General features: G+C 35.6%; 7 protein-coding genes, 1 long non-coding RNA gene, 1 other non-coding gene and 1 pseudogene across 10 annotated transcripts; 5 read left to right on the forward strand and 5 right to left on the reverse strand.

Moving 5' to 3' along the window:
• The first annotated feature begins 5,312 nt into the window (after positions 1-5,312).
• ASE2 (GLN phosphoribosyl pyrophosphate amidotransferase 2) lies at positions 5,313-7,538 on the forward strand. The gene has a single exon (XM_089621896.1). The coding sequence runs from the start codon at positions 5,463-5,465 to the stop codon at positions 7,221-7,223; it is 1,761 nt and encodes a 586-aa protein (XP_089478022.1). The 5' UTR covers positions 5,313-5,462; the 3' UTR covers positions 7,224-7,538.
• A 744-nt stretch (positions 7,539-8,282) lies between these two features.
• LOC149387263 (FMN-linked oxidoreductases superfamily protein) lies at positions 8,283-17,866 on the reverse strand. The gene is made up of 10 exons (XM_089621895.1): positions 17,481-17,866; positions 16,911-17,027; positions 16,577-16,813; positions 15,872-16,124; positions 15,516-15,775; positions 10,081-10,353; positions 9,711-9,992; positions 9,483-9,603; positions 8,665-8,834; positions 8,283-8,579 (listed from the first exon to the last, which is right to left on the reverse strand). Exons 1-10 carry the CDS (start codon positions 17,760-17,762, stop codon positions 8,481-8,483), a joined length of 2,094 nt encoding a protein of 697 aa, XP_089478021.1. The 5' UTR covers positions 17,763-17,866; the 3' UTR covers positions 8,283-8,480.
• A 118-nt stretch (positions 17,867-17,984) lies between these two features.
• Positions 17,985-18,068, reverse strand: TRNAL-CAA (transfer RNA leucine (anticodon CAA)). The gene has a single exon. It is a non-coding gene; the product is annotated as a tRNA-Leu (tRNA).
• Positions 18,069-20,058: 1,990 nt separating this feature from the next.
• LOC149387265 (bZIP transcription factor 29-like) lies at positions 20,059-23,352 on the reverse strand. Its single transcript, XM_089622088.1, has 5 exons — positions 23,139-23,352; positions 21,740-22,848; positions 21,100-21,232; positions 20,939-21,023; positions 20,059-20,555 (listed from the first exon to the last, which is right to left on the reverse strand). Exons 2-5 carry the CDS (start codon positions 22,834-22,836, stop codon positions 20,317-20,319), a joined length of 1,554 nt encoding a protein of 517 aa, XP_089478214.1. The 5' UTR covers positions 22,837-22,848; positions 23,139-23,352; the 3' UTR covers positions 20,059-20,316.
• A 2,353-nt stretch (positions 23,353-25,705) lies between these two features.
• Positions 25,706-28,704, reverse strand: LOC149387266 (bZIP transcription factor 29-like; annotated as a pseudogene).
• Positions 28,705-37,134: 8,430 nt separating this feature from the next.
• LOC149387267 (polyprenal reductase 2-like) lies at positions 37,135-40,368 on the forward strand. 2 transcript variants are annotated; one of them, XM_089624832.1, is made up of 6 exons: positions 37,135-37,805; positions 38,357-38,706; positions 39,189-39,423; positions 39,498-39,596; positions 39,665-39,736; positions 40,044-40,368. In XM_089624832.1, exons 1-6 carry the CDS (start codon positions 37,650-37,652, stop codon positions 40,146-40,148), a joined length of 1,017 nt encoding a protein of 338 aa, XP_089480958.1. In that variant the 5' UTR covers positions 37,135-37,649; the 3' UTR covers positions 40,149-40,368. The 2 variants fall into 2 exon arrangements, with proteins under 2 accessions (XP_089480958.1, XP_089480957.1); XM_089624831.1 differs by lacking the exon at positions 37,135-37,805 and having other exon boundaries at positions 38,061-38,706.
• Positions 40,369-41,673: 1,305 nt separating this feature from the next.
• Positions 41,674-44,295, forward strand: LOC149387268 (uncharacterized). The gene is made up of 9 exons (XR_016301089.1): positions 41,674-41,936; positions 42,211-42,283; positions 42,367-42,470; positions 42,578-42,662; positions 42,826-42,921; positions 43,264-43,599; positions 43,706-43,874; positions 43,948-44,125; positions 44,220-44,295. It is a non-coding gene; the product is annotated as an uncharacterized LOC149387268 (long non-coding RNA).
• Positions 44,296-44,383: 88 nt separating this feature from the next.
• Positions 44,384-49,959, forward strand: LOC149387269 (uncharacterized). Its single transcript, XM_089622116.1, has 15 exons — positions 44,384-44,636; positions 44,738-45,045; positions 45,150-45,243; positions 45,392-45,441; positions 45,988-46,221; positions 46,350-46,414; positions 46,725-46,785; positions 46,871-46,988; positions 47,071-47,152; positions 47,235-47,307; positions 47,392-47,453; positions 47,534-47,617; positions 48,700-49,146; positions 49,371-49,556; positions 49,655-49,959. The coding sequence occupies exons 2-15, from the start codon at positions 44,982-44,984 to the stop codon at positions 49,763-49,765; spliced, it is 1,731 nt and encodes a 576-aa protein (XP_089478242.1). The 5' UTR covers positions 44,384-44,636; positions 44,738-44,981; the 3' UTR covers positions 49,766-49,959.
• A 2,053-nt stretch (positions 49,960-52,012) lies between these two features.
• Positions 52,013-54,416, reverse strand: LOC149387270 (NADP-dependent D-sorbitol-6-phosphate dehydrogenase-like). The gene is made up of 6 exons (XM_089622049.1): positions 54,188-54,416; positions 53,635-53,729; positions 53,449-53,566; positions 53,199-53,331; positions 52,624-52,843; positions 52,013-52,385 (listed from the first exon to the last, which is right to left on the reverse strand). Exons 1-6 carry the CDS (start codon positions 54,321-54,323, stop codon positions 52,155-52,157), a joined length of 933 nt encoding a protein of 310 aa, XP_089478175.1. The 5' UTR covers positions 54,324-54,416; the 3' UTR covers positions 52,013-52,154.
• A 1,242-nt stretch (positions 54,417-55,658) lies between these two features.
• On the forward strand, positions 55,659-57,692 carry LOC149387271 (V-type proton ATPase 16 kDa proteolipid subunit). The gene is made up of 3 exons (XM_089622050.1): positions 55,659-55,869; positions 56,374-56,659; positions 57,232-57,692. The coding sequence occupies exons 1-3, from the start codon at positions 55,791-55,793 to the stop codon at positions 57,362-57,364; spliced, it is 498 nt and encodes a 165-aa protein (XP_089478176.1). The 5' UTR covers positions 55,659-55,790; the 3' UTR covers positions 57,365-57,692.
• Positions 57,693-70,465: the final 12,773 nt, after the last annotated feature.

Consider the following 70,465-nt stretch of genomic DNA (forward strand, 5'->3'; position numbering starts at 1 on the left):
TTGCATCTTTCACTAGTGTTGGGGACCGCGGGTTACAAACAACGAATATAACCCTCCCACTTAGTTTTTGGAGTTGGTTCATCGACTCTTATAAGTTCGGAAACAAATTTCCTAGTTAGAGAGCGACAGAGCGGACAACTAGAAGAGAATCCTAGATCGACATGTTCAGAGTAGTATTAGTGCATAAAGGCACAAGGGACATACTCGATCTTTTCCTATTTTCTATTTCGGGAAAGTGCGTGAGGGAAGTGTGAACTTCAACTCACTCGAACACTTGAAAGTTTGAGATTACACATCTTTTTATTTTTCGGTTTTGTCTACAAAGAGACCTCCCACTCAAAATTTCAAGAGCATATAGATTTTGAACATATGTGATATATATATAGTTTTGAAAACATTTTGAAAACTTATTTGATTTGGATGACAAAATATTTTCAAGTTTGAAAGTGAAAACGGTTTTTCAAAATTCAAACTAGTTTTGTAAAAATTCAATTTCAATTAAACTTTCAAAAATCAAAACATTTTAATCTTACACATCATGTTTATAATCATATGAAAAACATTTTTGCTCAAGAAAGTTTTCTCATTAGAGTTCTATAACTCATGGTAGTGGGGTTTGAAAATCCGGATTTCTAAAAAACTGGAGTTTCAGACAGCCGCGCACCTCGGAGTAAAATCGCCATAACTGGCGGCTCCGATGTCCTTTTGAGCCGAAACCGGTGGCATTGGACAGAGGACAGACAGAGCTTTAATTTGATTCAAGAATCATTAAATTTCGATTTCTGAGCAGAGAGTTATGCCGCTTTTAATGCGGGTCTACATTCCAGCTCGAAGAAAAAGAAATAAATTAAAGCTTCGTCCTTTTAGGTGCGAAAAAGAATCGAGTGTAACGGAACGTTTTAAGATGTTGTTTAAAGCTTTTATTTGTGTTTTATTAGCAGGGTAATAACATAGAATAAAAGAAATAACAACATGCATAAAACGATTCAAGTAAATAAACGAAACTAGCAAGAAAATAAAACTAGTCACAAAATTTACTCGAAAATTCTCAAACCTTTAAAACACGTTTTTCAATATAAAAAATTAAAAACTTTTAGAACTGATTCTAATGTGTTTTAACATCATCCCAAACTCATAGAAAATCAACATGGTTTTTAATTTAAAGGCATGAGCAATAAATTAAAAAAAAATCTAAGATTACAATTCTAACTTGTCACAAAATTAGTAAACTTTCGAAAACGATTTTCAAGCTCATAATTTAAAAACATGCACATGCATTCCTTTGACCATAGCTCTGATACCATTTGTTGGAATCGATCTAGGGTTTGAGAAAAAGTTTAACGCTTCGTTAAGCGGCGGAATTTTAAAAATTTTCTTTTTAAGTAAAACTAGTTTTTACTAACCTAGACAAGAGCATGTGCATGTAAATAAAAACTAATATGAGCTATTAAAGTTACTAACCTTTCTTGAAGCTTGAACCTTGTAGAAGCTTTTGGAAAGTTGCAACGCTCGTCTCCCCTCGCAGCACGTCTCTCTTTCTTTCCTCGGCACCTCGAGCAACCACGAAAGTTTCTATCACTAAATCACTCGAAAAGAAGGAATCAGTGAGTGGGCACTTTTAAACACTACGACTTAAGAACGAGTCTCAAAGTCGCAGAGCTAAAGACTAGGTCGAGTGAGGACCTAGGTGCCAAGACAAGAAAAATCGAAAATAGAAACTAGAAAGAGAGAGAAGAGGGGCGGCCAACAATGTCTAGAGAGAGAGTCTCTCAATCTCTAACTTATGTTGAAAAAAATAGAATGAGAGGAATGAGGGTCCTATTTATAGGAGAAGGGTTGGCCTTGGAAAGAAGTAGTTTCCTCTTATTTTCCAAGCCTTTATGAGGAAATCTTATTTCCTCTTTTTCCCTTGCTTTGCACGTCCAACATGTGCTTCAATAAGCCTTGGATTTGTTTCCTCATTTAGTTTGTCTCTCTCTTTCCCTTGTGTTGGCCGAACTTATGCTTTCCTCATAGAGGAAATTTGTTTCCTCTTTTTCTTTTGGCAAGTATCTTGATACATTTATGCACAAAATAATTTCTCTTTCCCTTGGGTATTTGGGCGCCCATTTCACATCTAGAAGGAGCTTCTAGAAGCTTCTTCATTTGTTCATGACAACATGTAAAAGGCCCATTAAGAATTTTCAATAAAATTCTTATGAAACGAAATTAATTCACAAGGCCCAATTAATCAAATTATGGCCGAGTGACATTAAGTCATCAAATGAACTTGTCAAAATTTATTGACATCCATTTCATCCTTATGTCTCAAAAGACAAAAATACCCTTTCGACAATTTTCGTTCTTGTTTTGACTTAGCTTCCAGTTTAACTATTCCTATCGATGTGATTCGTGACAGTGACCTCATGGACCCAAATGAACAAAGCTTGAGCTAAACACTTGGACTCAAAAGTTCACAAACCTTTTCCAAGTTTAGCTTAATGCCAGCTGACTCCACTAAAGAGCTGACACTGAAAATCTCTCGGTTCAAATGAATTTGTTTTCTACTCAAGAATTCGACCTAATTATAATGAGCGGATCCACTGAATATTATCTATGCTACCCTTCATGAATGTCATCAGCTAGTCGGGATTTACTAAATTACCATTTTACCCTTCTAGCTGTTATTTCCTCAACTCCTTTGTCGCTTGTGAATAAGTTAGAAACAATGTATTGACGAGGAGCTAACAAGTCACATTGTTTCATCCAAAAGAGTCAGGACTCAATTTGGACACTGGCCAGTTCATTTATTCACACTCCAAGGAACAAAGCATGAGGTGACATACATTGCATTTCAGCAATCTTGTACATGAATTCCATATCTATGAGAACTTCACAAAGTTACTCATGACATACTCACAACTTAGTATTTCACCAATAGGCCCTGTTCGGAATGACATAGTGAGTCCGAACTCTGACTTTCTCAAATGAGAATACTAAGGTGTGAAATGGCATGTCTCATTTCAGGATTAAGGTAAGCATGATGCAATTCATACATAGTGACTTCGAGACATAAGAGGTTAAATGGTTTGTTCTTATCTTGTCTCTAGAAGTGCACTGGTCAATTCAGTACCTTCGGAAGATACCTAGAAGAACTATAGAGTTCCTAACTCTCAATGCCTCATAACCAGACATCATAGATTCTTCTAACAATCATACTGAGGTCAATAGTCCTTTGACCCTAAGATTGCGAATATATCGTTTTAAGCAAACTACGAAGAGTTTGTTCATGCAAATCTACATTTGTCTATTCGTAAGTTGTTTAGTTTGTTTATGGACTGAAAGACTATGGTTTTATCATAAAGCTTCAGACAAGGAAGATTGAATGAACGTTTCAACTTTTTATTAATGAATAAGCAATTACAAGCAAGAGTCTTCGTAAGACTATATGACATCAAATGTACATAAATAGACACTACTACTCTTCTTGTGGGCACCATAGACAACATTTTCTACTCGGTATTATCTCATGGCAATTTGGTGTAACCTCTTAAAAAATTGAAGCCTAAAAATATATGAGAATATTGGAAGCAAGAAAACAATGAAAGAAAGGGTGAATATGTTGAACCAATTACCTCCAATTTTGGTTGTGATCTACACGCGCAGTGCCATAAAACTAAATTAATACGCAAAGAACAAATGACATACACATATTTATAGTGGTTCACTTTTAAGGCGAAAGCTACATCCACTTTGCCGCTGCATATTTTCACTAGGTCGATCGCAAATCATCGTCGTAAGGTCTTCAGTCGTTACCTCGGCGCCGGTCTTCAATTCGTTAGCCCGATAACCGATTAGGCTCCATACATCTAACACGCAGGGTGAAATTGCTCAAACTTGGAATAATTATTCAAAACATCTTATATATTTTGTTGAGCATTTTGATTTTGATTTTATTTTCATTCCGATATGTTATATGTTGTTGAGGACAATGCCTAATCAAGTTTGTGATCGAGCTTGGCACCACCACACTCTACATCTTGGCCGGACTAATCCTGGGCATTCGCCGACCGAACTGGAATCCCAATCTTTATTGGACCGTAATTTGTCAATTTGAATAATGTTGGAATATTGGTTAAACCAAAATGTAATATTCTCTTCATGTTATAGTTAATCCCGACAATATTCATCTATTAAAAAAATTAAAACTTAAAACATAATATATTTTTCGGGGAAAAATCGATGAATAATAGCGAATGGTATTGAAATTTTTGGTTGTATGAATAGTATCCGAACATAATTTTGATACTATGAATAACATTAAAACAAATACCGAACATGGAATGAATTGATCCAATCGAGTCCAGATAATGAATTATGGATTCGGAATCCGAGTTGAATCGCCATCATTGACAATTGACTTGAGAGTTTGACTCGGACACGGAATCTTGCCGAGAAGAATTTCGTTGAGTCCATGAGCTCTCGTTGTTGACAAAACTCAAGTCGATCAAAACTATAAATTTTTCGATCAAGCTTGAACTGCAGTGGATTGATGTGAGGCGTGTATTATTGGTACAGTTGACATTGAGAAGCAGAAATGATGGTAGGGGAAGAGGATAGACCAGCGGGAATTGACGGAGACGCCATTGTTGATCTTGAGAGAAAAAAATTTGGGAAAAAATTGAGCTATGATACTAAATCCTTGAGGGAATTGCAAGTGAACATAACAAACTTTTAGATTTTGTTGTGTCTAGTTTGCCTAAAATTAGGTTGGTGTTTGTTTGGTCATATTCAGAAGGAGCTACTTTTTTTTTTTTTTTGCTAATTTTTGCAAAATGCTTAATATATTTATAATGTTTATTATTATTATTTTATTATGGAACTTTTCGCTTCAAACTTATAGTCGTTGATTTTCTTTTAATCCTATCGATTCTAGTTGTAGATAGATAGTATTGATACAGTATCATTGTCAAACATGCACAAAATTTATCTAACTAACTCTGAATAAAAAAAAAAATATCAAGTCTAGTCGTAGATATATACTAGATACACGAAAGTTAATTTGGCCAATCTTTCGGTAATCAGAAGTTCACGTATGATGTGCGTTCATCGTAATCTAGTCTTGAATCTTTGTTACGAGATATTATTCTTCATTGTGGAAAGATTTTGAATGTTTGTACTCTTGGATATTACGCCTTTTTCCCAATGGAAAGCTTCCAGCTATTATTATAAAAGAAAAATTAAAAAAAAAAAAAATATACACGCGACTACGCAAGTTACACAACTATTTAATTAAATTTTTTTTAAAAAAAAGAGTATACTCAAGTCCCTTAGCTATAAAAAAAAGAAAAAAGAAAATATAAAAAAAGAAAACCTAGAAGAGACCCAAAAGACAGCAAAACCAAAAGACGCACACTTTTTAGTCTTCTCTTTTCACAGAGAGAAAGAGAGAGAGAGAGAGAAACACCCACAGTCTTACAGTCATGGCGACTTCCAGCACCGCCGGCACTTCCGTGGCCGCAATCACCGGTAAGCTCTCATCCCTCTCTCCGTCTTCCACCAACAAACCTTCCCTTTTCCATGTCCCCTCTTTCCCCTCCAAGCCCTCCTTCCTCAAATCCGCCGCCGCAAGAGCCCTCAACCCCTTAATCCCCGACGCCGCCGCCGCCGCCGCCGATTCCCACCACGAACAACAAGACGACAAGCCCCGGGAAGAGTGCGGCGTGGTGGGAATCTACGGCGACCCGGAGGCCGCCGCCCTGTCCTACCTGGCCCTCCACGCCCTCCAGCACCGCGGCCAAGAAGGCGCCGGCATCGTCTCCGTCCACGACGGCGTCCTCCACTCCGTCACCGGCGTGGGCCTCGTCTCCGAAGTCTTCAACCCCACGAAGCTCGCCCAGCTCCCCGGCTCCTCCGCCATCGGCCACGTCAGATACTCCACCGCCGGCTCCTCCATGCTCAAGAACGTCCAGCCCTTCGTCGCCGGCTACCGCTTCGGCTCCGTCGGAGTCGCCCACAACGGCAACTTGGTCAACTACACCAACCTCCGCCACCGCCTCGAAGACTCCGGCTCCATCTTCAACACCACCTCCGACACCGAGGTCGTCCTCCACCTCATCGCCACCTCAAAGCACCGACCTTTCCTCCTCCGAATCGTCGACGCCTGCGAGCAGCTCCTCGGAGCCTACTCCATGGTCTTCGCCGCCGCCGACAAGATCGTCGCCGTCAGAGACCCCTACGGCTTCCGACCCCTGGTCATGGGCCGCCGCCAAAACGGCGCCGTCGTCTTCGCCTCCGAGACCTGCGCTCTCGACCTCATCGACGCCGTCTACGAGCGCGAAGTCTTCCCCGGCGAAGTCGTCGTCGCCGACCGCCACGGCGTCCAGTCCCTCTGCCTCATGGCTCACCCCAACCCCAAACAGTGCGTCTTCGAACACGTCTACTTTTCCCTCCCGAGCTCCACCGTCTTCGGACGCTCCGTCTACCAGTCCCGCCACTCGTTCGGCGAGATCCTCGCCGCCACCGCCCCCGCGGAGGCCGACGTGGTCGTCCCGGTCCCGGACTCCGGCGTGGTCGCCGCCCTCGGGTACGCCGCCCGCTCCGGCGTCCCGTTCCAGCAAGGCCTCATCCGGTCCCACTACGTGGGCCGGACCTTCATCGAGCCCTCGCAGAAGATCCGCGACTTCGGAGTGAAGCTCAAGCTCGCCCCGGTCCGGGCCGTCCTGAAAGGGAAGCGGGTCGTGGTGGTCGACGACTCCATCGTCCGGGGCACGACCTCGTCGAAGATCGTGAGGCTGCTCCGCGAGGCGGGGGCCACGGAGGTGCACATGAGGATCGCTTCTCCGCCGATCGTGGCGTCGTGCTACTACGGGGTCGACACGCCCAGCCCCGGGGAGCTCATATCGAACCGGATGAGCGTGGACGAGATCAGGGACCACATCGGGTGCGATTCGCTGGCGTTCTTGCCGTTCGAGTCGCTGCGGGGCTTGATGGGGGACGAGGGCGACGGAGGGGATTCGTCGAGCTTCTGCTACGCCTGCTTCTCCGGGAACTATCCGGTGGAGCCCACCGAGCTCAAGGTGAAACGGGTCGGGGATTTCGTGGACGATGGGATCTCCGGGGGATTGGAAGACGATTCCATCGACGGAGGCTGGGTTCAGGCGAATCCCGGCCCGAGTCCCAATCCGAATCATCATCATCATGAACATGAACAAGAGGATGTTGTTGTTGCCGCTGCTACTTGAACAAGCTAAGGCTAAGATAGATTGATTGATGATGATGATGATGATGATGATCTTTATGATTTTATTTTTATGTTTTAGTTTTTTTTTTTTTTCAATTTTAATTTAAGGATATGGGAGTATGGAAGATGAGAGATACGCTACTGCTTTGATCTGTGACACAGAATTTGGGGGGTGTTTTTTTTTTTTTTTAATTGGAAGTGTTATAAGTTACAGACATTGGTAGTGATTTGATTCCTTGGAAGAAAAAGGATTGGGTGTTAGTATGTTTCTATTAGATAAAACAAACAGAAAATCGATTGATGTTTGGTTTTTTTCCTTTGTTTTACAAGGTACTTATTCAGGATTGCAGTACGGATATCACAATATATATACGACTCTAGCAAAAAGAGCTGTTGTTTAGTTGTAGTAAACTAGGGTTTTTTTTTTTTTTTTTTCGTATTACTGTGGCAACGTGAGTTTATATCTTCTTTGTTGAGCATTTACTTTTGCAGGTTATTGATAAGTGAGTGCTAGGAATCACCGTCTTTGGGGGTAGGAAATATGCTTCATCCGTGTTCATTTCAATTTGTTTGTGTCGATCGAGTGATTATAAAAGTAAACAGAGTCGCGTCGTTATTCGCCTAAAATTTTGAGTTTCAGTACAAAAAAATTGTTAGTTGTTGGAATCAGAATTCACACCAGCAAAGAGGTTACGTGCGGTCCACGCTAAATGTACTACGGCTTGGCCCCACTTGTGAATCACGACGCTTCCAAGTTCATGTAATAACGTAGCTCACTATTTGCCAAGACATGTTTTTCACGTTGATTATGCTGTTCTCTGTGTGGAACGAGTCTCTTATAATTGACGATTTACCAACTCTGGGCACAATTTATTCATGAAATGCTTCATTCCCATTTCCGGAAAAGACAAAAAGAATCACTACAAGACAGACTATAACTCCAAAGACGGTCGAACGGAAGAGACAGCTCTGTAAGCACAAATATTGGGTGGTTTTTCGTAGCAATAGCTTTGTGATTTGGGTATTAATAACCGTTCTATTCAGTTCATGACAGAGAGCCTGAAAGAAAGAAAGCAGACCGGCATTTAAATAATGGGATTACAGTTTGGATCGTTGTTCATCATTAGCCACAAAGCTAAGCCATAATAAAAAAAAAAGAACATAAAAACAACAGTATGGTTTTCTGAGGAGACGAGAGAACGGAACATATAAGCAAAAGAAAGCAAGCCTTGCAATCAACAACATAACGCAGAATTTTTTAGCCATTCTCTGCGCGATCGTAACTGTTCGATTTGTGCTTTGGCGCGAACGTGAAGGTATCGGGAACTTTTCCGAGCAACATCTCCGAGATCCTAATCTGCAACATTCTTAGCATTAGTACTGCGCACAGACACACAAAATTTACAGAGATCATTAATATTGTATTCAGTTTTTTTTTTTACCCAATCGGCAGCGGATTCAGAAGCCATCATGGTCTCGAGGTCGTTACGGCCGAAGTATGAAGGGGGTCGCCAATTGAGCTGCTGTGGAACGACGTCGAGGAGACCCACAGGGACGTATCGAAACGCGTAGCTTAGCCATTCCAACAAGAAATGCCTCGTCGTTTCCACACCTTAATAATAAAAATAGACTAATTAATTTCGAAGACGAAAATTTCGGTACGAAAGCCTTTTAAGAAACACAAGCCAGCCAAGTGTTTGCACACCTGAATATTGATAAGTTTGTTAAAATTTTAAACAAAAATTTAGCGATATAAGCCACATAAACATAAGTGTTTGTGTTTTAGCCAACGTTTTGTAAATTTTTTGTATATAGCCAAAAACTGTTGGAAATATTTCGTAAATAACCATATTTACTAGAAATTTACTCTGCATTTTTTGTTATTTTTATAGCGTAAATAGATTTATGTGGCTATTTACAAAAAATTAACGAAACGTTGGCTATTTCAAAATTCTAACATTTCATGTGGCTAGATAGCCAATGGACCCGATTTTAAAAGTACTGATTGAAACAAAATTGTTTCTACTTTTATTCTGTTTTAGGCTTAGAATATAAATTAATTACTTCCCATTATAAATAGACAAGTTATTTAAGATGAGTTTCGTTAATTTTTAATTTGTATAAAATGATTAAATTGCTACAAAATCAATTAAAATGCGAGATACTGTAATTTCTAGTACTCTACAGAATGAAATCTGAAACGGTGTGTTGGAGTTGGAGATGGCCTTAGGTGATGAAAGAAGCTTAAGCAATGTCTGACCTTTTGAGTCTGACCCCCAATGCTCGAGACCAAAGCGCACGTATTCTTTCAAAATATCGAGTCGCTCTCCGGAACTGATATCCCAGTGCCTTTGCTCCTTGATTTCGGTAAATACCCAAGGCTGCATCGTAAAATCAATGCATCATTAAGATAGCCAGTTGTTTTCTGTTTCTGAAGCCACCAACTAAATATGTAATAATCAGCCGAGACTCCAAAGAAAGAACAGACCTTGACTAGAGCCCCTCGAGCAATCATGCAGCTCGAAAGCTCAGGGCAATTAGATTTGTGCTTGTTCCAATCCACAAACGAAGATACGTCCCCATTTCCCAGCACTTGCAGAGAATCAGGAGCTTTTCTGGCACACTTGTACACATATTCCCAGTCCGCAAGCTTACTATAACGCTGTTGTCTTGATCGACCGTGGATAGTCACTGCAGTGGCTCCCCAAGATCCCATGTCCGCAATAAGAGAATCGATGCGGTTTTTCCCTTCAAAATAGGCTGTTCTAACCTATCAAAACACGAAAAAGAGAAGAAAATGAAAAAGTGCTTGAATTATTTTTAATTGATTTGTGAAAGATTCCAGTAACTTAGTACACCTTCATGGTTATAGGTTTGTCGACCGTGCCCGAGACTGCCTCTATGATTCCCTTCATTCGCATTGGCTTCATGAGAAGAGCCGATCCGGCACCTTTATTGCAAACGAGATCGATTGGGCAACCCATGTTTATATCAATAAAGTCAATGGAACATTCCTGGTCAATGAGTTCGACGACATGTGCGACAGTATCGGGAAAGGAGCCACAAATTTGTACGCCGAAAAAATCTTCCGACGTGTGTCGTCTCAATAGTGCCCATTCCGAAGCTTGACCCTATCATCCCACAAATTACAAGATCGAAAGTCAAAGAACATGAAAATTAAAACACCCTTTTAGAAAGTTTTTGTTAAGAAGTTCATTAATTTTTTATCAGTATACAATAGAGGATAACAGAAAACGAAGATAGTTTCTAGATTTTTGAGAGGTTTGCTTTCTCCCAAAAAAGAATTTTCTTTCACCACCCACAACTTGATTGCAATCAGCCTCCTTTTGTTCTACCATAAACTTCATATTTATAGACTCTTACAACTATTGATTTTGTAGAAAACTCGTTAAATACCTTGTTTATAGGGATCTGTTTTAATTAGGTTAGAATTAAAATAGGAAGTAGTTCCTAGTATTGAGGGATTTTATTTTTATTCTTTGTGTATATATAGGCTGTTAGCCGTATGAAATAAAACATAATTCTCATTCCTTCTAAACCTACATGGTATCAGAGCTGCAGGCTCTCTTAACCTAATTAGATGGAAAACACACCAGCCCCCAAAAATTCCTCATCCGAAATAACTCAAGCAACCAATATGGAGACATCTCAGTCATCCATCCATTCATCTATGCTCATCACCGGGCATAGGCTGAATGGAAGGAATTTTCTGGAATGGTCTCAATCAGTAAAGCTTGGTATTGATGGAAGAGGAAGACTGGGCTACCTAACCGGCAAAGTCAAGAACCTGAAGGAAAGCGATGAAGGCTACCAGATTTGGAGATCGGAGAATTCACTGGTGATGGCGTGGCTACTCAACTCCATGGAAGCATCAATTGCAAAACCTCACATGTTTATGAAGACGGCTAAAGAAATCTGGGAATCAGTGAGGGAAACCTACTCTGATCTGGGAAACTCCTCGCAGATTTTCGAATTGAAGACGAAGCTATGGCAGGCCAAGCAAGGGAGCAGGGATGTGACGGTCTACTATAACGAGATGGTGTCCTTATGGCAAGAACTGGACCAGTGCTACGAAGACACATGGGAGAGTACCGCTGACTATGCGCGGCAACAAAAACGCGAAGAAAACGATCGTGTTTACATGTTTCTTAATGGTGTTAACAGGAATCTCGACGAAGCAAAGGGGAGGATCCTAGGAAGGCGCCCACTGCCTTCAATGAGAGAAGTCTTCTCCGAAATTAGACAGGAAGAAAACCGGAGGAAGATCATGATAAACTCTGAGGAGCCTTCCTCGGCTGAACCCTCTGCACTCTTCACACGGGGCAGTGGACAAGAAGAGAGGAAGAAGCCGTGGTGCGATCATTGCAAGAAGCTATGGCACACAAGGGAAACCTGCTGGAAGATACACGGAAAACCACCAGGAGCAAAGAAGAAGAACGAGAAGGCTTTCCACACCACGACTGACTCTTCACAAAAGGAACAAGTCGACTCGGGACAGCCAAATTTCACAAGGGATCAGATTGAACAACTCCTGAAACTACTGCAGTCCTCACAAAATTCTTCCAGCCCTGATAACCCTTCATGTTCCTTCGTCCAAAGTGGTAACATAGTATCCATACCCTTCTCTTATCTATGTTCAAAAGACAAAAATACCTGGATCATTGACTCAGGAGCAAGTGATCACATGACAGGAAATTCCACCCTATTCTCTACCTATAAACCTTCTGCCGGAAATAAAAAAGTAAAAATTGCCAATGGTTCATTCTCGGCAATTGCAGGGAATGGAAACATAATTCCCTCACCTTCTCTACCCTTGAATAAAGTGCTACATGTCCCTAACCTTTCATGCAACCTCTTCTCTATTAGCAAAATAACCAAAGATCTAAATTGTCGTGCTATTTTTGAATCTTCTCACTGTATATTTCAGGATCTGGAATCGGGGAGGATGATTGGCAGTGCTAGAGAAAGTGATGGACTCTATATCCTAGATGAGGGAACGGACTCACATAACGATCAAGAGAAGACTTGCCTACAAATTGTCTCATGTCCAAGTAATAAAGAAATTTATTTGATGCATTTTCGTCTAGGACATCCTAGCTTTTACTATTTGAAAATGTTATTTCCTGATTTATTCATGAATAAAGATATTTCTTCTTTTCACTGTGACATTTGTGCTTTAGCAAAACATCATAAAAACTCCTACCCACCTAGAGCTTATAAACCAACTAAACCTTTCTCTCTTATCCATAGTGATATATGGGGTGCGTCTAGAGTCCCGACTTGTTCAGGAAAAAGATGGTTTTTGACTCTTATTGATGATCACACACGGGTTACATGGGTATTTTTGCTAAAAGAAAAATCTGAGGTGGAAACCGTGTTTAAAAGTTTTTATAATATGATTCAAACACAATTTAATACTCAAATACAAATGCTTAGGAGTGATAATGGGCGTGAATATTTCACACACACATTACATAAATTTTTTGAAGAAAAAGGGATCATTCATCAAAGTTCATGTGTTGACACACCACCACAAAATGGCGTAGCAGAAAGGAAAAATAGACACATCCTTGAAGTCACTCGGGCTCTAATGTTTTCAACCAAAATTCCGCATTATCTATGGGGGGACAGTGTTTTACATGCAACTTATTTAATTAATCGCATGCCCTCAAAGATATTATCCTTTAAAACACCCATTAGCATTCTCCAAAATGAATTTCCAAAATCAAGGGTGTTTCATTCTATGCCGTTAAAAATTTTTGGGTGTACTGTGTTTATTCGAAATCCTAATAGGAATGCGAGTAAACTTGATCCTAAAGGAAAGAAAATGTGTTTTGTGGGAATAGCTCCGACTCAAAGAGGTTACAAATGTTTTGATCCGGTCACACAAAAAACAACAATTACAATGGATACCACCTTTTTTGAGCATAAACCTTTTTTTACAACTCATCTTCAGGGGGAGAATAAGTTTGAAGATTCGATATTTACAAATTCGATATTTACAGATTCTTCCCTTGATAGAGTACAAGGTCATGACTTAGAAAATGAGGAAATAATTGTTGAAAATGGGATCGGACATATAAATGAGGAAATAACTGATGTTCAAATTGAAAGTGATATTGAGTCCACGATTTTAAGGAAAGAAAATCAACCAAGTATCACCGAATCTGGAAGTAAATCAGGAAACAATACTAAGGACATATACAATAATCGGGCAAGTAATCTCTTTGAAAAGGTGTATGTGAGATCGGTCCCAACTCAAGACATAGAAGCCGTTACTTCTCCAGCAAGTCAACAATCTGAACCGGGACCAGAACCTGAAACCAGTAAGTATATTTCAGACTCTGATCTTCCTATTGCTCTTAGAAAAGAAAAACGCACATGTACCAACTATCCTTTATATCCTACCTCGTCATATGTGTCATACTCAAAACTCTCTTCTGCTTTTTCCACATTTACCACAAATATATCTGAGATTCATATCCCTAGTAGTATTCAGGAGGCGTTAACTCGACCCGAGTGGAAAAAGGCTGTTTTTGAGGAGATAAGTGCTTTGGAGAAGAATCAGACGTGGTCGGTGGAAGAGCTTCCAAAGGGAAAACCCATAGTTGGTTGTAAATGGGTATTCACACCGAAGATGAAAGCCGATGGAACCCTTGAACGACTAAAAGCGCGACTAGTAGCTAAGGGGTTCACTCAAACCTATGGGATAGACTATACAGAAACTTTTTCTCCGGTCGCTAAGCTAAACACTGTGAGAATTCTGTTGTCTATTGCAGCTAATCTCGACTGGCCTCTGAGACAATTTGACGTGAAGAATGCATTCCTTAATGGAAAGCTTGAGGAAGAAGTCTACATGAGTCCACCGCCAGGATTTGAGAATGAGTTTGAGTCCAAGGTTTGCAAGCTAGAGAAGGCATTATATGGACTGAAACAATCACCTCGCGCCTGGTTTGATCGCTTCACTCAGTTTGTGAAAGGGCAGGGTTACATTCAAGCTCAATCGGATCATACTATGTTCACAAAGTTCTCAAGTGATATGAAGATCTCGGTGTTAATCGTTTATGTCGATGACATCATTCTTACAGGAGACGACTATGGAGGACTAGAACAACTAAAAGTGAAGCTGGCTAAGGAGTTTGAAATAAAAGATCTAGGTGAAATGAGATACTTTCTCGGCATGGAAGTTGCTAGATCAAGAAAGGGAATTGTTGTTTCTCAACGAAAATACATTCTAGATCTCTTAAAAGACACCGGGATGAGTGGATGTAGACCTGCCGAAACTCCAATAGATCCAAACCAAAAGCTCGGGAATATTGTTGACGGCGTTCCAGTTAATGTTCAGCAGTATCAAAGGTTGGTAGGAAGACTGATTTACTTAGCACACACGAGGCCCGATATTGCCTTCGCTGTGAGCCTAGTAAGTCAATTTATGCATAGTCCATGTGAGGAGCACTTGGATGCTACACACAGGATCCTACGATATCTGAAGAGCTGTCCAGGAAAGGGACTGTTATTCAAGAAAGGAGAAAACAGAGCTGTGGAAGCATTTACTGACGCAGATTGGGCAGGTCCAGGTGATCGGAAGTCTACATCGGGTTACTGTACATTTGTATGGGGGAACCTAGTCACGTGGAGAAGTAAAAAGCAAAGCGTCGTGTCAAGAAGCAGTGCTGAAGCAGAGTTCAGATCCATGGCTAACGGGATATGTGAATTGTTATGGATACGAAGAGTACTTGAAGATTTGAAGAAAGAGGCTGAGCTTCCTCTAAAGCTGTTTTGCGACAACAAAGCTGCCATCAGCATTGCTCAAAACCCGGTGCAGCATGATCGAACCAAGCATATAGAGATCGATCGTCATTTTATAAAAGAGAAGATGGAGGCAGGGATTATTTGTACGCCGTACATAACTACCAAAGAGCAGACAGCGGATATTCTGACTAAGGGGTTATTTCGGCCAGTTTTTGAATTTTTTGTAACCAAGTTGGGCATGTATGATATGTATGCACCAACTTGAGGGGGAGTGTAGAAAACTCGTTAAATACCTTGTTTATAGGGATCTGTTTTAATTAGGTTAGAATTAAAATAGGAAGTAGTTCCTAGTATTGAGGGATTTTATTTTTATTCTTTGTGTATATATAGGCTGTTAGCCGTATGAAATAAAACATAATTCTCATTCCTTCTAAACCTACAGATTTCAACCCTTATTTATCTACACACATACCATATTCATTAATATTATCTATTCTATAAACAGAAACCGAATACACACCTGCAAGAGATTTGTACACATTGCCATCTCGCCACAAGTCACGTCCGCCCCCAAACCTTTGCACACTCTTCTGAATGGAAGATTTCCGACTGTGGTAAGTGGGGCTAAATATAACTTGTCCCTGAAATCAATGATCTTTTTTTCGCGTGGGTGTGACTTTAGACTTTCATCCGATTCCGGATTCACCAAATCTACAGTACTTTCTCCTTCTGGTTGGTCGGGTTTTCCACCGATGACTTCCTCCATCTTAGTTGCATTTGCTACCAAACAACAAAATCAACCCAATTTGAAACTTTGCAGGTCCACAGGTCCACAAGTTATGAAAAATATATATATTTTTATTTTATTTTGCAAACCTTTATTTTCTGTTTCAATGGGACAGGTCTCTGAAACCACACATCTTGGTTTCTTTGGAGGTGGTGGCTCATTTAATTCAGGTTTGTTGTCAACATCGTTGGTTTCTAATGTTTTAGCTGACTCTTCCACTTCAGCAACCTTGTCACGGACCAATCCAGTGGAGCCATTATCATTGCAAGCATGACCATTATTCTCATCCATTTTTTCATCCTCCTTATCAGTCAATGTCTTGACTTTCACTTTTGCATTTCCCTGCAACAGATGAATGTATTTGGAGATATAAATTGTAGAGAATATAAGCCAGATAACGAGTTGATAACTTGGACCCCAAACCAAAAACAAACTATAATTGCACGTAAACCCTTGTTTTTTTCGCTTTAGGATCTGAGAGCAGAGAAACAAAATACTAGCATGGAATTCAATGAAGGAATAAGTTGGGATAGAGTAATACACACATAATACACTCACCTCACTACTAAATTTGTTAATGTTAGGAAAGTCACAAGTTGCTGTGGCTGATGATTCCAGTCACAGTTCTATCTAAATATCGGACAAAAAAAATAAGCACAATTCACTAGGAAAGATCGTCCAAGAAAAATACTAGTGAGTACTAACTGGAAATTATTTCACGCCTAAACGAGACAAATCACATGAACAAAGATAAACCTAAAATGGGAACCAAAAAGCAGATGAATAAAAAATACCATGAGTCCCAGAGCTTTAAGTTTGGCATCAGCCTTTGGGAAACACATCTTGTTTTTCCACAACAGCTTCTGAACGTCTTTCCTCAATCCATTCACCTCTGAGGTATGCCTGAAACCGTGGACGGGTCCCGCAGAAACAGCTTCTAAATGACTACGCGAAAATCTACACGCCAAGCCATAAGGACACGACATTTTAGAGGTCACAAATGGGCACTCACCCTCTAAATCATCAGGTCTCTGCATAAACATTTCTTCATCAAAACACGCTCAGAACAATGCAGCGAATCAAATAAACCACAATCAACCTAAAAGAGTCAAGAAACCGTCACATCACCTGATCCTTGTAAGCTTCTACATCGTGGCTGAATCGACACTTATCCCCGTAATTGCATGAACTAACGTCTCCAGTCTTTGCAATTTGAGGACAGAGGTTCAATGCCGATTTTTGGTTCTGCAATGAAAAAAGAAAGTAACATTCTGTCACAGAGAGCCTTTAACAGAAAAATCTGTTGATACGAATCTGGAAAAATAAAACATTTTAGCAGCAACAAGCCGTTCATTTCATATTTAGTTTTGGAGATAGACAAATTCTAAAGAAATTAATTTGATCAAAACTTCCAAAATTTTAACTCTAAATCATCACATGGATTCCATAAATTCACATGGTAGACAAACAACGAATTCGGTACATCGCTTTCTCAGGTCTAGAGATTATTAAATTTAAATCATTGGACTCGATCCAATATGGCCAAAGTTCCACAGTTTATATCAAGGCAAACATATCATCTAGCAAAATGAACATACTTATACACGCATTTACAGGTTTACACATTTTTATGGACGCAAACACAGATATAAGAGAGAGAGAGAGAGAGAGAGAGAGAGAGAGAGATAGAAACTGCACTTCTCGTCGTTCGCGTTTGAACTGCCGTTTGGACATCTTCTCCTTGAGGACGCCAGAGTTAGCATCGGTCTCCTTCGGAGCGGCGGTATCCCGGTCCCGGTTGTTTGAAGGTCTCGCCGGAGGAGGACAAAGGAAGTCTCGCTTCACCGGAGCGATACCTTTGGCGACCAGCTCTTCCGGTGTTCGGTCGACGCCGTTCGCCGCAGACTGTATCGGAGTCTCCGCTATCTCCACCACCGACTCTATCGGAGTCTCCGATAGCTCGACCACCGACTCGTCCATGGCGTCCCGAGTTCGTTCGGAACTCGACTCAGTAATATAATCCTAGACTGACTGAGTAGGGTTTACAAGCATGAGAACGGGAGTGTCAGTGAAATGTGAGAAAAGCATGAGAACGAAGTTAAACGGCGAAAACAGTGTGATTGGTTGGAGTCCTCTGTCGTTTGGGAGATAAAATAAACGACACGCTGTTTTAAAGGCGAAAAAAAATAATTGAAATTGGAATGTCAGAAGTGGGATTTGAACCCACGCCCTCTTTCGAAGACCAGAACTTGAGTCTGGCGCCTTAGACCACTCGGCCATCCTGACACTTGATGCAATGTTGCAACTATATTATATATAACTACTCACATAAATTATTTAGTTTTGAATGTTATGAAAAAGTTGAACCTATGGATCACGACTTAAAAATAAATCAATAAAACGCTATGGATGACGACAGGTCCAATCGGCGCAGGTAAAATCGGCAATCCAAATATAATATTTTTAAAAAAATTAAGAACTAGATTCTTTATTCTAAACGAGAAGGACTAACCAAAACCAAAGCGTCTAGTAAACATATAATGACAAATCAAATCATTAATCTGATTACTTAATGAAAAATTCAGAAAATACTGAAGATATTATTAACTCAAGGGATCTACCACACATAGTACAATACTTTTCAATAAACTAAAATATATATATATATATATATATATATATATATATATATATTATTATCATAACAATTGTAAGATAATTTTCTATCTCATTCTCTCATCTCTCTCATAATTTTATGGGCAGTGTAGCAAAATAGCCAAAATGAAACTATGAAATTTGTTTTTAACCTATGTTTCACAATTTTTAGGGAAATAACCAACATGTTTATGTGACAATAATTAAGGTCTTATTTGCCATTATTTATCAACAAACTCGTCATTTTTTCTCTCCTATTTTTTTTCCTACACTTTTTTTATATAAAAACTTCAAAAAATCATATCTATCTCATATGAACTCGAAATTGAGTGATTCCAAATCCTACGGATTCGTGATGCCGATATTTTCAAAAATAGATCCATTGTGTTTGATGAAAAATCATGTTTAATACCATAGATGTAGAAAAATCACGTTACTACCTTAAATATGGAAATAACTGAATTTTTTTGAAATTATCGACATAAATATAATTTTTCATCAAACACAATGGATCTATTTTTGAAGATCTCGACGCAACGAATTTGTAGGATCTGAAATCACTCAATTTCGAGTTCGTATGAGAACGATACGAATTTTTGAAGTTTTGATGCAAAAAAAATTATTTGAAAAAAATAGGAAAGAGAAAGTGACGAATTTGTTAATAAATAAGAGCAAATCAGACCTTAATTATTGCCACATAAACCATTTAGCTATATCTCTAAAAATTGTCAAACATAGACTAGATCCAAAATCATATGTTTAAAGTGGACTAGTTATTTACAAATCTCTAATTTTATTCTTAGTTTCGGTAGAAAAACTTATAAATCAAGGTTAATGAGACACTGCTTTGAAAATCAAAATTCCAAGGGATTTTTCTTAAATTACGACTTCCTTAATACTTTTGGACCAAAATTTAATATATCAAAATTAATCAAATTGTATTTGTTACAAAAATACCATCAATGAAATATCTTTTTCTTTATATATATATATTTCGTTTGTCTAGTTTATTTACATGATCGTCAATAATCTATCCGTAATATGTATCCAAATGAAGTTTTTACGAGCATTTTATTTATTATATATTTTTCGTTCATCTAAACTGTAATTTACTTGAAAAAGTAAGAGTTTTATTAAAATTTCAAAACTACAAATAAACTTGAGAATGGAATTCTATTTCAAATGTGGTAACTAGCTTGGTCTAGTGGTAATCTCACACATACCTACGGAGACGTCATGTGTTTAAACCCCCATGGGTTGCAGAAAAATGCATACCCCTTAAGATTTATTCTAAATTATGTAATCTTGACCAATAGTGATATCTGCGATTTGCACTGCTAATATATCATGTAATTTTAACCAATAATGTCACTTCTAAAAAAAAAAAAAAAGATCTATTTCAAATTTTAAAATATAAAACCTCAAAGGATAAAGTGATATATTCTGAAAACATATAGGCAAACTACATTTCGCTATTTCTTATCCTTTCTATGATTTTCCCCTTCATAAACGACAATCCATATTGGCTATGTTTTGCGAAAATCATGAAAGCCATCGACACGCACACACACACACACACAAAAAAAAAAAAAAAAAAAAAAAAAAAAAAAAAAAAAAAAAAAAAAAAAAAAAAACATCGTTTTAGAATAGGGAAAAGGAGTTCCACTCTTGCAATAGTATCAAGTATCAACACAAATTCAAAACGAATACAAAGATTTTTACAGACCACATATAACAAATACAACTTAAGCTTTGTATGTATATGAATTCAATCCACAGACCAAGTGTAAATATATAATTAATGAAATGAATGCACTATATATATAGACTGTCTTAAAGTAATAATAATTATTAAAAAACACAGGTACGCATTATTAACCTATTGCTTCGACTCGGGTTGGTTTGAGGTCGAGCCACCGTTCTGTGACCGATGAGGGGTTTGCTGTTGCTGCGGTGATTGGTGGCGGTATTGAGTCTGTTGATGCTGGTGCATCGCAAACATCTGAGGGTTGACCGAATGCCGATGAGGCATTGACTTTGACGAGAGTGACTCGCCGTTCATCTCCGCCACCGTGACCTTCAGTCGCTGAACCTCCGCGGTCAACGCCTCGCTCAGAGCTATCACGATTCCAAACTATCGTCAGTTAAAAATAAATAGACATTTACCGAAATGTTGTTTTATCAATTCCTTTCTTTGTTCAGCACAAAAATCATGTAGGAAGAGCTTAAAGGGTCAACTTCAAATTTATGAAATCAATCAACTTTACTCATAGAATAAGGAATGTCTAAGCCATAATCATGAATTCATCTGATGGGACGTTGGAATTCGAAGTAATTTAAATACAAGAAACATGATGTGCTTGCTAGTGAACATGGACGAAATCTCAGAAGAAAAGAAAAGAAAAAAACTAAGGTGAGTTCTTACCTGAATTTAAATTATTAATGATAGATGGAACAATTATTGGGCAATGAAAAGAACAGAAATAAAGAAAGTTACATACCATCTCGGAGCTGAGCCTGTTGTTCCATCGCTTGAAGACGAAACTTTAGCTCATTGTTCTGATTAGTGAGCCCAACCGAGTCTCTCTGTATCGAATTTGAAAACAATGTATTACTCCAGGATAAAAGGAAATAACGTGACGATATGGGATCTGCAAATTACCTGAAGCAAGGTAAGCTGTGCAGATAAGGTGGTCGCTTCAGTTTGTAGTGTCTGAACTTTGTGCTCTAATTCTGACATATATCGTGTCTTTCTTTCTTTGGAACGGGCAGCTGATTGGCGATTTGCCAGGATCCTATAACCACAACAAAAACGTATAAGAAACAAACTGCATAAAATATTATAAGAAACAAACTGCATAAAATATTATAAGAAAGAGTTTTGACCGCAAATGGTCAGTGACCTTTTATCTGAGCGTCATTTTGGCACCTAAACTAAATTTTTGTAAATGATCCGAGTATTGATTTTGTAAAATTTTAGACTCTTAAAAAATAAAATTCAGCACCTAAACAACTTAAATAATATTTATAATTGTCTTAACTTTTATTCAAGAATTTCTGAGGTCACAACATGATTTAGTTAGTTTATTTTATAAAATTAAAAGTTGCTTGAGTTTGTAAATATTTTTATAGTTGTTCAAGTGTTGAATTTTATAAATAAATAAAGAATACAGAAGGACTAAACTGCTATAAAAACAACAGTTTGAGGAGCATTTTGCTCAAAACAATCAAATTAAGTATCAAAATGTCATTTGCATATCGATTAATTTGCACTAAAAAAACCTTAAAAACTAGATTTATACCTCTTGACGCGCTTCGGGTCAGACAAGGCAATCTCAGAGAGCTTGTCGTTAGCCATGATTTTCTTCAGCTCAACCTCGTTAAACTCTCCATTCCCAAACTCCAGGCTGAAATTCCCATCGATCGAATTGCTGGGCGAAAGTTGGCCAGGACCAGTACCCGGCGAAAGAGGCACTTTCGGCGAATCTTCTCCAAAATTCATGCTTCCCATGAAACTATCGAGCGAAAGACTCCTATAGTGCCGTGTGGTCGGGGCAATATCACTCCCTGCCCTCCTCTTATTCCCTTCTCTCTTCTCGTTCATCGAATTCACACTGCTCTCGGCTTCATTTTCGCTGCTATCTCCGCCGTTGGTCTTCGACCCGCTCGCCCGGCTATCCAAATCCTCTCGATTCTCGTTCTTCTCGTCGGTCCCCGAAGAGTTCAGCGCCTCGATCCCATCCAGATTCATGTAAGCAGAGAAAAGATCATCCATATCACCAGCTCCTTCTTTGCAGCCGAGAGATTCCTTCTTCACCGACTGAGCACCGACACAACCGAACGACGAGAACCCGTACGGGATATCACTGTTGGATCTCCTGTGGGCCTTCCTGGGAGGCAAAAAGTTGTTCTTCTGAAATGGATTCGAATCCCGATCCTCCATCGGAGCATCGCCCATCGACAGCTGGTCCATCGAGATACTCGAGGTGGGCGACGGAAGAGAGTCTCGGTACGGAGAAGGGCTGAGCGGTGGCAACGAGTCCAGAGAGAAGAACGCGGGCTGAGACAGAGACCGGTTATGGTGGCCCTGGGTTTGTGGGACCTGGCCGAAGCTCTGGTGGGCCATCTGGTGGTTTGTGGGCCGAGTCACGGGGATCTGCGAGTATGGCGAGAGAGGAGGAATCTGGTTCGGGTGAGAAGGCGGTCTCTTCGGGGCATTGTTTTCGGGAGCAAAGTTCTGAGGGAATTGGCGAGAGCGAAACTGGGAATGGTTCAGCTGAGGAACGTTTAGCTGGTCCACGGTCAAAGGTTGCTTCGAAGAAGAAGATGATGACGTCGTTCCAAAAGAGGATTGAAGTCTAAGCATTCTCTCACTGTGTGCTTCTTCAGTGTCTCCCATAATCTTTCAACCCTATTTTTTTAAAAAAAATTTAATCAGACATCAATAAAGTTCTAATTCATTTCAAAACACCAACAGATGATCACGAAATGATATAGAGAGCAATAACCCTAAGAAAATTTAATCAGCTTAATCGCGAACCATATTCCGACAATCAAAAAATAGGAAATCAAAAACACAATTTGATTAAATTATCCATCAAATACAAAACACACAAAAAAAGAAGCAAGCATTTCGAGCGAACAAAAACCCTATAGGTTTTAGCCCTACTAAGAAGTGAAAATAAATTGATTCAAAATTACCTCGGAGAAGGAGGCACAGGATAGCAGTTGAGAGGCGTACTTTAGCGAGCGAAGAACTGACTTGTAGAGGCGAATCGAGAATTGTGATTTTCTTACACTGCCATGATTAGCGGAGCTAAAGAAGAGGAAGAAGCTCTCTCTCTCTCTATATAACTATTAGGTAGTTTCTCTCTCTAGAACGAAGACGAACGCGTTAATTTATTAATTAATGTTTAAAAGTTTATTTTATTGTTTTTGGTGAGTGTTTTGAGGGGTTTATTTGAAACGGGTTTGCATTTGGATCGCATTTCAATTTCATTCCGACCTCATTTAGAAAATGTATTAGAATTTTGTTTTCTTTTTCTTTTTTCCTTTGCAAGGGAATTTTTTGCTGACTTAGCGCTTTTAAACGCGAGATTTTCTCCTAATGTAAGATTAATGGAGCGAGATTTTTTTTTTTTTTTTTTTTTACACTTAATGGTGCTATATGCCATTTTTTTTTAATATACTTTTAGTAATTACCATTTACCACATTTAAATTCGCTCGCATAATAGGAAGAAAAAAAAAAAGAACACACATACACACACATTTATATATATATATATATATATATATATATATATATATATTCTCTCGCGATAAATTTTTATGTTAATTCTACTAGCTTTGACTTCCTGAACATTTAATAGTAAAAAAACGTGATCCCCAAGGCATCCATGTGAATCGACCTTAATTTTTTGTATGTATACATATTGTAATATTGTATGGTGTTTTGTCTTAAATTTCACTTAATCCGTTTACAATTTACACAGTTTGTTCGCTCTGTAAGCATATTTGACTACCGACTAAGTTGAATAAAATGATTGTCATTTGATTTTAAGAATTACAATATTCAAACGTCACAACAAATGCAACAAAAGCGGCTATGGAAAAGTTCATGAACACAATCAATGCAACCTTTACCAATGGAGAAGAAGACCCATTGTTTTTTTGGTCACTCACTCTTCTAATAATAATAATAATAATAATAATAATAATAATAATCAATGCTATTACATTACAAAATATCTAAACCCTTTGAGCTTGTATACAAATTCATGCCCACAGTCCTAGACTCCTAGTGGGACACTTTGATGCAAAGATTTGGTACTATTATTGTTATTTATCATTATTAATTAAAATATTGGACCGGCTAAGTATCTAGCCCAAATTAACTACCACTTTTAAAATTCTAGCCCAACTATCACAAAATTTAAGTAACTAGCTCAATTCACAACCAAACATTATAATATTCCAATACTACCCTTCGTTCAAATAATACACCGCCAAACACAATTTCGTTACCCTCATTCGAAACTCAAACCACTCCGCCAAACAGAATTTCTTTTACCCTCATTCGCGGACACTGAAACCTTCAATCCCTCAGTCGATTTCGAATCCGTCGATCTCTCCACTTCCGAGTCGACGAAGAAAAAATGGTGAGTAACTCAACCTTCAATCTCTGTCAATTTCAAATCCTTTAATCTCTCCACTTCCGGCGCCGACGAAGTAAATAGGTTAGTAATTATTATTAACAATTCGTTGCGATCTCATAAAACACCTAAACTGAAACCCTAGACCTCATCCCCGTTCAATTTTGTGTTAGATTAACCATTAAATTGTAAGTAAATATTATTAACAATTCGAATATCCCTTAAAACACCATAACTGAACCCTTTGATCATGTGTTCTTTCTTCATGAAAATTAAACACTCGTCAAAGACTAATGATGATGTAAATTTATCAAAATTTACATCATCAACGATAGTCAGAGCTTTGGAAAAGCCAGCTACAATAAAGAAAACGTTAATAAGTGAAAATTCATAAACTATGCAAATATTTACTATAATGGTTCGATAGTAAATAATATTTATAAATCGCCGTTCGATAACAAATAATATTTACCATTTGAAAAAACCAACATACCTGTCTCAGATTTGGCCAATTCCATGATTCAAATATAGACACACAGAATATATATTCCAACGAAGTCGATTCTGAACAATATAAGAAAAATATATGAAAATCTACAAATCGATGATCCTAAAAATATATTCCAACGAAGCCAAATCGATGATCCTGGTTGTATAATCATGGAATCAATTAAAAAAAGCTAATTCAAACCTGTAGAAGAAATAGGAAACGCAAATCCAAGGAAGAATCTAGAAATCGCTGCCGTGAGATGCAAATCGCCTATTCTCTTCTCGTGCCGTGCTCTGGAAGAAAAAATCGCCGTGAAATTGATCGGAGGAACGAAATGAGGAAGAGAGTCAGTTAAAACAGTTTAAATGAAGGGTAATTTTGGAAGAATTAAAAATATGGGCTATTTGCCTAAATAAATATATAGTTGAGCTATAATTTAAAAGTCACCTCTATAAGAAGGCTAATTGTTTACAAATCTCTAAAAATAAAGTATAGTAATATTACCAAACTTTTTGAAACACCTCTATATATGAGACACAGAAAATAAGAAAATAAATAATAAGACTATACATTTTTTTAATGTTCTATAATAAGACTCTACGTTTTTTTTTCTTCTCTTCGGAACCTATTGATTCAACTTGGGTTTTGAATTGCTGTTCTGAGACAGTTCTTGGCGACGATCGTTGAATTGGGTCTGTTGTTGAAACCGAAACACGTTAGAGTATTGAGACATGCCTTTCGTCGCCACAGAATCTCCACCATTCATGTCGGCCGTCGCGATCTTCAATCGATGGACCTCCCCGGTCAATGCTTTATTTAGAGCTATCAAATTTCCACATCATTAGTTATATTAAAAAAGGATGGTATAGTTAAATAGCCAATTTAAAGTTATGAATTTACAAAATAAACAAGGTTTGTCTTAATTGAGTGAAATAGCCAAAATGTGCAGCAATCTGGTTACAAAAAAAAAAAAATTGACCCCAGGATTAATTTTTTTGAAAGTGATAAATTGTTTATAATAATCGTTAAAAAATTTAATCCTGGTTGTCATAAAAATTTTGAAAACGTAAATTTAATACTTTGCTGAAAAGTTGAAACTTTGGCTATTTTGCTAATCAATAAGTTTCAAATGGATATTTTATACAATTTTTCCAAAAAAAATTACCAAGTTAAAATCAGGAAGAAGAAAGAAAAAAAAAAAGATATGCTGGATGTTAAAGTTTACAAAAATGATAAAATAAAAGAATTGTTGGCATCAGCTGCAATATCATATTCCTTATTGATTTCACGTTGAGCATGGGCATAAAGCTGAAAGGCAAACATCACAGCTTTGACATTGTAGATATAGTACAGGGAAAAGACAAAAAATAAATTAAATTGACAAATAGAAAGGCTACATAAATATCCAACTGATATTTTTACAATCTTTTCTTATTAATCGTTTAAATAAAGGCTCTTTTATATATGTTGTTGAGATCATATTATACGTTGGAATTAAATAAAAACATCTTTTAATATTTTCTTCAACTACTTTTTTTTTTCTTCCCAACAACCCCTACCACAAGTCTACAAACAATGGTTGTGCAAAATATATGAAATCATGAACCAAACATACCATCTCGTAGTTGAGCTTGCTGTTCCATGGCTTGAAGGCGAAACTTTAACTCGTTGTTCTGGTTGGAAAGCCCAGCAGAATCTCTCTGTGTTCATCAACAAACACCAAATCAATATCATACTAATAATAATAGACTAAAAGACATGGTTGAATATACTTGAATGGAATCAATCTTCGTACCTTCAGTAATGTAAGCTGTGCAGACAATGTGGTAGCTTCTGTTTGAAGAGTCTGAACTTTGTGCTCCAACTCCGAGATATACCTCATCTTCCTTTCTTTAGACCGAGCCGCGGATTGTCGATTCGCTAATATACTGAATAAAAAAAATGTTTCAAAAATGTTTTAACGAAATGCAGTACCGTTTGACGTACTTTGGATCAGTCAAAGCGATCTCTGCGAGTTTTCAGTTAGCCATGATCTTCTTCATCTCGGCGTCGCTGAACTCTCCGTTCCCGAATTCCAATCTGAAGCTCGAATCGACCGAGTTCGCGACGAAGCTGTCCATCGAGACGCTCCAGTAATGCCTCGGAGAGTTTGGGGCGATATCGGAGCTTCTTTTCTTCCTCATGTCGCTTAACGAGTTGGCGGCGCTGCTTTCGGCCTCGTTGTCGCTGTTCTCGTTCACAACGGCGGTCTTGTCGTCGGTCCCAGAGCCGGAGTTCAAGGCCTCGATTCCGTCGAGGTTCATGTAAGCAGAGAAGAGATCGTCCACGACCTCGCCTTTCGATTTCCTCTCTCCCGTCCCTTCTTCTTCGCACGTATTTGCCGGCGAGGAACACTCTTTCTTCACCGCCGGAATTGGGCCGAACGATGCGAACCCGAACGGGATGTCGCTGCTAGGAATTGACGAATCCTTTAGCTAGAACTCCATTAAAATAGTTTTTATTCCTTCCTTATCTTATTCTTCCATCTTTGATACTTTATATTCATTGTTGGTTTCATATTTACTTCATGATCATGAATTCTCTTCTTCTTTTGATTCTCATTCTTATTATTATTATTGTTCTTCTTTGTTTGCTCATGAACACGAACACCATTAGAGGCTAAGCTTTTGATGGGATTGCGATGTAGTCGGGTTTAGTTTAGCTAGGGGGTTCCATTAGGGTTAGATTATGCTTGTGATTGCTTCGTATTATTCTTGCTTGATTAAAATAGTTCTTAATGCTTTCTATTGCTTGGCCGTCATTGGAATTATCTTTTTAAGAGTGTTTAGCTACTTGAAAGAGAGTAAAGACTCGAGCTTTTATTTTAGTCAACACATTGTTCCCAAGTTGCTAGACGGCTTAGGCAATTCGTGTAATCATTTGAATTCTCGTGTTCATTGCTTGTGATTGTTTTAATAGGATTAGAGGCCGAGAGGATAACTAATCTGACAATTACATAGGTTTGCTAGATCACTCGAGAGAGGTTAGTGAATATCATAGGGAGAGTGAGATTAGCTTGAATAGAAGTGATTCTAGTCTTTTTACCCGAAACCCCTGATTCTTGGTTTCCCGGTGAAATCGTGACCCCAATTTTCTCACATTTGAAATCTCGTGATTATTTTCTGTTTTTGTCTTATTGTTAATTTAATTTTGCATTTCCCAAATCACAATCCTCGAATCATCTTGGAATCAATTTGCTACATGTTAATTAAAGTCGCTTGAATAACTAATCTCTGTGGGTTCGACATCCGTTACTTCCGTAATTATATTACTTGTTCGATACGTAAACTTACGTGCTTAGTCATAAACTATTGCAACAATAGACATAAGAGAAACATGCATTGAAAAATTAGCATCATGCATATACCAAGCCGTTAGACTTTCTTATTTACATGACTATTAAGAAACATTGAAACCATTTCATGGTACCAATCTTTAGTCACCATCCCACGTATGAGCTCGAATGAGAGCATAAAACTCCTCTTTCATGAGCTCGACCCATATCAAGAAACGAACATTTTGTCCAACAATGATCGCCGTGACATGTCATGAGTTACATACAATCGCTCGGTTGGATTTGACCATGTTTTTAAGTCTTGCTCACGACTCAAACACAATACGCAGTAAAAGCAACAATAAAATCTCGAAGGCGTTGGCGAGTAAATGTGTTGAGAGCATCGAGTATATGACGGCCTAAAGTGACAACTATTATCCGTTCCTAGGTTAGAAATACGACAATCATATGTTTATAAAAAGCCAATCAAAAGCTACAAATGTAATCACATATATGGCAAGTATACTGTGAACTCATTTGAAGAAATACTAAATGAAGTGATGATTAACATATGTATACCATACACTTTGATATCCTTGTAGACCTTGATAATAGATGACTTTTTACTCGATCAAGAAAGTTATGGTAATATTAAATTATTAATCAACGTTATGAGTCTTATGACTCAGTCACCAGCCGACAAAAAATAAATAATAATAAACAGAAATACAGTGATATATTGTAATAAGAGCGAAAGAAAAAGTCGCAACCAACCCTGCCGATTTAGATTCTTTCCCATTACTTTCCTACTCAAGAATTTTAGATGGCCATATTGTCCCATCCAAATTAACCTAACCCCGTAAACTGAAGGTTTAATTCTATATTTGATTGGGTTTTGTTCATACTATTATATGTTAATTTGTTTTATGTTAATTTGCTTCAATATGATATGTTTATATACATTTAGATGTGTATGTTTTTCATATTGAATTTAAAATTAAAGTTTGCCGGTGTGATTAATTTGCTTCGTATAAGCTTTAACAAACCGATAATTTAATCCCAGTGGAATTAGATCAATTAGGTCGCTTTACAGACCTTCGATATCTGCAATTGAGCAACTCATCCAAATAAGTTTATTTAAGTTATTAGATCAATAAGTTTATTTTTTTCCCAAATAATATGAACAATAATAAATATTAAGTAATTTTCACCGTTTGACAATAATAAAGATGTTTTTTCAAAAGTTAAAATCTTGTTTTCCCATTTTCTTATATATATTTTATAAAATCACTTTTCAACGTTTATTAAAAGTTATTTTACAAAACTCTTTAAAACAGTTTGGCTTTTAGAAAAAAATTAAAAATAAGATTAATAAGCTAAACCAAATATAATCACAGTAAAAACCTTGCATCTCATTTTCAAAGTTTTTATGTGGGACGTTCAAATTACACATATGCGACGTGTTTAAGAATAAGATTTTTCCAAATCCAAATACGAAATAAAATATTTTCTTGTAAGAATGTAGTACATCTATGCATGTTAGCGAAACAAACTTATGCTATCGTGTCACTTTCTGAAAACACGGATCGAGCTACATATATATCTATATATATATATATATATATATATATATATATATATATATATATATATAGATATCTCATATCATAACAAAATATGTGTGCGTAATATGAAAATACACGTAGCATACATGTCTATGTGCTTTGCATGTTGTATGAGTGTGAATGTGGCTTTCTAATCACAAAATCACTATCAACCTTGTTATCTATTTAATCTCATATATGAGTTCACGTGGAAGCATTCTATTATAGCACAGCATTTTGCATGCGCATATTCGTTGGACAAACCCTATCATGAACTTATAATATAATATATTAAAAATTTAACCAATGATTATGTGATATAAAAGTTGTACTAATACCATGAGAAGATTTAGTACGACCATGCCATCGCCACGTATATGGTCGATGTCGCCAACAAAAGCACAAAGCAGCAAAAAAGGAAAAAAAATCCTTAATATAATAATAATAACAATGATAATTAGGGAAAAAAAATTACAAAAAGTCATTTGAAACTAAATTGATTGTTTAGTATGATTTAGTTTATTTTTTTTAGTAAAATAGTTAAATTAAATTGTCATTTCTTTTCGACATTGTCACTTTACAATTTGACGCTATATATAACCAATTTATTATTTTCAAGATATTTAATAACACGTTTATAATTGACTAAGACATATGAAACTAGTCAATTATTGCAATTTTTAGTTAACATTTCAATTTTATTTTATATAAATTACTTACCTAAATGTCAACTTTGTATGATTGTTTTTTCATTCCTTTATTTTCATCCGTTTTTTACATATGTGCGCACAAGTTTTAATATATTGATCCTATTTTTTTCACAAATAATCGTTGAACTTTGAAAACCTTAGCAGCCGTACTCCTTTTTGTCTTCTCGACATCTCAAGGCTCCGTTTGGAACCAGGAAAATAAGAGAGAAAGTGAAAATAGTAGAGAAAATGAAAATATGAGAGAAAATAATAAAAAAAAAGTCAAAATTCTAATTGTGTTTGGAAGTCATGTAAAATATGAGAGAAAATTAACGGAAAAATAACGATGAAACCAGGGACGGAGCTAACTCAGGTCCAAGGTGAGCTCCAGCCCCCCTAAATTTTTTTATTTACATTTTTTTGCCTATTTTTAAATTTTTTTACATTTTTTACCCTACAAAATTTACATTTTTGACCCATATTTTTTTAAAAAAATTTCATTTTTACCCTAATTTTTTTTAATTAGCCCCCCTAATTTTTTTTATCTACATTTTTTGCCCATTTTAAAAAAGTTTTACATTTTTACCCTAAAAAATTTACACTTTTGACTCTTTTTTTTTTAAAAAAAATTCATTTTTACCCTAATTTTTTTAATTAGCCCCCCTAATTTTTTTATTTACATTTTTGGCCCATTTTTAAAAAGTTTTACACTTTTGATTAGCCTTCTAAATATTTTTTTCTTTCAAATAAGCTCCTCTATTGAGCTTTTTTGGCTCGGTCCCTGGACGAGACACACAAATGTGATCGCCTCGTGGACAAATTTGGAGAGATTCTCATTTTCCATTTGATTTTCGAAGGAAAATGAAATTCTCATTTTAGTTATACACTTTCTCTTGCATTTTCTATCATATTTTTTTTCCACCATATTTTCCTCAATCCAAACAAACTAAGTAAAATATGAGGGATTTCCATTTTCCTTTCCCTCCTATTTTTCGGGTTTCAAACGGAGCCCAAATGTACGTGATTTGATAGGGTTAAAAATATATGTAAAAAATCACCACCAAAATCATTTATATTCAACAAAAATATAAAAAGTTCGATCCATGATTTTTATTCATATAAACTGATCGTTAACCAAGAGTAGTTCCACGCCAAAAATCATCATGAAATATGAAATATAACTTATTTGGTAATTCTTTTTTACGTGAAAGCACTATTTAGTTTATTTTCGTCCCTTTGATTCTATAAATTCTATAATAAGTAAAGGAATTGTGAACAAATCTACCACAACCCATTATATAAGGTCACATGTCAATATATATATATATATATATATATATATATATGTATATATATGTATGTATATAATCCCTTGGTTGATAACTTGATTTATATGAGCATGAGTCATGACAACATACAAAAATAATGTCATGTTGTGTGTGCTATTTGTGGGAAATCATATAAAAACTCCTTACGCCTAGTTTGCTACATTTGTTTGCATTTGCATGGATTTATTTTATATTTTATTTATTTATTATCACATGTAATGTATAAGGTATAACTCTTAATAAAGTTCATTCCCTCCCATTAACAAAGCGAAGACATATCAGAAGAAGCGGTTTCTATGTGGACCCTTTTCCTTTCTCTATATAATTGTTTTGAGCTCGGTTTTGTCACTTCATTCACTTTAAGAATTTCATCGTTTTAGATTATTATTAAATTTTTTTTTTAAAGAATTGGTATTATTGACTAAAATTGCATGATATATCAACAAAGTTTAAATGCAAGTGACGCTATTAATCAAGACTACGAATAAATTATTAAAAAAAAAGCTTGTATTTCTACATGATTTATTCCAATAAAACAAAGTTGTCCGTTAATATTGTAATAGAATCCAATTTAAATTGATAATGATAACTTTTTACTCTGTTCATATATCTTATTTAGATAGATATCCTTTGAAAGTAGAACAAGATTTATAAGAGAGATTCTATTTTTTTTTTTAAACAAATATCTTGACATAAACAAATAAATATACTTTGAAGTCCTCTCGTACTAGGGAAAGGTCCTCTCAATCTTTGCGCTGCAGACGACTCTCGTGATCTCCACCGCCCGTTGCTGAAGCAAAAAAACACGTGTCATGTCAATGACCGTCGATGTCTTTATGTATTGATTTGAGATAGTAGGCACCACGAACGTGCACGTGTGCATATGGGTACGCAGAATCGCTTTTTGAGAATACGTGTCAATCTAACAGCGCGTCGAGTTAAAGGCGGAACTTATCCACTACGATTTCGGCTCTTCTGTGGGCCCACATAATAAAGGTGTTTGAATCTTGAAGCCCAATAATATCACTCGTTGGCCCACTAAAAACATCCTAACCTGACCCTAAATCAAATATGGACCCATATAAGGTAAAAACGAAATTTTAAAATGGGAAAATTGCCAAAAGTAGGACTAAATTAAGGCAAAATTACATTTTCCTATTTTTTTAAAAAATTTACCAAATTAGGACCGGTCAAACAAAAGTCAAATGAAAGATACACAAAAATCTACCTATTATACCATCATACTAATTACCAACCTACAATCTTCCCCAATAAAATCTCTTATTTTTTCTCTTTCTTTCTATTTTCCCGCTCATCCCATCGAAAAAACGAATTTTATTTTTTTTATTAGTCCTAGTTTGGTAAATTTTTGAAAAAAATAGGAAAATGGAAATGTCTCTTAATTTAGTCCTAGTTAAGGAAATGTCCCTTTTAAAATTGGTTTATTTTATTTTATCGGAGAATGTATGCATAGGATTTTAGGAATGGATTAGCATCGGAAATTTTCAAAATCAGCATCTCTTTCGGTCCCCCATCTTCATACCCCAAAAAAAAAAAAAAAAAAAAAAATATATATATATATATATATATTTTTTTTTTCACTCTTTTTAGTCGTATAGATAAATCAGGACAATAATAGAAATCATGTACTGTTTGATGCTTCAATTAAAACCATAATGCAGTTTTTTTTTTTCTTGGACTTATGCTTCATTTTATAAAGAATCATACGTTAATATGCTTAATTATTAAACACAATAGCGTGTACATACTTCTTAAAAAATCAAAATTTGTTAATAATACAAGCTTAATGTTTCATTCTAATTAATATTTGTTTAAATTTATGATAAAAAAAAATATCGTTTTATTTTGTGAGATTATTGCATGGTTTGAATGTGATGAGTGTTGAACCGAAAATTTGCCTCAAAATAGTCTCGACAATTAGTGATGAAGAATGATTGATTTGAATTTATAAATGGACCTCAAACTTCCGCTACGAGATCGATTTTTCTCGTGATATTATTGAAATAAATAAATGATGATTATGGAATAAAAGAATGGCTTGTGACCTTTTTCTTAAATATTAAATAATGACTTTTCAATAAAAAAAAAAAGAATTATGAAAAACATAGGAGAAATAAATAGAGACTTAAAGAAAATGGAAGGAGGAATTCTCTCCTCTCCTTTCAGATTTTCAAATGGAGACCTCATGAGAAGTTGGTGAGCTCCGCTGATTTTTGGGGGCACGTCGTTGTTGAATAGATCTCTTCTCAGCCCGTGACACGTATATGGCACGTACGATCCGAAATTGACGAAGCGGTTGAGAGTAGTGGTTGACTTGTTATCAATCTCCGAGATTCTAGGAGCTCTTTGAATCAGGCCGCTGGCGAGTTGACGAGCTGAGCTAGCGATATGAGATGGAGATCTAAGCTGACGAGCTGAGCGGAAGAGCTAGTCTGACGAACTGAGTTATCGAGCTGAGACAAAGAGTTAAGCCGACGAGCTGATACGGAGAGCTAAGCTAATGAGATGAGCCAAAGAGCTAACGAGCTGAAGCTGATGAGCTGAGTCGGAGAGCTAAGTAGACGAATTGAGCCAGAGAGCTAAACTGTCGAGATGAGGCCGATGACTTAGCTGACGAGCTAAGCCAAAGAACTAAGTTGAAAATGGCATAACCCACTATATAATGTGAGCTGAAACTCGAGATAAATCTAAGAGTTTGGATTAAACTGATCAATTTGGGCCCAAGTAAATTCGTATTAATGGACTAAGTCTAACATCAACCATGAATAAAGAGTCTATAGACCACAACACTTTATTCACTTTTACCGTTTACATCATAAAATAGTAAGAAAAACAATTTCCTACCCTTAACTTGAGAGAAAGTTATGGTAAATATCTGACGATATTCTCATAATTAGATGAAGATGTTAAGCTTAAGAATATATATATATATATATATATATATATATATATATATATATATATATATATATATCGCCACCTTTAATTATAAATATGAACCGAATTGAGACTAAACATATTAGTCATTTTGTGGCGCAACGAGTGTTCAATTTCGATTACTGGGAGGCAATATAATTATATATGAATCATAAAATTCATAGATAATAAAAAATAAAATAGCGCGGAACCCTGAAACTCTAATAAAATTTTTTGATAAATTATTTATCAAATTATTGGAGCCATAGATACAGATGTCTCTTAGTCAGTATCCTGTCATCGTCACATAATTTTGAATAAAACATATATCATTGTTTTAACATTAGATACAAACATAACATGTGATTAGTGTTTATGTTTGATTAGAAAAATGACATTAATTCCAATTAATTACCATTTCATTGTCTTAATTTGTAGTATAATTTGAGTAGGACCTGTACGCAATAAAAGTTCAAGAAGTATAAATATGATTATTTTCAATTTGTCACATTTGAATTAACATGAATGATAAATTAATGCTAAAAAAAACTTGCATAAAAGTGTATGGAAATCATAAAAATAATAGTAGACGTTAATGAGAAAACAATAACATTTTAATCAAATCGTTCAACGACTTTAGTATTATAGATATGCATGAAAACATGGTAAAAAGAAAAAGAAAAAAAAAGGTTGCGTTTGTAATTGCTGTCAGTTTTTCTACTGATTTTTTAAATCATACTTATGCTGTATTAAACATTAACTGGCTTAGACGTAGCTATTATGGTATCAAGCAAATTGAAAAATAAAAATAGACGGATTGATCCTTGATGTTCATTGGTAGCAAGCTTAGAATTCTATTGTTAGTTGTATGATTATCAATTGCAAGTAATATTAGGGACATAATCAAATATTAAACCAAAAATGACAATTTGGTAAATAGTCATTCCTTCCTTGTAGCCATTATAGTACAAGTAGGTAACCAATCCTATATATTGATGTTTGTGCTGTCCTTTTGAAACACTAATTGAGACATGTTTATTTCCATCAATCTATTCGGTGATAATCAACCATATCTATATACATATATATGTAGATATATATATTTTAAACCATAGAAGCAATGATCAAAATATCTGATTGTTACCTTTTAAAAATATATAAGGACAAAGATATCAATCAATAATGTGAAATATCGTGAGATCAATGAATATTATGGAGAAATTTGAAACACCGTCATCGAGAGGCATGTCGTTTATTAAAGATATAATGTAAAAAAAAATGGCTAAACAAGATGATAGAACTTGTATATATTAATAGAGCCTAACATTGGTGGACAAAATGTATAATGCTGCTAGTTCAGGATTACAAGTTAGATGTCAGTGTTTCAGTCACTACCTTGAGATTTAAGAGTGATTGTCCTCGATCATAAAATCGTCTAAGCAATATCTCATTCAAAGAAGCATATGTTATATTGTTCTACGTCTCGTCTTATCGCAGATTTTGGACTTAAATTGCTTATTTATATTGTGGAGTTAGATGCTAATTTGGGCGGCTGAAATAGATTCGAGATTCTGTTCCATTTTAGTCGAAAGCAGAATTCAGTATAATCCTTATAGATAAACTCGATGTTTTTGTTGCTACCCAAGTCTAATATTTTAGACGGTGTACATATTTTGAGTCTTTATTGTATAGATATCTATTTTTAAAGAGTTAAATTGTTAGATAATTATGCTAAAACGAAATTAGGTTGCTCCTAATTTTGATAATTTTTGTTTTTTCATAGATAATTAAGTCATTTAGTTGGAGATGCTTTTTTTTTTTTTTTTTTTTTTTTTTTTTTTTTTTTTTTTATAAAATAGAAGTCATTTAGCCGGAGGAGATTCGGCAACTTAAAGTGTAGCATTATACCTGATCCCATTTTTTACCTTTTTTTTTTTTAAAGGTTAGTTTTTTTTTTTTTTTTTTTTTTTTTTTAAAGGTTAGTAACAAAAACATATTTTTAACGGACCCTTATTTATTTTGCATAATTAAATTCATTTATTCTTAAATACACTGAAATCGCCGTGACGGCGATCGTAAACGACGGCGACGACGAGCTGTCATCAAGCGACCTCAAATCTATATCTTAACTCTCCCATCGATCTCGATCTTCCGTTTTAATACCAAAGGTATTAATAATACGTTCTTTTTCTCTTTTTTATGTTAGTATTCACTGCCCTAGATGTGTTCGACAAAATGCCTGTGTGAAACAAATGTTGTTTTTTATCCATGATGTATTTGCTTGAGTACTTAAAATGTACGAGTTTAGTCACTGGAAGAAAAAGCTACTTTTGCGTGATTGTTAAAAAAAAAAAAAAAAAAAATCGGTTCCGTAAATTAAAACGATTACCGAAAAATGAATAAAGATAAACCTGTGGCTGATATTTCTTGAGACTTAAGTTAAACATCTGAAAACTCTACTCCACGAATCCCAATACATTTCATTCGTTCATTAATTCACATGGACTCTTCGAATCACACACACAAACGCTTTGACGTGACTCCATTAAATTCCCGAGTGAAAAGCCAGAGCTTTAATGGTGGAATCGCCTAAACTGACCAACCTTCTTCTTCTTATTATTATTCACAACACTTCGTAAATCATCAATGCCGTTACTCGACAGAATTCGTTCGTTTTGATCCGAGTTTTTGCTTGAGAATGGAGTTCGAGGTCGCGTGGTGTCTCAGAGCCGCTTGGCTCGCCGCGATTTTGCCGATATTGATCGCCGCTTTGCCCTTCTCTTATCTGAGATCTGTCCATCGACTTGTCTTGGGGTTCGCTAAGAGAGGAAAGATCATGCAAGCTTCATCAAAAGTGAGCTTCTCTTCTTTTGAATACCCATAAATTTTCGAACTTGATTCTGCTTTTGTTAATGCTTTTTTTTTTTTTTTTGCGTCAATTGTAAATTGCTGATGACAATTTTTTTGCTGATTGAGTGTCACAAAGGTTTTTCTGTACATAACTAGGTATATTTAGAACTGTCACTTTTTTTATTATCGGAATTTAGTACTATTACTTAAGTAGCAGTATAGCTTTTCTATGCATACAAAGCTTTCTTTGTGAAATTCAGCTGGTTTATATTTTCAAACTTAATTTCAAGTTTTAAGTTAACTATTATGATGGAAATTAAGTTATACATATACATATGTTGATTCCCGGAATCAAAAAATAATTTTCTGTGATTGAATTGCTCTATGTTCCCGATACGATCTTCAGCTATAATCCGACAATTCGTTGTGGGGTATTCAATCTTCGAGCTGAGTATGAGATCCGAAAATTTAAGAACGAGAGTGAAAAGTACTATTTCATTGATTCCCTCATTAACAGTTTTTTGTTTTGTTGTTTCCTTGATCATTTATATTCAGAGATTCAGTGTTCCTCAGAAGTTCTTCGTCCATTTCTACGTTTTGGCCGTAGTGTGGACGGCGTTTCTGCTCGCCACGACTTGGATTTACGCGTACACGAAAGTACCGATGGTTTCGAAACCCGTCCATTACTCTTCGATCGCAAGCCAATTAACCGGGGGCTCTCCGATCCTCGCATGGCTGGAAACCCATTCGACCCGGCCCGAGTATCGGAAACGTGTTTGGCGATCTGTGTTTCTTCTTCTGTTGATGGAGACTCAAGTCTTGAGACGCCTTTACGAGTCTCTCTACGTTTTCAACTATAGCCCCTCGGCTCGGATGCACATTTTCGGCTATCTTGCGGGACTCTTGTAAGTTTTTATCTGACTTCTATTTTGTATCCTCTTTTTTTTTTTTTTTTTTTAGTTTTTTTTCTTATCGTTTGGAATCACAACATAATGTTTTTGGAATATTCTAACACTTCTCTATGCATAGCAAATTATCCACCAAATTATCAAGCATCTAATGTTATTAAAAAGAAATACTCATTAACTTTATGACTCTCCTCATATGTAATATATATACATCGACCACTTTATAATATATATAAAGTATCATTTAGAAATAAATTACATGTAATTGAATTTTAATTTAATAATAATTCTGTAAAAATTAATTTAATTTTGTTTTTTTATTCCATACTCCAAATAACAAATCATGGTATTATATACATAATCATGCATTTTACATTCCAAAGCATCTACCAAGCCACTCTATATGATCACTTCTTTCAAATTTTTTTCTGATCTCATGATTTACCACTAATTTTTTCTGATTTTTTTTTCTTAGCTAGTTTCTACACAGCAGCGCCGCTTTCACTATGCTGCGATATCGCTCCCGAGCTGTGCAAATTTGCGCTGAACACGGCCGCGGAGTTCATAGTCAAAGGCAAGACCCGAATGCCGGCCCTTGAGCTCGACTGGTGGGAATTCACAACTCCGCTCGCAAAGCTTGGGTGGCTTCCGTGGGCCGGTGCGGCCATATTCTCGTGGGGTTGGCTTCACCAACGACGATGCCACGCCATTCTCGTATGTTTTTCTTTTCTTCTTCGTATTTCACATATATGCGTTGCTATGCGACATTAAATTCTATCTTCTTTCAGGGCTCGCTGAGAGAGAATAGAGAGCAGTCCGAGGAATACGTGATCCCTCGTGGCGATTGGTTCGAGATTGTCTCGTGTCCTCATTATCTGGCCGAGATTGTAAGTGCTCTCATATTTTATATATCTCTTTCATTTTTTTTGGGAATCGCTAATCGAATGAAATTCAGGTATTATACGGCGGTATAGTGGTTGCCAGTGGAGGAACAGATCTTACAGTCTGGTTGATGTTTGTATTTGTGGTAAGTGTTGCTATATATATATATATATATATATATATATATATATATATATATATTTGTATCTATTTATGTACGTGATGATATTCTGTTAGGAACTTAAATAAGGATAATATACTAATAAGTTGATAAAAAGGGTAGAGGATATTTAGAAATTAAGTTAGCCTATAAACACGAGTGATGAGTAATGTATACCATCATGGAAATTGTCAGAAGACTGACCGCTCGAATGTACGATATCATCACTGCCTGTAATCCTTTCTTCAAGGAATTGTATTTTCTTCAATATATTTTTAATGTGATTTTGCAGGTTGCGAATCTGGGATTTGCCGCAGGAGAAACGCATAGATGGTACCATAGGAAGTTCGATGATTACCCCAGAAATCGTCTTGCCATTTTTCCATTTCTCTATTGAGTTTAAATGTTATAAGATTGTACACATCTTTGTTGGTGCAAAAAAAAAAAATAAAAAAAATAATCAGAGTGCAATCAATACCTCCAGTCTTTGTCTAGTGGAATGGTCATGATAAGAATTGGTGATGGGTCTTAATCTTTTTTATTATCACCCACCATAATCCACTTGTCTATTTCCTTTTTAATTTAAATAGTTTAAATTAGTTCGGAAAAGATCAAAACAGTGATGCAGGATAATATATATGGGTGAACCAAACATTGCAGGATCTGAGACTAGATTAGAAGTCACGCATATGTTATGAATCACATATATGTTGAGCACATTTTTAGTTCTTCTCTCTGTACACTTTGTAACTTAATCTTGAGATTTGTCTTCTCTAAAAACTGTACATGCTTTACCTGTATGCTATTCTTGTTCTCTTAAATATGGACTAAGCTATCGTACATTTGATCCTGCATTGGAGAAGGAAATTGTAAGAAGAATGCTAATGCAATTTTTTCCGAAAGAACTCATAATTACTTGTTCTCTTATATACAAATAAATTATACATGTATGGAAGCAACTTTTGTACAGCTCGACTGGGGGTGAACAAAATGGCCAATTTGACTTGTCTGTGTTTGATTTTTCAAATTGTATATTCAGCCGAGTAATTATCTGCTTGGCTTTAAATTTACGGCATTATTGGCCATTCTAAAACTTAGAATTGCAAAGTAGCTATTGTTTAGATAATTTTTGTTATTTAACCATCCAACATTATTACTCAGCAAAAAAAGACAGTATTACCCTTAACCTAATTTCTACTCATTTATACACACAAAAATTACTTGAAATAAAAAAAAAATTTAAAATAGTAACTGCTGGACAAAAAAATTAAAAGAAAAAATCGTCTTGATTAATCCAACAAGAGCTAGCCAAAGAAAAAAAAACATATATAAATATTGGAAGAATAATAAAATATATAAATTTTTTTTTTTTTGAAGGCCTAATAAAATATATAATAATAATAATAAAAAACATAAACTGCATTGTTAAACTGCATGTTCATCCAATGTTTGATGAATCATGTAAAAAACTTGTGTTCCACATAAAACTAAGGTTGCTTTCCGCTAGGCCCGGACTCAACTTCCCGTTCCTCTCCTTCTTCCACATCCTCGGCGAGTTCCTCCACGTCAGCACCGTCGAGATCTTTCTCGCGCTCTTCCTCGACCTCCATCAAGTCGTCGTCGATGTTGTCCAGTGCATCAAATTCGTTGCCGTAGCCGTACTGGTCGTAGTCGTTGAACGAGTCGATGAAATTAGGGCTTCGGCTCCGAGGTCGGAAAGCAGACTCGCGCTCGAGGTCGTCGTCGTCGTCGCTGCTGACTAAATCGATAAGCTCGAGGTCGTCGTCGTCGTCGCTGAGTAGATTGATTAACTCTGGGCCGTGGTCACCGTCGTCGTGGTCGTCGTCGCTGCTAACCAGGTCAACGATTTCTGTGGCGGGGTTAGGGCTTTGTTGGTTCGTCGGTCGATATTCGCTGGACACTGAGTCTGAGTCGTGATTTTCCGAGTCGTCGATATTGGGTGGATCATAGAAGCTGAGCGATTCGTCGAACTCAGGGTCGTAGCGATCGTCGTCGTAGTCGGGGATTGTGAAAGTGTATTCTATGGGAGCAGAGACTCTCATTCTCGGTTTTCTTGAGACGAATTGTGCGGCGGGTTTAGAGATTCCTTGGAATTCCATGCTGGGAAACATCGAATAAGACTAAAGGCGAGAATAGTGATATTAGACTTGTGTAGTGTATGCAGGTTAGGTTATGTGCCTCTATATATAGCCATGTGATGTGATTTTGGCTTACGTGAAAAATAAAAGGAAAGTCGGATTTGTTTAAGGAAAGTAGAAACCAATTCTACTCCGACTTTTTTTTGCTTCTTTGACAACAAAAAAAGGAAACCAAATTTGTAGTCTTAAAAGAGTTCGGATTTTTTTAGTTTTATGAGATGGGTATCTTTCAATTCTGGATTATTTCGATTTGAATATTCTACTTTTAACTCTGCCAAGGCTTTTCTTCACGCTGAACAGGTGTTCTACGTTGTCCATGCCCGGTCTGGTCGTCTCCGAAGCAGAAACGCGAGGACGAGAAACGGAGAAATCGGTAATTTTTTTTTTCCATTTTTTTTTTCAATTCCTATTTTTAGTTTCAAGGGGATTAGAATTTTTACTCGAATCAGATTGCAGAGAAGAGTAGAGGTTCCACAGTGGCACTGAATGTAGAGAGTCGTCGGTCCAAAGGTCGGTTGCTCGAGCAAGTTCTTATTTTACGAAGATTAGCTCTCAAGAAGGTAGGAGTTTGTTTAGTCTATGTCATGTGTGTCTAGTATGGTTTTAAATTATCTGTTATCTGCGACAGTTCTCATACCCGTTTGTCTGTAATCTCTCGTCTTTGCAGGACATGGGCTGTGACAGGGCTGATTTTGATGAGGTTTATGGAGTGGAGTTTGTCCAATGAATGTGTTTTCCTGCCAACAGAAAAGGTATATCACATTATTGATTAACAGCGCATGTTATGTTGAACTTTCCAAGTTAATAGGATTTTGTAGAAAGAACTTCATATTAAATGCTAACTGGAAATATTTTAAAAGTATCTATGCTATCTGAAATGATGTATTTTCCAATAACACTTGCACTTTTATTTAGGTTTTTGTTTTGGGTTGGTGGGTTCGGTGCACATGCCATTTTCCGCTATAAGAAGCTCTAGTGTGGCGATGAGCTAACACACGACTACTGAATCAGGTACATAACTTGCTCTTTCCTGAACGCCTCTTCATAATAGTCTGTGCATAGTCTTAGAATTCTCGACTTCGACTCCCTTCAATTTTTCGATAAATGCTTACTTTGTATTGGAACTTGTTAAAGCATCTTACTTTAGTCGTTGCTAGAAATCATATTCACTGAATTGTTACCCTGTCTCAGGTACGAACAGTCCTCTTTCAAAGAAGCCATCCTTTCTGCTTTAAGTGTCCATCTTGGAAGGGTTTTTGGTTATCTATTTGTTATCGTTTCATACCTCTTAGTACATGTAAACTCTTTTTGTTCAATGGCTCTAAGTCTAATTGATTGATTTGCAATCCATAGGTTGATGGAGCTGGAGATCATCTTCTGAAGGAAAATTAAGTATTGCAAAAAAGGAAAAAGAAAAACAAAACTGAAAAAAAGAAGAAAAAAGAAAGGAAAAGGGTAAAAAAAAGCTGTTTCGGAGCTGGTTATGGTTTTTATCAGCTCTAATTTTTCTGTAATCTTTTTGGCTGAGCCGTTTTTTTCAATAAAGGCCGAGTTTCTTTAAAAAAAAAAAAAGACAGAAAAAAAATAAAAATGAAAAAAGAGTATTAAAAAAAGAAAAAAAAAGAAGAAGAAAACGCTTGTTGTGCCACTCCCTAAGCAATTCGAGAGGATGGACTCTCCCACAGCAAGGTACATTGTTCTCATCTCTTTCCTTTTAATGATGTCAATTATTATTTTATTTTTTTGTCTGTGGTGATAATTCAATTAATGGGCTTCTGGAATTTTATCTTCATAGAGTTTAGAGATTCAGGAGTGGGATTGATGTGTGAACTACAATGGGTTCATTGTGGGAATAGAATTAGGATTAGTCAGTGAATTACAATGCTCGAGCCTGTGTTGTAAAGAAGGCTGCCGAGTCCACATTCTGTCCACTGCCTCGTCGTCGTCTATCTGCGAAAACTGAGGTTTGTCCTGGCATGTTTTCGAAAATTAAGTCTAGGGTTTTAAATCTAGTTCTAAACTTTAATTATCTTGCAGATGTGGGCAGATATTCAAATTTATTTCAAATCCTCAAGGCAGACATGAGACTGATGTAGTCTCAGAGAGGAAAACCGGAATCAGAAACATTTATATGTTCTCTTTTGCCGAAGAAAATGGGACAAGTGAGGTCATCTGCCCCTACGTGAAGCTCGAAGCATGTACAGTCCCACACAAGGTACATTGTTGCACTGGAACTAATGACTTGATCCATGTTGCTATGCACTGGAACTAATACTCATTGTATGCCTCTTTCTCTTTCTCTTGGGCAGGAAGTTTAGAATACGATGTATGGTACAAAGAAGAGTCACCACCACCATCAACAACCCATTATATCCCGCCAAAATGCAGGCACGTTTTCCTGAATTTTATTTGTTAATTATTCGTAGTATTTTTGTTTTGATGATCAAAGTAGAAAAAAAAAAAGCAAAAGGCTCAGAGAAAGAGCACTTGAATGTGACTCTCTTGCCTATAGATTCTTCGTTTCAAGGTGTTTTGTCTTGATTGCCTGATTTCATCTAACCATCAAGAAATGCCTCACATCAACTCTCTCTCTCTCTCTCTCTCAGGAAGTTTGGAATACGATGAATAACGGGCAAATCGAAAGCAGGCTTGGAAGCTGGAAACATCTGCTATAAAGAGCCTCCAGTAAACTTTGTTGTGTCGTCGCACTCCAAAGGCTGAAGAAGGTACAACAAGCAGTACTTTTGTATGTTTTTTTTCATAAAAAGTTAGATATGCGTTTTTTAGTTATTTTGGTGACGATACTAAATTATGTTCTTAAATCCAGGCCAAGGCGGGCACTTGGGAAGGGTGAGATGTTTGGAGGAAGAAATAAAATAAAAAAAAAAGAGAAAAAAAAAAGTAAAAGGGAAGAGGAAAAGAAAAAAAATAGAAGGAAAAAAAAAAGAAAAGAAAAAAAATGAGAAAAAGAAAAGAAAAAAAAAGGTGGAGGAAAAGAAAAGAACAATAAAAAAGAGAGAAGGAAAACGAATAGAAAAAAGAAAAGAAAAAAAAAAGAGAAAAGGTGAAATATGAAAGTGGGAATGGGGATAGACGTTGCCCAGAGTTCAATGTGCAAGTTCTGCTTCGATGGAGGTTAGTTGTTCTCTGTCTGTCTGTCTCTCTCTCTCTTGATCGGTTGATATTAGGTTTATTTTATTAAGCAGTTTCTTTCTTTTTTATTGTTCTCAACTGCACAGATATTGTTGTCCTTTGTCGTCTTATACATCACTTTAATCATTACAGTGGATTAAAGATCCTGTGTTCAAACCTCGCCGCCAATGATGCCGACGGGTAAATTACACAAACATCTTTCATTTCTTACAGCGGATAAATTACACAAATCTTTCATTTCGACACCGCAAATATACAAAACAGAAAGCTTTCTGTAGTAGTTTTTACTCATTACTTTCTTTGCTGGATTTTATAATTTTGATCATAGTTCATTCATGGCAAGGCCTGGAAACAAAATCATACAACCCAAACTGGCGGGTATGTCTCACCTTGTCATTGTTTCAATTTCTCTTGCTTTATTTATAGCTACCTTTTTTTCTTCCCATGAAATCTTAGGATACAACAAATAAAATATATAAGCCAGATTTTATTGATTGACTCGCATGAATAGGGATAACTTCAAAAATATGATTAAATAGAAGGTTTTTTCCGACTATCTATTAGTAAATCCTTGTGTTACTTTTATTACTATAATTGTCATTAAATACAGTTTTTTATTATATATTTGTAAATGAATATAGTTTTTTATAACATGGACTGTCGTAAAAGTGGAAAACAAAAACCTTGCTGATGGATAATAAGCAGAAATTGTGTACTCTTTATGTATCTAACGCAACTATATATATGCCTTTTGGAAAATGAGATGTGTAGGAAACATCTCAAATCTGCCTAGTTAACTTGGTTCTATATTTAACATAAATTTATTTTTAAATATATATTATATTAAATTCCTGTTTAGGTGCTTCTTGGTTCTATATATATATTTTTTATAGCTTATTGATTCCAATTTCCCCATTTTGGCAGCAAGCCATCTTCCATACAACCGCAATGGGTTTAAATTTTTTACAAATGGGGGTGGGCTGGGAAAACCCGACATAAAAAACATCTTGGAACGAGCTGCTGAAATATACAATAAACCTAATACCAACAACAACAACAACAACAACAAAGCCTCTGCGAGTGTGAGGAAAGTTGATTACATGAATGTGTACACTTCTGATCTTGTGAAAGCTGTTCGTAAAGCTGCTGGAAATATAGGTATCGTCATTAAACTAATCCCAGGATTATGATTGTCCTTTTTTATGTGACAAGGTTACTATTGCTTTTCTATGACTAGTAAAAAAAATTTGGATTCTAAGTGTTTTGTGTTTCTCCCTCAATCTCAGAGAGGCCACTGGAAGGGTTCCACATCATCGTTGATGCAGGCAATGGAGCAGGAGGATTTTTTGCAGTAAGTTTCCCGTTCAATATTGTTTGAAGTCAACAAAACTACATGGCTTTAGCTTGTTTCTGGTCAACTTTGTGAGACCCCTATGCAGCTCTGATTTTTACATACGTGAATCAATTAATTTAGGGTGTTCTTGCTAAATAGCCAATTGAATCTAATGGATTTGCAAAATAACCTAAGTTTGTCTAAAACTGTTGAAATAGCCAACATTAGCTATTTTGTGATTCATTTAGTTTCGATATGGCTATTTTGTACATTCTTTTCTATATAATATAATCAAGATTTTACTTATGCGCGTTTTCTATCTTTTTAGGCGAAGGGGCTCGAACCTTTGGGAGCAGTTACGCTTGGTAGCCAGTTTTTGGAGCCAGACGGTATATTTTAATATTGGATATGACATGGGTCTTTTTATATACTTTCATATTGTATTCGGCTCTGAAGAGTTTCTTTTTGAATCAGGCATGTTTTCAAATCATATCCCAAATCCAGAGGACAAGACAGCAATGAGGGCTATCACTAAGGCTGTTCTTGATAACAAGGCTGATTTAGGAATCATCTTTGATACGGATGTTGATCGGTAAATCTTCTTTCTTGCCAACTAATGACTTTGCTTCACAATATGATAACAACGGTGTTGATAATTAAAAAAACGTGTCTAGATCTGCTGCTGTGGATTCCACCGGCCGTGAATTCAATCGCAATCGCTTGATTGCGTTGATGTCTGCAATAGTTCTCGAGGAAGTATAGCTTTCACTACTCTGGGTCTTTTTAAGGGCATGTTTAGTGAATATAATTTAACTTGTTCTTTTTGCGTTTTCTCTAGCATCCCGGCACTACAATTGTTACTGACAGTGTGAGATCAGATGGTTTAACAACATTTATTGAGAATAAACTAGGTATAACGAATTTTGAATTGGACGTCTCTATTCTTTTTTTTTCTTCTCAACATTCTTTATGCATTAAAATTATAATCTTCGCAGGAGGGAAGCACCATCGCTTTAAAAGAGGTTACAAAAACGTCATTGATGAAGCTATTCGTTTGGTAGGAAACCCATCTCTTCCACTCGATTGTCTTTTGTTTGTAGATTTGTTATAACTAAAGCTTGAATATCTCAAGAACAGAGATACCTTCGATCACAAGAAGCCGAACAACAAAACCAAGTGAATAATTTTTTTTTTTTAAAGAAAAAGATCAAAGAAGAAAAATGAAGCAAACGTGTGCGAGTACGGAAAATGAGTTCTGCGCACGAGAGGTTCCTTGGATTTTTATATTCCTAGCTAACTGTAAAAGGATAATTGGATCTATGTTTCCAAGAAACATTTTCCACTCAAGTTTTTCTCCCTCAAGTTCTCCACAATTTAAACTTTAGACAAGGAAGATGATAGGGATTTCCAGTTTATTCTAACTCTGTTAAAATTTTGGTGACGTGGATATCAAATGTGATTTAAAACATGTTTAATTATCAAACTACCCTAAGTTGTTTATTATTATTATTATTATTAATGTGATTAAAAACATGTTTAATCATCAAATTACCCTAAGTTGTTATTATTATTATTATTATTATTATTATTATTATTATTTAAACATGAAATTGGGGGAAGTTATCTTCTTCTTCTCAGCTTTCTCTTCTACATCATCGCTTTTCTTATCTTCTTATGATTCCTCTCCTACATCTTCACTGGTTTTATCATCTTGTAGCTCTGTCCCAGTTTCCATGGCTACAATCCTTCAACCGACGGAGTACCACTGGAGCTTTCTAAAAATTAAGTTTTAGTTATCAAAATTAAAAAAATAAATTGCCTCCCTCTGCAATTCAACATAATCAGATTTTAGAGACATCTTTGAGTTCAAAAACGTGGGAATCAGAAACCCACCAGGTGTTCGACAAAACACCTCATAGAAAAAGAAAGAATGGGGAACTTCAGAGAAAGAATGGAAATCGAAACATGGACCAGATCTAATTTTTATTTTATTTTATTTTATTTCTTAAATTAAGAATATTGAGGAAAACCCAGCCTTCAAAAATCCTCTTCCATTGCAAGGCTCGCATAATATCCCTGCCACGTCATCGTCCGTGGAATTCGCTGATCCCGGGTCAGTCAACGATCCAAACAGTTGTGCATTTTTTTTTTGGGATCTCTGTAAATAATCAAAACTTATCAGTCGTCGCTGAAATGGGAGAGCATTGAAGGGGCTTCGAAAGCCGCCATGTGATTGCCGAAGAAGCGAGTTGCAGAGAGATTCGTGAGGGTGTGAAGAGTATTGGTGTTGTGGTGCTCATCAGAAGTTTTTAAATAATCAAAACTTCTCCCTCGTCGCACTCCGAGCGAAGCCGCCAGCTTTCAAGCTCAGAGCCGTCCACGTCACCCGGCTCCGCTACACCGCGAACTCCTTCAACCTCACTCTCGTCGCCGAGGTCTCGATCCGAAACCCTAACTTCGGTCGGTTCCGGTACGAGGCGAACAACTCGGCGGCGGTGTTTTACGGCGGCGGAAAGGTCGGCGAGAGGAGACTCTCCGGCGGGAACGTGAAGGTGAGAGCGACGAAGACGGTGAACGTGACGATGGATCTCCGGTCGAGTCTGTTGCCGGAGGGGAAGAATTATCTGGAGAGGGATTTGGGGTCGGGGATGTTGAATCTCACGAGCTTTTCGAGGTTCAGTGGTAGTGCTCATATGATCGGGGCTTTCAAGACCCGGAAGACGACGGAGATGAGTTGTCAAATGACTTTGGTGCTCAAGACTAGGCAAATCAAGAATCTCAGATTTGCAATTAATAATTTATCTAAATATTAAACAATTTATTATTATTATTACTATTATTATTTTGATATTTGGTCTTAGATGTGTTAGTTTACCATATTACCCTCTATTTATGCCGCACATGTTTATCACATGACTTAAAAATAGACGGAATGGTAAAAAGTTTGACGGAATGGGCATTTATGTAACAAAAGGAGAGTTCAGACACTGATTTTGTGGAAAATAAGAATTTAGGTGGTCGAATTGCCAAGAGTTCAGGGGGAATTAATGTAAATTATCTTTGTTTTTATTGTCCTTGTCAGGTTCGGGTTTCCGGTTTTGGCGGTTGGTTTCTTCTTAGACTCTCACTCCACGATCCTGTGCTTCCACTCAACATTGAGGTACACAACACTACACAAACCTTTTATTCATTTTTTTTTTTTTTTTACTTTTTATTTATTAGTGTGGTCATATGTAAATGACATTTCAATTCCAACAGGCGCCGAGCCGTGAACGTGCTGTGAAGCTTGGCCTCGTTGTGCTCGCTGCTGCAAAAGAGTTCGCCGCATTGGACACATCTGATCTCGACGAATTCGTCCAATCCTCCTAATGTTTGCAAAGTCATTTACCTATAGAATAAATGCAAAGCTATGGTTCTGTAACAAGGCATCATATATATGTTTTTTTTTTGGGGGACATTGGGGTTCATGAAAAAATATTGAATAAAAATTTAAATTATAGTTCTGTAATGGTAATAAGGGGAAAATAGATTAATTCTTATTATTATTAAGGTAAGTTTTGAGAGAGAGATATTCGTTGCAAGGAGAGTAAGTCTAGAGTACTCTAGATAACATGCATAAGAACAAGTGTCACTTTATTTTGTGACAAATAAAAAGGCAATAATATGTCAAACACATACTAACGATTGCCTTTTATACAATTATTAATGACTATTTACAAATATTAACGTTTTTTTAACTTTGATAATATAATTTTGTAGCTATTTATTTAAAATTTACCAAAGATTAACAGTAAGACAAAATTTGAGTTTTCATATGGAGTTTTTTTCTTTTCTTCTCAAACTGAAACACTTCATAAAAAAAACAAAAATCGAGTCTTACACAACTTTACCCCTTTGTAATTTACTCCTCTTAGTGGTGTTTGTTAACATATGATCATCAAGCTGAATTATGATAGTTTGGGGTAAAAAAAAGAAAAAAAGGACGACACCTTGCAACTATTGTCTTCATTGTTTATTTTACACCATAGAAGCAATGATCTAGAATTTTTTTTACTTTATTTTTAAAACCATAGAACAAATTATGTATACATATGTCAAAAGAACTACAATATAAACTAGAAATTAGTTAGTAAATAACCTTTTTTTTTATGAGGGGACCATTAAATATATAGTCATATTTACAGTTTTACATTGCTATATAACCAACGTGTCGTAAATCTTAGATAAATAGTCGCGTCTATGTATTTACAATGCGTGGAGACTCAATGCCATGTGAAACGAAAATCTCTATAACCATGTATGTAAGTGCATTTATTATTATTATTATTTCAAAAATTTTGTAAATGTTATTCTAATGCATATTTTCTGATGAAAAGAAAAACTCCTTAAAATGTTCTTTAACACACAACTTAGTAAAGTTCCAAGCCACCAAGTATTTGACGTCCATGTATTTACAATTGACGTAAATACCCAACTCTTTTATTTCAATAAAAAGGCAAACCAAGAATGTCATATCATCTTTATGACTATTTACCTAAAATTTACGAAACATTGGCTATATAGCCATCCAAAATTCTTAACTTGGCTACTTAACTATTTTTTGTTTTATTATTATAGCCAAATTATCATTTGTATTAAGAAATTAGCCTAATTTATTTTGAGTTTCAAAATTACTCCTGATTTCAACTTCTTCTTTGATCGTGAACCATGGGTCCAAAACCCTCTACGTGGTAATCGCAAGAAGGGAATCGGTGAACTTCTATACTCTATGCACCGGTGAGAAGGGAATCGGTCACTCCAACTAGCCGCTCCACTACAAAGGCTCGTCTTTCCACCGCGTGATCCCTAAATTCATGTGCCAAAGCGGTGATTTCAATGTCGGAAACGGATCGTTCGAAAATCTAATTGCAACCTTGAATCGAATCGCCTCAAGCAGAAGACTCAAAAAACCCTAGGTGCTCCTTGGGGAGACAATAAGATTGACTATTGTTTTTGTTACCGTTAATAAAATTAACAGTCAAATTAACTATTGTTCTTGTTACACTTAATAAGATTTATTTTTGTTCTTGAAATCGTTAATAAGATTAACTATTGTTCTTGTTACCGGTAATTAGATTGACTATTGTTTTTGTTAGTGTTAACAAAATTAAATGACAAAATTATATGATGGTTAATTTTATTTACTCTAACAATCAATAAAATTAATTGTTAAGAGTATTATTGGAATATTGAAATAATATTCTAGTGAATTGACTATCGGGAAATTGCATCAACTAGTAACAATTTTGATATTTTGGACTAAAATAGTAGTAACTAAGTTTTTGGACACTTTTACTACTAACTACAAATTTATATATCTACAATTGTTGTTAATCGTAGACTTATAAGTTTACAGTTTATGACAACTGTATACCTTCATTTCTATAGTTACTAGTAAAAGTGTAAAAAAAACATGGTTGTTATTATTTTTATCTAAATTATCAAAATTGCTACTAGACTATTTGTTGAGGCCATTTCCCTTTACTATTCTCCTAAATATATAAATAGTTGGACTACAATTTTAAAAGATGAGTTTATTTGGGCTAGCTACTTAGCTCGCCCTATAGACTATCCATATTCTGAACAATTTTCAAATCATGTATACGTAGTCTCAAATCCTTTTTTATGCATAGCAGTCGGACAAGTGAGAAATTAGTTTCAGACCGTGATCAACTCAATTGAAACTCAAACATCCCTCTCAAGAAAAAGGAAACTCAGGTCAAGCAAAGAGATCGATCCCCCAAAACACGGCCGGTTGATTGGTCCTCAACTTCTTATCAATGGTTTTGATCACATCCATGTCCTCTTTCGAGATCTCAAAGTCGAAAACTTGGAAATTCTCCTTCAGTCTCTCGACCTTCGACGACTTTGGAATGACCACCGTGTTTCTCTGAATCCCCCACCGGAGAATGATCTGGGCAACGCTCCGCTCGTACTTTTTCGCTAAACCCTGTGACCAATGAACCACCACCAATTCAATATTCTAATATATATAAATAAGGAAACCCAAATTAATTCTTGATAAACAATTCTATGACCATTTTGGGTGACCAATGAACCACCACCACCAATTCAATCCTCACATAATGCTTTGTGGACTATTAAATTCAGTTCGAGGAACATTTTGTTTCGAAAACTAGTTTAACTATTTATGCTAAAATAAAACGGTTAAGGAGAATCAAATTGACCTGGAGAACCGGATTGTCGAGGCAAGAAATCGAACCGAACCACTCGGTGTTGGCCGGGCCACCGCCGATGGGCGTGTGAGCCGTGACACAAATCCCGTGTTTCTGACAGAACTTCACGAGGCACTCGCGCTGAAAGTATGGGTGTGTTTCTATCTGGTTGACGGCCGGCTTGATTTTCGAGTAAGCCAAGCAGTCCCGGGTCAGAAATATGTCGTAGTTGCTGCAAAAAAAAATTTGTTAAAAAATCTTAGGACCCGTGTTTAGTAGTTAGTTCAGGGGTGATGTTTCGAATATCAGTAACATATTAGTCTATACTCTACATATAGAGCTTAGAAACAACCATCGAGTAATAATTTTAGAACTATTGGTCCCTCTCAACCTCCCAATTTTATTTTATATATTGCACCATTTAATCAACGGAATTATCAAATAAGCAACTCTCAACAAGGTCAATTACACTGGAAGCAAACAGAACCTGATTATAATCGTACATGAAATCTAGAATCACAGAACATGTTTTGTTCTTTTAGATCATTAGATATATTAATGATTCAGGTAGCCAAGAGACAGAGAACCTGATTCCGATGCTACGGACTAAGCCCATGGAAACGAGCTCTTCCATGGCGTGCCAGGTCGTTTCCAAGGAAATGGTCGTGTCAATGTCAAGCACTCCATCGTCGCCCAGAGCGCTGTCAGTCGTGCCCACTCCTAAAGAAATTTAACACAAACCGAAAAACCCACAAAAAATCAAATACATAAATAAATAAATAAAATGCTATGAAAATCGATCGTTCTAATATTAATTTTGAGTACACACAGACGCACCGGTGTGCTTTGTGGCTACGGGGAAGTGAACGAGGTAGAGATCGAGGTAGTCCAACTGAAGCTTCTTCAGGCTATTTTTACAGGCCTCGATGACATGTCCGTGGTCTGAATTCCACAGCTGAAAAAATAGGGGGTGTAAATGCGAGAAATCTTCAATTCTGGGGTAGTAAATTATAACGGACCGACCTTGGTGGTGATGAAAAGATCTTCCCTCTTGACAAGCCCAGTCTTGAACGCCTCGGAAAATGCCTCGCCGACTTCAGTTTCGTTCCTGTAATCGGCTGTAGCGCAAAAAACATTATAGTAATTACAATCAATATTCTCAGAATTCAATTATTCTGAGAGGATCACGAGAGGTAAGAATTTCCATGATAAACGCCTCGCATAAGCATATGGTTTGTGAACTATTGTGTTGGCCTTTTCATTTATTTGCAAAGCTATGAGTTTAACAAATGAGAAATTCATCTTAAGACCATCAAACTCGTAGCTGATTTGATCTTGATCGCACATAGTATTACAATACAGTTCCAATTATAAAAAGCACAAAAAAGCGAAACCTAAAAGTGATATCAAACTCATTCCTTGACAACAGTGATGACCTATCTAACAACCATTAAATTTATCAAATCCAAAAACACCTTTGAAATTCAGTGGTCTACAAAAGAATCCCAACCAATAAGAGAACAAAATCAGAAAAAAAAAAAAAAAAAAAAGTAGTTGATCTGAAAGAGTGAAGTACCAGCACAGTCGAAATGGCGATATCCGATCTTAATGGAGTTGAGAAGGAGGTCTCGGATCTCTTTCCCTTCCATTCGCCAAACCCCGAGACCAACCATCGGCATTTTGAACCCACTGTTCAGAGTTATCGCCGCCATTTCTCTTCTTCGCTTTATTTTATTTTTTCTGTCACGGAAACTCAGAATCTTGGACAATAAATAAGAGAAGACTATAAAGTAGTATTTAATCTAGTGGACTGATCGATTTCGAGCTAAAAATATTATTATTGGTTTTTTTTTTTTTTTAAATATCATTGAGTTTTGAAGAAAAAAATGGTGATTTTAAGTTAAATTTCTAAACATTAGAAGAGACATTTCGTTTTTAATATTTTTTTAAGTGAAATTATAAGTAACTTGTCGCTTTCATATAATATAAAACTTTGTTGCATGTTATTTTAGTGATTTTCTAGATCATATTACACCTTATATAGTGAAATGTGGATATCTAATTTTATATTATAAAAAATAACGTTGCACTTTTGGTATATAATATATTATAGGGATCCTTATATTACAACTTTTTAGGATTATACCATAAGCACGACTTTCTCGATAATTATAGATCAAATTTCAATAACTCTAATTTAATCCAAAAGTATGACTACTCATTTTATGTATTTACATTTTTAATCATTTTATTATCTCTATATATATGTGCCTCTCTATCTCTCTCTCTCTCTCTCGTGAGCTGCCGAATCCTCGCAGCGTTCATTTTCTTTCTCATAGAACTTGAAGTTTTTTTTTTTTTTTTTTCATTTGAAAAATCTGGAAATTTGTTTGAAGATGTATTAACATGTTGTCAATTTATTGACATGGATGTCAATAAATCTTCAAGAATTTTGATAATTTATTTGAAGATTTATCGACATCTTTGTCAATAAATCTTCAAAATGTTAATTAATCTTCAACTGACCCTAAATCTTCAAACGAGTTCTCGAAAATTTTTGAAGAAATTCACATAATCTTTGAAGATTTATTGGCATCCATGTCAATAAATCTTCGAACGAATTTTCAGATTCTTCAAACGAAAAAAAAAAAAAATCTTCAAACAATTCAACAACTCAAAAATTAAAAAAAAAATAGCCACGAGAGGGAGAGAGAGAGAGAGAGAGAGAGAGAGAGAGAGAGAGAGAGTGAGGAGAAGAAGAAGAAGAAGAAGATGATGGTTAAAAAGGTAAATACGCAAAATGAGTAATCATACTTTTGGATTAAATTAGACTTATTGAATTGTGGTACAAAATTATGGAAAATGTCATACTTGTGGAATAATCGCAATTTTTTATAATTTTTGCATCTGCAAACAACCTGGGCCAGGGACCTGACTGGGGTATGGGCCTACTTATATTGGGCCTTGATCACAGTTTGGCCCAACTGAGCCCAATAGCCCACAAAATCTCTTCATAGCTTGATTATAAAGTAGCTAAAAGTATGATATTTTCATTCCCACATCCGAGGCCTTTCATTCGTACTCACGCACAACAAGACAAGCCACACAGAGATCGAAGCTCTGTGAATTTTAACCGTCCCCGAGATCCGATCTCCGTCGCATCAGATCCAACTCCGGCGATGTCTTCCACCTTCTCCGGCGATGAAACCGCGCCATTCTTTGGCTTCCTCGGCGCCGCCGCGGCCCTCATCTTCTCCTGTGAGCTAAACCTCCGAGCCCTCCTTTTTTCCCCAATTGTTGTCCTTACACTCGATTCTCTTGGATTTCCGATCTGTTTGGGTTCTGATAATAGATACTTTTGTTGAGTATAATTGATCTGCGATATTGAATTGGATTCGGTTTGTTACTAATTAATTAAATGATCTAGGGTTTTCGGTTCATGATCTGATTTAAGATCAGTACTTAATTTAATCATAGAGTTTGAATTCATGACAAGTTTGTCTGTGGTGTTTGGGATGCGATGCATATTCGATTCTCTTAATTTTGATTTGACCTCAATTACGTAATTTAAATCTTCAACATACAGATTTATTCCCTTAATACCAGCTTTCAGATCTATTAGACTTTGGTAGGCACTGTCGTGGTATATCTGAACTATTTTGTTTGATACATGAGCTTAGATTGTTATCTAGATGATATAAAATTGTGCATTTGAGCTAACTGATTTTGACGTCAATCCTGGATTGTATTTGGTGGAATTAGGTATGGGAGCGGCATATGGAACAGCAAAGAGTGGGGTCGGTGTGGCGTCCATGGGAGTGATGAGGCCCGAGCTGGTGATGAAGTCCATTGTTCCAGTTGTTATGGCTGGAGTTTTGGGAATTTACGGTCTCATTATCGCTGTTATCATCAGTACCGGGATTAACCCCAAGGCCAAGTCTTACTACCTTTTCGATGGCTATGCCCATCTCTCTTCCGGACTTTCTTGTGGCCTTGCTGGGCTTTCTGCCGGGATGGCAATTGGCATCGTTGGTGACGCTGGTGTTAGGTATGGTTCGGACTTCTCTTGAAAATTTATGAACTTAGTCGTAGTTCTGGATAATTGATAGGGTTTAAGTTAGTGTTAGACCCAATAAGCCTGGGTTGAGTTTTCAGGCCCTCATCACAAAGATCGTAGGGTCTGGTGGGTGGCTAATTTACAGAAGAAGTTAGTGTTAGATAGTCTTCTTTTTTTATGTTTCTTCTTGCGGTAGTTGTAAACACTGTTTCTGGACGAAATTTTCGTCTTTTTCTTATCATCTTGATTTCATCTAATAAGCACAAGCTCACAGTCCTTCAGTCGGTCATATGGAATTTTAAAGGGTACTGTCTTAAGTGGAAGTGATTAAATAAAGAAGTGAACAAATTGTTAAGATATATTATATCAGCCAAGTGATGATCATTTAAACTTTTCAAAAACTGATAGTATTCTTACTCATCGTTTTGACACGTAGTATTAGCTTATTGTATTTGGAATGTACAAACACAAACAATTGGTTGTTTGCTGTTTAAGAATGTGTTTGTTACGTAGAGGCTCTGTGAATTTGTTGACATTTAATTATACGGTTTTAATCTTTGCAGGGCTAACGCTCAGCAGCCAAAACTTTTCGTCGGAATGATCCTCATTCTCATCTTTGCCGAAGCTCTGGCCTTGTACGGTCTTATCGTCGGCATTATTTTGTCTTCCAGAGCTGGTCAATCCAGAGCTGAATGAGAACTGGCTGTGCTGCCAAAAATTCTTTTTTATCTCTGATTAATGTATCGTCAAGCGTGGAGGTATTTCTTTTTTGTTTTGTTATTTATTCGTTCTCCGGTAGTCAAGGTGGTAATGGGGAAGAAAAACGGAATCATATTTGCCAAAATAACTGCCCTTTCGGTCCGCTTTGTATTGTTTCGTTTTTAGAAGTGAGATCGAGATTTACGTGACTGAATAAAAGCTTTTGAAGCTGAACCAGTTTGGTGGTTATTATTTGTATGTGTATTTTCCTATCAGACATTATAGCGTTTATTTATAATCATCATTTTGGGTCGAGGCGTATAAATGTTCTTGATAAGCCAATGCTGGATCATATTTCCTACTGAAAATAAAGGTTGAAGGAAATTTGTGTTGAAGCTGGTCCATGCCGCTATCTTTTGGATTTATCGTTTTAAAACAAATTTAATTCATATATGGTTCGTTTAGTAAACCAATTCGGTCCAAACCGCTTTTCAAATTGGACCAGCCGTTTTGAAAAACTGAGACTAGATCTACCCGTTATAGTAAATATATAGGCCTTGGATTTTTTCAATTTGTATATGAATTTTTTCTTACGAAAAAAAATAATATAATCTCAATTATAGCATGAATATTTTATAAATTAGTATGTTTTATTACTTTTATCTAAAATTATTAGGCTTAAACATGTAGAAGATACCAAAAAATTCGATCGGATCGGATTAGAAAAAAAAAAAAAGTTAGACCTTGACAATCCGGTTCAACTTATGATTTCTAAATTTTTTTTCTCGCAATCATAAATTTAAACATTTGTATGGCTCACGAGAGAGATCAAAGATATGCACACTTTAAAGAGTACCATGAAAGACATGAACAAGTGAGTTATGCTTACATGAAAACAAGACAACAAAATTGAATTCATTCATCATCCTACGGGGTATTAATGCAGTTGTTCTAGAAGAAACACGCATATAGAACTGGGAAAGTGAGTTATTATAGAACAGTGAATTCATGAACGGCACTCGGGGTACCTTTCCGGCTGCTTTTCTTGCATTATCTTCGCTTATCTCACTTCGTCATTATCTCACTAAAATCGAGCGTTCGATACCTCAATACCTTCGGTTTAGAGTATCTTCGATTGGTGCCTTTCGATACCTCTTCGATTATCTCACTCCGAGGATCAGCGCCATTTTTCTAGTTAGTAGTTTTTTATTTAATAAAGTCAAGTTAGAATAATAATAGAATTGATTTTTCCACTTTAATTTTGCCCCAAGTAAGCTTGGTATGCATATTCCTCCATGAACAATCATGTAAAAAAATATTCGCCCCTAGGTATTCTCTACCTACCCACCTGTGTCGGTTTCGGGTACAGGTACCCTTTTGTTGAAGGTCGTTCGAGCTTTTCCTGACATCTGTCGTAGATATGTGGTTCACACTTCACATGAAATTTCTGATAAGAGAGTCCGCATAAGATGTACTATCACCAAAATTGTACGGCCTCTTGGTCTAAGAATTCTTAGAAGGCCTCTTGCGCTTGGCATTGAATTTGATTCTCCATTAAAAGAGTTGATGGAAGCACAAAAGAATTGTCGTCCCACTTCAATATATGAGGGCTCGTCGAAAATAAAGAACCATTTAATGGACAATCATGGAAGTTCATGGCAAAATAGGGTGCGAGCGGATGATTTACGCCTCTTAGATTAATCTTCCAGGAATTGAATGCATTCTATGGAAATAGGGAGCACGTCAAGAGTGAGTGGTACTTCGAAGTAAAACCTTAACGGACAGCGTCAATATCGTCAATTTAGCTATTGACCCTTAAATATTTGATATAATATTGGTATACCATGATTTTAAGAGCGCTATTACGCGTCAGCGATCGCTGACCCAAACACATAGGTGAGAACCACATGACATGTGGGTCACACGGGTGTTTTCACATCGGATATTTATGTTTGATAACTCTTGTTTTTGACATTTTTTGTAATTTTAATATTGTGTTAATGCTATCTTTATTCATCAATGTTCGATGCTCTTGTTTTCGAGGTATAACATCTCAGGAAACAGTTACCTTACAAAAAAATCGACACATTTTATGATCGAGTAATCAAAATATTTGGGAGAAATTTCAGTTATATATATATATATATAAACCTTTCATTCAGAAACAATTCTTGAGCTTATTGTGAAATGTCATTTTTGTCCTTCTACTAGCATAAAATTTACAACTCTGCCACTGTAATTAAAAAGACCAAAAACCAAATAAAATTACAAATCTGTCTCGACGTCTCCAGAAGACTCTAGGATTCAACTTACAAATCCAGATATTTTTTTGGAAATATTATGTTTGTCTAAAGACTATAAATATAGATAGCGTTAGCAAGTCTACGTGTAGAACACTGTAATACAGTTTCAACTTACATAAAACATTAAGTTTTCAGCCCATACAACCGTTAGCAATTAACAAATCCTAAACATTTTCGACTCTTTTAAAAATGAGAACGAGATGAATTACATGATTACAAAAAAAATTACATATCATCTAACCCATTCCTAGAGCTATTACAACGAAATGCAATAAAAGATACCCAATTCTTCTGACTTCAATTTTTTTCTTCCCTTCTTAGGGTTTTGTCCAAAAGAGATTGATGTTAATAAAATAATTTTTCTTTTACCGGGAAAAAAATTGTAAATTTATGGAACCACTGCAATTTTCAAAACCAACTTATGAACGACGCAAACTTGAATATAAGTATCGGACCATTTTACTTTCCGAGCTTTTTAAACTAAGTTGAGAAAGATATAGAATTAGTTGTGCTTATTTATTTTCGCTTATATAATACACAAATATTTTGTTTAAAAAATGCTTCAATACACTACAAGGTTCGTTTAAAACAGTCTACGCAAAGAAGTTCTATATCAATATCATTCGTAAGAAAGAAAATAATCATTCGTGTGACGTCAACACATTTCATGGTAGAGAAACCTATTCATTCGTGAATAAAACGTCATGTTCTACTATCTACACTAACAAGATCTATTAAAAAATATAAAATTTAGATGCATTAGTAGTTCTGGAATTGAAAATAATCTCATTAATGTTGGTAATTAATTTTCGTAATTGTATTAATGATTACCGATATAACATGTATGAAAAATGCTAATGAATATATTGGTGATTTCGTTTTGCAAAAAATCTGGACACCAATGTAGTAAAGTAGTTATTGATCGGGAGATATTTCTCTCTGCACTTTCTCAAGTACACAAATCGTCAAGTAATATACGTGCTGCTATATAAGTACAGTTCAATCCCACGAAAATTAGACGTTCGATACTAAAATCTTTCAACTTCTTTTTAATTCGAATTTTATAAAAAGAAAACAAATAAAAAATTGGACGTTCTAGAAATATGGCCTAAAGCAAAACTCATTTTTTGTTTCAGTATATGTTTGCCAAACTTTAGGAATATAGCCAAATGAACTGGTAAGCAAAAAAAAAAAAAAAAAAATCTGATTTGACCTTGTTTATCAATAAATTCGTCAATTTTTATCTTCTACTTTTTTCATACATTTTTTTTCATAAAAACTTAAAAAAAACCACATTTATCTCATATGAACTCAAAATTGAGTGATTCCAAATCCTACGAATTCGTGATGCCGAGATCTTCAAAAATAGATCCATTGTGTTTGATGAAAAGTCATGTTTAATGCCATAGATGTAGAAAAAACACGTTACTGCCTTAGACATGAAAATAACTGAAAATTTTCGGAAATCATCTGGAAATAAATGAAAACGTAAACATGGTGCATTAAACATGATTTTTCATCAAACACAGTGGGTCTATTATTGAAGATCTCGGCGCCACGAATCTGTAGGATTTGGAATCACTCAATTTCGAGTTCGTATGAGATAGATATGGATTTTTGAAGTTTTGATGCAAACAAAATGTTTGAAAAAAATAAGAGAGAGAAAGTAACAAATTAAAAAACAAGAGAGAGTAAGTGATAAATCTAGAAATAAAAAAAAAAACGTTATATTTATTTAAGGATAAATATAGAATTTTAACCCATTACCTCTAATGCCACCTAATATAATTGATTGTTTTTCTAAACCTCTCCAAACGTGGGCTAAATCTCAAATCTTGAGTTTAAGGTGGTCTACTTAGTTACAAAATTCTAAAAAATTGGGGCGTTTTTAAAGTTTTTTATGTGAATAGAAACAAGCAAATAAACTCAAATGATTCAAGCAAATATGGTAAAAACAAGGGACATGACTTTGTTGGTTCAATGATGTGGTCGGCTATTGGGTTCACATTTAGGTTGGAAAAGAACGGAAAACTCAATCTCACCCATCAGAAATATCTACTAATCTTTCTCGAGTTTTTAGAGACCTAGTTGGGTGATGAACTTACACCTCTCAGTTTGAGTCCTATTAAAACACACAATCGCATTACATTCGGGGTTCAAATGACTACACATATTCCCTAGTCTTTCTATAGAGCTAGGTGGATTTGTGACGGGAGAGGTAAAACTCGCATGTTTATTACCTCTTGGTTTCAAAACTTGCCTAGAGATTCACTAGGTAGGTAGCTACTTTAATTAGAGATGACACACAACTCATTCCCATAGCTTTATTTTTCTTTTCCCTCATGAAAATAAACTATATTCCTAAGCAAATGAACAACCACCATCACTATCCAACTACATCATGTCCTTTTACAAATCTAGCTACTCATAATAGAAATCAAACAAAGCCATATAACAATAATCGAAAGTAAGAAAGCTAAAAAGTAAAGAGACATGGTATTCAAACAAAACTCAAAAATATAATCAATTCAATGTCCTCAAATCAAGATTCAACTCCAACAATATTCAAGTAGACATAAAGACTAGATCGTATGATATAACAAAGAACTAAACTCAAAACTAAAATCAAAATCTCCAAATATCAAAATCAACTAGAAACTTAGAAAACAAGTAAGGATTGTTCGACAATCAAGAAAATAGAGAAAAGAAGAGGAACAAGGATAACAAAGAGTAAGGTTGATAATGATGATGAAGGGGATGTTACTTTTTCCTCCTCTTCCTTCTTCTTCTTCTTCTTCTTCTTCTTCTTCTTCTTCTTCTTCTACACTCCAAGAGCTCTCCAATGGTTTTTTTCTCTCCAAAAAATATGGGTATCTAGATCTAAAGTTTTGAGAAGTGTGTAATGTATCAGATGATGATGTAATTTAGACTAGATTAGGACTTTGTGGTATCTAATGAGATATTTTAGGAGCATTCTGGACCTTTGGATGAGATCCAAAAGTCAAGATTAGCTCTTAAATGAGCTCTCTAAAAAATTGGTTATGTTACCATGCTCGTCGCGCACGGGCTTGGGCGCGTCGCGTGACTATTCTGCACGACGCGCGGGGGTCAGCGCGTCCATCACGCTAAGACCTGAAACTTTTGGTGTTGTTTGGGTGATGCTTGCGCATCGCGCTCCTCTGAAGTCTATAAGCATTTCACGCTCTAAAGCTCCGCGACACGCGAGACTAGCAGATTGACTTCCTCTCCAGGTTTGATTTTGGCTTCTGGGGATCGTTTCTTGTGCGTTTTAGCTCTAAATTCGCTCGTTTTCGCACCATAACCCATTTTTGTTCTCTTGTACCTGAAAATCACTAATGATTATCGTATTAAAGGGTCAAGATGAGTGTGAATGAATAGCACTTATTAGTTACTAGCAAACATTAAGTTTGTAAATTAACCAACGTTTAACTAGTTTTGTAATCTAACCATTTATATTCATAGTTACTAGCTTACGTTTTCAAAATAAATGATTAACAAATTAACGAATTAAAAATGAACACAATCAGTTAATTAATTAAATAACAAAAAATTAATTCATATCCAACGGTTTAAGCAAATAGTTTTTTTTAATACTCTTTCTCTCTCATATTCTTCTTCAATATTCATCATTATTTTGTAGCCTACATATTTTATATGTTTTATTTTGGTTTATTACGGTTGATATTATTGTCAAAATCATAAAAATCTGCTATATGAAAACCCCCACTGCAACAAGAGAAAATGAAGGCCACTTCATTAGGTTGACATAAATTACGGATCCGAATAAGTAACATATAACTTTACAAATTTTACAAAACTTATTATCATTTGACTAAAAGAATAAAAAAATGTTTATGAATCTATCTGATCAAGACTCCATTATTTCAAGTTTGATCATAAACAAATGTTGCATTAATTGGATCAAGTGTGTTATCTCGCCATACTTTTGTTTATTTGATAGCAATGCATAAGATATAAAATTTGTAACTGACTAAGCCAATTCAAACTTAAGAATTTCATTCTGTCATACGTTTCAGATTTTTTTTTATTTATAGTCATTCTGCTTATGTGGCACATTGTTTATACCATTTTTACCCTTATTAATTAGTTAATATAATTTATTTTCGAAATTAATAAAATCTAATTTATTATTCATAATCCCTAATTATTAGGAATTTAGTTATCTCTCTATCTCTCTCTATTTTCACGTTCACTCTCTCTCTCTCCCTATCTCTCTCGTCACATTTTTTTAGCCATTGACAAAGGTCAAAAAACATAAAAATCGCAGTTAATAACTGTTAATAGATTTCTGCTTTAACTAATAGTCGCTAATAACTGTTAATAAGTTTTTGGTAGAAACCTATTAACAGTTATTACTGACTATTAACTGCGAGTTGCTGTTTTTTTAAACCTCCGTTATGGCTAAAAATGTAACGAAATGAGAGAGAGAGAGTATTTATGTATATATATATCTATATATATTATTTTCATTTAATTTTTTTTGGTAAAAAAATTAGGAGAAAAAATAAGGGTAATTATGTTTTATTGCATCAAAGATTGGCTAATTACCAAATATTACTAAAACGTTGGTTATTTCACAATTCTAAGTTTTAAAAAGGGCAAACTAGCAACGTAGCCAAATTGAAACGTAGTTTTTGAGATCTAGCCAACGTTTGGTTAATTTTTAAATCTAGCCAATTTTTGAAATTTACGGGTACAAAATAACTGAAATACCCCTAAGTAATTGTAGTGCTTTCTTTTTAAAAGTAGTAGCCAACGTTTGTAGAAGACCAAATTCAAAAGTCAACTATGGTAGTAAATCTCGGATCCAATTTTGTGCATTTAAAAAGATATCTATTTAAATGCGTATTAAAGGAAATGAAAAGAAATCGGCTCTACCTGCACATATGTAAATTTACCATAATTAACAGAAATAAACAGAAATATTCAACAGAATTAATATTCATCCAAAATCAACTGCATCCGGCCATGAAAGCTTCACCATTATCAATCTCTCAACCTTTGACATTTTTGTTGCTCGACTTGTGATCAATTCAGCTCCGTTTCTATTTAAAAAATTTACTAAAATTAACATAAATAAACAGAGATATTCAACAGAATTAATATTCATCCAAAATCAACTGCATCCGGCCATGAAAGCTTCACCATTATCAATCTCTCAACCTTTGACATTTTTGTTGCTCGACTTGTGATCAATTCAGCTCCGTTTCTATTTAAAAAATTTACTAAAATTAACATAAATAAACAGATATTAAACCAAAATAAAACATAAATTAAAGCCACCAGACGCGGAAGGAGAATGGAGCGTCTAGCACCATGAACGGCGGCGAGCTGGTCCTCTTGGGCGAGAGAGGCACCCGACGCTGCAGATCCGGCCAATCCCCGTGCTCGCAAGCCAGCCTCGACGCTCTCCAAGGCCTCGCCCCCCACCGGCGCGCGGCTAGCGCGTTCGGACGCCCCAGATCCGAGCGGTCCCAGCACGCACAAGCCCGCCTCGACGCTCGCCAAGACCTCGCCCCCCACCGGCGCTGTCGGTCCGAGCAATCCCGACGCCAGCGGACCAGATCAGACGCGGTCCGGCGAGGTCGTCATCTGGCGTTGCAGACCCGCGCGACTCCGGTGCCCACGCACCAGATCCGACGCCCGCTGGAGTGCCCACGCACCAGATCCGACGCCCGCTGGAGTCCCAGTCGGCACGCGCGACAGCCTGGACGTCGCCATGGAGGGAGGACGCCGGTCGGCTCCTTGGGGCGGCTCCGACGGTGAAGATAAAGGAACTAAAATCTTGTTCGACGGCGGCGAGCATGGGCTTCGTAATCTTCTGGAATTGCAGCATTGTTTTCAAGAGAGAGAGAGAGAGAGAGAGAGAGAGAGAATCATAATTGAACGTGTGCAAACGTGGGCTAGTCATTTTGAAATATGAAAGCCAAGAATACCGCTACAAAAATGGAAAGCCAAGAATTTAAGAAATATGAAAGCATTGAACGTGTGCAAACGTGGGCTAGTCATTTTGAATTGAAAGGAATGCTAATATAGTAAATACAATCATACATAAATATGTCACGTCATCAAAATTGGCTAGATTCGAAAAATAAAGGAAACGTTGGCTAGTTTACAATTGCAACGTTTGATGTGGCTTAGATTGAGCTAGTAAGCTAGAGTGCCCTTTGACTAAAAGAATAAAAATAATGTTTATGAATCTATCTGATCAAGACTCTATTATTTCAAGTTTGATCATAAACAATGTTGCATTAATTGGATCAAGTGTGTTATCTCGCCATACTTTTGTTTATTTTATAGCAATGCATAAGATATAAAATTTGGTGCGACGATCAGCAAAAAGGAAAAAGGAACAAAAAAAAAAGCGCAGTCTCTTTAAATAAGCCGAAGCTATGAAAGCGAGTAACTCGTATAGTTGTTTAATGGTGTGAAGTTGGGTCTTCCCTATTTAGTGAGTGAGAGAGCTCATTCATGACCTGAAAAAAATTAGGTCATTGTTGGGGATAAGATATGATTACATAGGCTTTAGGGATCACTCGTTGGAATCCATATATTTAATTTCATTGTTCCACATGCAAAGAGTAATGCCAAACATAGAGTTGGTATTTCACTTATTTGCCTTAAAAGAAAGAAAAAAAATACACACACACACGCCACTCTACACCACTATTGATAAGAATATCTAAGTCCTAGCTATACCTCTCGTTTAGGGATTTCCAAATTTTATGCCAAAAGGAGACCAATAAATATATATATATATATATATATATATATATATATTTAAATGACACGTATAGACTTTATGTTTTAGTGAAATGTCGAGTTTAACCTTTGATTTTAAAAAATGTATAGTTTGTACTTTCTGTTTAATTTGAATAACATAATTACCTTAAAATATATTACAGTACTTTGAATCATCTTTTGGTTGACTTTTCATTGATATTGACTCTAATTATATATAAACTCCATTTTACCATTATTCATTCGCGTCATATATGTAATTTATTTAAAAACGTAAAAACAAACAACAATCTCTAAATCGTCGAGAACGCAACCATAGAAAATGGGTAAAAATCGACTGTCTATAGTCATCAAAATCAATGATTCGAGCGTGAAATCCATAACTCCAATTTGCAATTCAAACACAGAAGAAGCTATCTCTTGGGAGGTATATGAATTTTATTAGTCTATTTCGATTTAAGGCTTTTTTATTTTAAAATTTGAGGGTTATTGATTTGGAGTTTGGTTTGATTTTTTTATATCAAAATCAACATCAATGAAAAATCAGTAAAAAGAATATTTTCGGCGCTGTTATCTATTATAAGATATAATTTCGTTATTTTAATAAACATAAATTACAAACTTGACATTTTTGAAAAACATAAGTTAAACTCGACATTTTACTAAAACACGTTATTTTCTCCTAATATGGAATTTAGTGCCCTTGTGTCAGATAAATAATTACCAAATAGACATTAGTGTGAGAAAATTAAATTATCAAAATACTACAAGCAATACAACTCAACTCAAAGCACCAAAAAATGTCGTTTTATAATATATATATATATATATATATATATATATATATATATATATATATATATATATATATATATATATATATATATATATATATATATATATACCTAGCCCTATTTATGTTACGTCGTTATAGTGGTGTAATTATTGGTATATGACGTACCACTCTCTATAGTCTTGTCTTTTATGAATTCTGTTTGAAAATGAATTATTTTTTCATGTACGATCACACGTAGTGTAAGCACAATCACAGGAAAGCTCGGTCTATAGATCATTAAAGTAATAATCACAGATTCTCAGGTCCACTAGTTAAATTGATACGAACTTGCGCGGAAACAAGATGAATGAGAATTTATAGGTCTGAATCGAGAGAAAATTGTTCTTCTCGAGTTTTCTCATTAAGATGAATTATGCCACACACTAGACTATAAATACATTGATCTTCTTCCAGACTAACTCTAACAGAGTCTAATAGATTCGCCTGACGTCCTAACTGACTAACAGTCAACGCAAGCATGTCACGTTATGTTAAACTATTAGACTCTGTTTATATATATGCCTAACGTCCTAACTTGACTAACAGTCAACGTCAGTCTATGCACACAATTTATAGTCAATACATGTGACAATCTGTTCCAATGCAGGAGATGAATATTTATAAAGCAATGCGTAAAACTAAATTACACAAGAATGGTAAGTCAGTTCGGTGCACCGTCCGCTATTTTGGAGGGCATTGTGTCCAGTGAAAAGATAATTAACTATATGAAAAGTAGTCAATAGTACAACAATGTACTTATATGAACGAGCCCTGCTTCAAAGCCTTTTTTTTGTTACTACTCGTGAATTCCAACTTAGGCTCCCTTTGGATCTGAGCACCACTCACTTCCACTCTCAAACACTATTTCAAGCGTTTGGTAATCTTCGACGTCAATCGATCGTGAACACTTCAATCACGAAATCACAGAACCCACACAATCTCTAACACTTAAAGATCTGAAATCGTGTCTAGAGAATCACACTACACACATCACACAATTTGTTTCTCAGTCCGTCGATCGTGCACATCTAAAAACCATAAACCTATGAATGAATGTGTCAAAGCTACTAAGGTCAGAAACTCTTTCTTTTACAATAGTCAACACTTCTAGATGTCAAAAAATAGAGTTTTATTGCCCATTCACGCGGAAAAATTATATGTAGAAAATCTATTGCAAATCATTCCAACGAAATAAAAAACTTACCAAAAATACAGTTTTACACACAGTATCAAGATGTTTCAACATAGAACATATCGCAAGACATCAATTTGCCAAATAAATTTGTCCTAAAAAAATAAGTGAACAACCCAAGTAATACCATATATTATATTGCAAAGCTACATATTTTAATGAACCCACGTAGTTACGCATAGTGCGATATATTTAAATTTAATCAACTAGCCAATTTAATAAATCAGAACAACATTACGGAAGATTATGTGTCGCGTGATGCCAAGACTTACGTGAGATTTTTTGGATTTTTCTACCGCCGATAACGTTTTTAATTATTCTTTTTTATATATATATATGTATGACTTGCTTTTTTAAGTTTTTTTTTTTAATATAACATATATGTACATGTATTTTTTTTAAGTAATTTATATGTCTGACGTAATTATGGATTGCCCATATTCTTCTAAGTTCATTTATTTGCGTTTTGAGTTTCACTTTCACTATCTGGCTCTCCTTTCACCTTTCAGGATAAATACAAAATACAATACGTAAGGAGTAAATACAAAATAACATGATAAAATAGATCAATGAACAACGGCGAAACTAATTTGTATAACATTTAACTTTTAATCTATTTAAACTTCTAGATATAATCTCATTCTAGTTATTTTGATAATTTGATCAATATGTTCCTATGTGTATGTATTAATAAAACCCTAATTTTATGATCGTATGCTATATATGCTTGTCAAATAGTTACATCAAAGCTCAATTTAAAACTCCATCTGATATGTGGCAGACATTATGAATTATAAGCACGAAAAATAAGGATCAATTACGATTATTGAATGAGAGAGCTATACTCTCTATATTAAACTTTTAACCCAATTATTTATATAATTAAACAAATTATGTGTCTTATTATGAGAGAGTTAAGCATGAGTTAAACTACATTTTCAATATTTAGATTTTTTTTTTTTGCTATAAAATTTTTAATGGAGAATAATCATCGAGCGGTAGTTCATACAATACAATGTCTTCTTATTCTTGGAATGCTTTGAAAGGAGCAGAGAATCTCCTTGAATTTCATGACACTAGCTTATTTGTTGGACTATGGTTCAAAACTCACTAATGTAAAAATAATATTACATATTAGATGCTAGCAAAATTTTCAAAATAAATTATTGATTCTTTTTAAAATAAAATAATGTTTACGGAGTATAAATAAAATTTAAGGAACCAAAATTATACTTATTCGATGGGGGAATTTATATATATATATATATATATATATATATATATATATATATATATATATATATATATCATGCGACTTTTGAAAGTAAAAGCTGAGAAAATATACATATATTGTGTAGTGTGTGTATGTGTTTAATTTTTATGCTTGCTAGAGTAAGCATAAATAAATATCACTTGAATTTATATATATGCTGGCCATTTTTCATCAACTTTTGGTTGTATCATGTTTAATAGTTTTGGATTTCTTAAATTACTTATTCTTCCACTCTCATCCTTTTTTCTTAAAATTAATAATAATAATAAAAACAAGTAAAAACTGCCAGCAGACCGGCCGGTTCATGGAGCTCCATGCAGAACTTCTAGGCAACAATATAAGATGAACCTATATAATATTACCATTTTCATAAAATATTTATTCTTTGGTCTATTTTCGAGACACACAATATATTCAGTAATTAAATACAATACAGCCCCTGATCCAAGCGGTCTTGACTCTTGAGTACTTATTAACAGTTTTTGACTTGTTACTGGACAAATTATTTTATTACATTTAATATGCCAAATTACAATGAAAATACTTTTTTATATATATGTCCTTCAAAGGGTGGAAAATTATTTCAAAGATGATTCGTTCACCACCCCAAAAGGTCAATATTTTTTTCCTCAATGTTTATTAACGTTTCTTGATTCCCAGCATGTTATTAGATTATCTTTTGGATTGTACCATTTTCTCAACAAAGAAGACT

Source organism: Urtica dioica, chromosome 8 (genome assembly GCF_054948205.1).
Source record: "Urtica dioica subsp. dioica isolate 48M chromosome 8, U.dioica_male_clone48M_v1_H2, whole genome shotgun sequence".
NCBI classification, from domain to species: domain Eukaryota; kingdom Viridiplantae; phylum Streptophyta; class Magnoliopsida; order Rosales; family Urticaceae; genus Urtica; species Urtica dioica.

Coding starts and splice junctions, on each gene's coding strand:
- LOC149387265 (XM_089622088.1), bottom strand. CDS start 22,836: ATGGGAGACACTGAAGAAGCACACAGTGAGAGAATGCTTAGACTTCAA. Junction 21,233..21,739: donor GACCCGAAGCGCGTCAAGAG/GTATAAATCTAG, acceptor TTGTGGTTATAG/GATCCTGGCAAATCGCCAAT. Junction 21,024..21,099: donor CACAGCTTACCTTGCTTCAG/GTAATTTGCAGA, acceptor AATTCGATACAG/AGAGACTCGGTTGGGCTCAC.
- ASE2 (XM_089621896.1), top strand. CDS start 5,463: ATGGCGACTTCCAGCACCGCCGGCACTTCCGTGGCCGCAATCACCGGT.
- LOC149387267 (XM_089624831.1), top strand. CDS start 38,186: ATGTTCCCGATACGATCTTCAGCTATAATCCGACAATTCGTTGTGGGG. Junction 39,424..39,497: donor GACGATGCCACGCCATTCTC/GTATGTTTTTCT, acceptor ATCTTCTTTCAG/GGCTCGCTGAGAGAGAATAG. Junction 39,597..39,664: donor CTCATTATCTGGCCGAGATT/GTAAGTGCTCTC, acceptor AATGAAATTCAG/GTATTATACGGCGGTATAGT.
- LOC149387269 (XM_089622116.1), top strand. CDS start 44,982: ATGAAAGTGGGAATGGGGATAGACGTTGCCCAGAGTTCAATGTGCAAG. Junction 45,244..45,391: donor GCCGCCAATGATGCCGACGG/GTAAATTACACA, acceptor TTTTGATCATAG/TTCATTCATGGCAAGGCCTG. Junction 45,442..45,987: donor CATACAACCCAAACTGGCGG/GTATGTCTCACC, acceptor CCATTTTGGCAG/CAAGCCATCTTCCATACAAC.
- LOC149387270 (XM_089622049.1), bottom strand. CDS start 54,323: ATGGCGGCGATAACTCTGAACAGTGGGTTCAAAATGCCGATGGTTGGT. Junction 53,332..53,448: donor CGTAGCCACAAAGCACACCG/GTGCGTCTGTGT, acceptor AAATTTCTTTAG/GAGTGGGCACGACTGACAGC. Junction 52,844..53,198: donor GTCCGTAGCATCGGAATCAG/GTTCTCTGTCTC, acceptor TTTTTTTTGCAG/CAACTACGACATATTTCTGA.
- LOC149387271 (XM_089622050.1), top strand. CDS start 55,791: ATGTCTTCCACCTTCTCCGGCGATGAAACCGCGCCATTCTTTGGCTTC. Junction 55,870..56,373: donor CGCGGCCCTCATCTTCTCCT/GTGAGCTAAACC, acceptor TGGTGGAATTAG/GTATGGGAGCGGCATATGGA. Junction 56,660..57,231: donor GTTGGTGACGCTGGTGTTAG/GTATGGTTCGGA, acceptor TAATCTTTGCAG/GGCTAACGCTCAGCAGCCAA.
- LOC149387263 (XM_089621895.1), bottom strand. CDS start 17,762: ATGGACGAGTCGGTGGTCGAGCTATCGGAGACTCCGATAGAGTCGGTG. Junction 17,028..17,480: donor TCAAACGCGAACGACGAGAA/GTGCAGTTTCTA, acceptor TTTTCATTGCAG/AACCAAAAATCGGCATTGAA. Junction 16,125..16,576: donor TTAAAGCTCTGGGACTCATG/GTATTTTTTATT, acceptor CATCTGTTGCAG/GGAAATGCAAAAGTGAAAGT.